Below are 72,089 nucleotides of genomic sequence, written 5' to 3' on the forward strand. Positions count from 1 at the left end.
CAAGGAAAAAGATGCTGCTGCAGAGGTGAGCCAATGCAAACGATTTTTAGCCTGCTACATTTGGAATTAGCAGGTAACACTTGAAAACAAAGCATTTATCAGTTTTGAATGCAGAGAAATGCTTTACAGCAGGGGTAGGCAGGCTAAGGCCCGTGGGCCGGATGCGGCCCGATCGCCTTCTTAATCTGGCCCACGGACGGTCTGGGAATCAGCATGTTTTACATGAGTAGAATGTGTCCTTTTATTTAAAATGCACCTCTGGGTTATTTCTGGGGCACAGGAATTCGTTCATTTTTTTCCTTCAAAATATACTCCGGCCCACCACATGATCTGAGGGACAGTGGACCGGCCCACGCCTGAAAAAGGTTGCTGACCCCTGCTTTACAGGAATCACCTTGTTTTGAATGGGTGGTGGCAGTCTTCGCTGCCCTGTATTCATTCAAAGTCACTCTTAATCCCTCTGAATTGGAGGCCACTAAAGATGCCGGTATGAGTGGAGGTGTCCAGGTTCTTTTCAGGGGACAATTGCATGGGTCAGTTTACAATTATCGTGGCTCGAGCATGTTGACAAGAAACCTGAAGGTGTTCATCCTCTTGCCACAGGCACTCTGGACACCTTGCCCATCTTGGCTTATACGTGCTAGTCAGGGGGCTTGGTGGGGGTGAGTCCACAGAGTGGTAAAAGTCTCGTTGTGGGAAGGGGATGTGCCAGTGACCTTAAAAGAGGGTGTTGGTGTGCCCCTTCCTCAAGAGCCCCTCCCTGAGGTATTAAGCAATTATTGCCCAGCAGCCAACATTTTTTGGTAATGTGATGGAGAGGTTGGCAGGTGTTCTCTAAAGAGACTGATTATTGGCACATATTTTAATTGGGTTTCGGGCACTTGCTGTCTCTGATTGATGACATGCATGGGGGGGCAGTGGGAGTGTGGCACTGTTGATTCTCCTGGCTCTCCCAGCAGCTTTTGATACCTGGTAGGATTGATACCTTGATCATGAAAGGGTTTTGTGAGGTGGGAGTTCGAAGCACAGCAATATGGTGGTTCCAAGCCTAATTGGCTCCAGATTGGGGGATGATTGATTGGCCCCATGGCAGTTGTGCTGTGGAACTGTGCCACAGAGGTCTTCTTTGTGTTGAATGCCCTTCAACATTGGGTCATCTGGAGATTTGGGGTGAAGTACCCCATAACAAGCTGAGGACACCCAGCTCTGCCTCTCCATTCCATTGGCAATCGGACAAGGCTGTGAAAGTGCTAGGCCAGTGACTGGAAGGGAAAAAGACCTGGGTGATAGCCAGAAAACAGAAGCTGATTCCCAACAAGACAAAGGCTCTGTTGCTGGGCAGTTCCCAAATTTCCCCAGCACACGACAGTCATATCCCCATTTTACAGACAGGTGACTGAGGTTGAGTCCATAGCCAAATGAGAGCATGAATTCAGCCCCCCTTGTTGACATGTAGCATGCCACCCAATGCCACACTGACTCTCCAGTCATAGTACGCAGAAGCCCACAAAATAAACTCCATTGTATATAAGCTTAAAATGCCCCCATGAAACCTTCATCCTTGGCAACAGGTGCTCTAAGTGTCCTGTATAGTGTTGTGAGTTTGGTGTATAGTGTTGTGAGCCATAGGATGCCTGAGTCCTGAATCGAGCAAGGGCTAAAAACTAATGGAGGATCCCATTGTTGAAGTAGCCAGGCAATGGAAGAAGCAAGTCTTTCTGGGGTGTAAATGCTGGGAGCTCCTCCGTTGTAGGCTCAGGGTGGTATTTGTGTAAATAAACCTTTTATTTTAAAGATACTCCAGTCTCCGCAGTCCCTCATTCCAAGGAAACTGAGGCCTGAGTAAGCGCCAGGAACCCCTGGAATTTTGGACCGCTTGGAGATTGGGATGGTGTGCAACAGTAAAAAACATTACTTCATTGACCGAAGAGGAGTAAAACAAGAACAAAAGGTATTTTTGAGCTGGGTTTTCTGGCGCTCTCCTTCCCTGCTCTCTCCATTTGTAAACAACTGGGGAATTGCATTCCAGATTTCAACAGTAAACACTACACCAACCTATGTCCAAGAAGTGAGGCTATTCTTCCAGCGTCTCTAAGCAACATCATAATATAAAGTTACAAACCACAGCCCATTTGTTCACAAGTGTTCCATCCCGGCTATTTCCTCCGATATTGTTGTTGACATTTTCCACTGAGCCTTTCATGTTTCAAAACGCCCCCTGCATGTTGTTCAAAACCCCCACAGAGGAGGTCATTAACGGTGAACAAGGCAAAGCTATCCTTCAGGCATATCAGTCTTACATGCAATGAATGTGCATCCTTCAGAGCTTGCATAAACAAACTTGAATTAAAGATAACCCGTGGAATTGGTTGCAATAACTAACCCTGACGTATGTATGTGTGTGTTCTTATGGTATCTGAATCAGAGACACGGTCAATTAAACAAAAAAAGTTTCCGGATTCAAGTCTGCACGGAAGTGCAAGCAACCGTGCTGAAAGGAATCTGCCCCTTAACTCTGCATGGCAGTTGCTCAGTGATGTGAGGGAAAGGCACTCTGTGCATGCTCAAAGGTTACATTCTTACATCACGTTCCTTTGAATCCTTTAAATGAAAAGCAAAGTGGGTTGATGTTGTATGAGCATGAGTAAAGTGAACAGAGGGGCCTCATTACCAGCTGGAGATTTGTATGAATTTGTACTTGCTCCTCTTACAATTTTTTACTGAGTGATCACTTTTCCTGTTCCTTTCCTGCAAGCTTATGCACTCATCTTGCATTCTCATGGCTCATTTGTCTCCTTTCCCCCCCCAACCCCACCAGCTCTCACTATGGGGTCTTTTAGAATATTTTTACATGCTTCCCACTGCCCAGAGCAGTGAGAACTTCTAGGGACAACACATCTACTCATCAGGATGGCTGTATGCTACTTCCAGGAACAGAAGCAGAACACTTTGAAATATCAGTCACGGGGTACAACAGCCTTCCATATCCTGCTTGTGGGCTTCCCAGAACATCTAGTTGGCCACTAAGAACATAGAAACCTGCCTTATACTGAGGGTTTATGCACACTTAGCTTTTGCCCCGCACATTGATGTGTCACCTCTTTCAAACACACAGATGGATTCTCTCATTGTAGCTATCAGGAGACTCCATCACTTCCATTGCTGTCTCTCTGAGAAGCAAACACCTGAGCTTATATCTGTTGGCTGAGCATCCCTGGCAGCTGTGGGCAGTGGGTGAACAGCACAGGGCAAGTGGGATCTGCCACAATAGGTTGTCATGCAGGGTTCTAGCCAGCCAGCTCTTCTTTTTAGGAAATGCTAAAAGTGGAAGTTTTTAGACTTTGCCTGCATTTAGCTGGAAGGCCATCTCATTGGGGCCAGTGGGAATCAATGGGAGAATCCCAAGTAAATTTGGGGAATTGCTGTCACACATATGGCTGACTGCTAGTTAATGCATGAAGGGGCTAAGACCACAGAGCTCTGTTCCTAGACTCAGTTCAGTTGCACTCCTTCTCCTCCAGTGTGGATGTGAAGCTTCTTCCTTTCCTTCCTTTCTCTCACTCTCATTGTGCCATGTGTATGGAAACATGTGTATGGACTTGCTCCAAGTTCAGACTCCATGCTTGAAATTATCTTACTATATTTTTACCTGTGTTCTCCTTGCTGCTGCATGAAACAACACATGATTCAGACCTTTGAATTCTGTAAGTAACTTAGTGTAAACTTACTTAACACTATGTGGTCTGTTTATTGTCAAAGGGGGGGGGAGAGAGGGGCAAGAGTTGTAGGCAGACTAAAAGGAGATATGAAAAAGGAGTCTAACAACCTATTTTCCCATGCTCTACAGCTGTTTAACTCTGTGATTTGAAGATGCACCCAGCTGATTCTTTTGTTAATAACCCACACGTGGGTCACACAGATCTCATTCATTTCCCCCTTCACAGTAAATACATTTTGCATTGGGGGAAATTTATTTATGTTATTTTTCTTTATCACATTTAGATCTTCTTTCTCCTGGGGCATAGCTGGGGTTCTGTAGCAGTAACCTATCCAGGCACTGACCAGACCCAGAGCTGCTTAGCTTCAGCAAAGTTTAAGAGAACCTGATCTTGACTAAATATATTTTTTTTCTTGTGGTTTAAATTCATCACCATCCATCAAGCACTTACCAAGGTTTAGCCAAGGTGGTAAGAGCATTTTGGTTTGTGGAGGTTCACTATGACAACATCAGAGCAACGCTTACTTCCAGTGGAAAGTTTGGTGTCTGAGCCAATCCAGTCCTTGACCGCAATCAACATAAATATCATTGGGACATAAATACATAACAGGTGATCGAAGGCAGGATTGCAACATGGTCATCAACACTTGATAGTCTTTTTGTAGTCTTTGTCATAATGATGGGCACCAATATAATCCCATCCACTCAATCATGCCGTAACGAAACAGCTAAGCTCAAAGTTAGTATTTTGATGGCTATATAGCTTGCTTGCCTATTTATTTATTTTGAAATCTTTCTTCTCCACTCTTCATTAGAAATGCAATGCCAGAGTGGGTTACAACCAAAACCATTTCAGAGAGTAAAAACAAGGCAGTTAAATCACCAACCAGCCATCTAAAATAAACATCAGCACTGGCTTCACCACCATGAGCCGGGGTGAATATTTATTTGCAAAAGGAAAGGAAATTATGTTTTATGACACAACAGTGCACAGCAAGCATGGTTCAAGAATGGGTCAGCCATGAAAAATATAAACATTGGTGAAGGGAGGGCAGTGCTGATGGTGCCAAATCTGCCAATCTGCTCCTGCTTAATACACCCTAAGCAAACCAGCTGAAAGATCTGAAACACTCTAGCAGTGGCATTCAATTTTTGTTTCTCTTATATATAACAGTCTGATCCTTATGTGTGTTTAAGACTCCAACTGGAGAGCGAGACATGTGTGACAGCAGCAAGCCAGTTTGTTTGGACTCAGATCTGCCCCAATCACATTTAAATATGGATTTGTTTTTCATCTTATTTTTGAGCAAAAGGATCATGCATGGAGACAATTCTAAGTCTTCCTCCTGATCATGGCTTGACCTCCCCGTCATTAGTCCTCTTACACCCTTTCCTTCTCATCTGACCTCTGCTGGGATGGAAACAAATGCTTGCAAGGAAAGGGAATTAGGAGGCCAAAGTGGGGAGGGTCCCAGCACTCCTCGTCCATAGACTTCTTTTGGTCTGAGATTTGGAAGTTGATTTTTGTCCCATTTCATGGGCAGGCCTATATTTAAACAATGGATGGGGGAGATTTTCCATGGGAGAGGTTGATCTGAGGCTGCAGCTGATGGTCAACAGAGTAATAAGAGATAAAAATTTGAATTTGGGAGGTAAAATAAATAAGGATAAAGTAGTAGGATACGAATTTGCTGAACTAATTGTTAAAAAGGGATATAAAAAAGGGAGGCGTGAGGAAGTCAGGAAAATAAGTTAATTGAAGATGAATAATTGGAAAAGAGTGATTTGTGTTTTTCTTATTCTACTTTTTGAGTGTTGATTGTCTTTTTTTTGTTTTCTTGTTAAATGTTTGTATTTTATGTATCGTGAAAGTTTGTATTGTTGTGTTTTATATTTTCTTTGTGTTTTTATTGTTTTACTTTTCTATTGTTAAACTTAATAAAATATTATTTTTAAAAAAAACAGAGACTGGGGAGCCAATGGTGAGTGGAGCCAGAACCCAAACTGGGTGGAATTTGTGGCATTTTGGGATTGTATAGCTCACTCACTGTTCTTCACTATGGGCCATTTGAAATTAGGCTGAGGAATCCATGTGGCTACAGGACGTGGGCTTCCCCACTCAAGTTTAAACAAATGGGTCTGATGCTGTCCAGTCTAGTTTGATGGAAACCTTTTCTCATTTCCTTGAGGGTATGGCCCATTGAACATAGTAAGATGTACCACCTAGTATGCTTGCATTGACTTTTGTAGCCTTCTACAAAGTTCCGGTGAAATGGCTTCACTTAATCAACAAGGGCGGTGTTCAAGCTGATCACGCAAGGGCGGTGTGGTATGGTATTTAAACAGAGGTTGGATGACCATCCATCATGGGTGGTGGAGCTGCATTTTATATTGTACATTCTGTATTGAGCAGAGGATTGGACTAGGAACCCCCAAGATCCTCCTAGAACCCCCATCTAAATTGTAACTTAAATAATCACTTGTGTGGGGCAGAGTGGTTAGGCCATCTCACTACGGGCTGGGTTGGGCTGGGCTGATCTACAGCAGTGCCCTTTAACCTTGAGCCTCCTGGATGATGAAGGACTACCACTCCCATCATCCTCAGCCAGTTTACCCATTGGCCAGGGATGATGGGAGTTGTAGTCCAGTAACATCTGGGGACTCAAGATTGAAGACAGAAATGAACTGGATATTGGGCAGATTTGATTGATTGCATTTATATCCGGACTTTCCTCCAAGGAGCTCAAGGTGGCATGCATACTTCTCCTGCCCCCCATTTTAACTTCACAACAACCCTGTGAGGTATGTTAGGCTGAGAGTCACTCAGCTACAATAGTAAAGAAAAAGCACTTAATATGTGTTATAACACTGTGACACCAGATGGCATTGTGGAGTTCCGTCTTTTGCCAACATGATTTCCCATTATGAAGTTTACAAGGCATTTTTTAATGTGTCTAGATCTTGGAGGTAAGCATTAGAGCCTGGCGGGGGGCGGGTGGATGCGCGCCATGAGATTGAATAGCTCTTTTTCTCCTGTGATACCCTCCCTGCTCATGAGAAATAAAAGTGCTCATGTTCAGTGTTGGCAGCCAGCCCTAATTCTAAGCCCTTTAGCATTATCTAGCACCTAGATCTTACTCATATTTATTTGGAAATAAAACTGATTTCACTGCAACCGTCTTCCTTCCAAGCATGAACATGACTGTAGCCTCAGAGATTTTAATGTAACGTAGAAGAGGTGGTCTCTTAGGTATGCAGATCCTGAACTGTCAAGAGGCCAAAACAAACATAGAAGACTGTCAGGAGCCGGCGCAGATGCTGAGAGCACAAATGCAACGTTCTCCCAGGAATCCAGCCATGTCTGGAGGCAGCCTGCCACAAGTCCTAAATTAGGAACAGGGAATCTTTGGCTCTCTGGGTGATGCTGGGCTCCCGGCCTATCAGTCCCACCAGCCAATGGTCAGGGATCGTGAGAGTTGCATTCCAACAACTGGAGGGGCACAGGTTCACCATCCTTGTGATGGTCATTTGGGTCATCAAGTAAAACTCCATGCAGAGTGCTTATACCAAGTGTGAAGAACCTCTGAACCACTTTCAAGAGAGTAATGAAAAACACAAAACACGGTGCAATTCCTTGGGCATCATCATGGATGCTGGTGTGCACATTCATAACATAATTCTCCATCTGAAGTCCATACAGTGGTACCTCGGGTTACAGACGCTTCAGGTTACAGACTCTGCTAACCCAGAAATAGTACCTCGGGTTAAGAACTTTGCTTCAGGATGAGAACAGAAATCGCGTGGCGGCAGCAGGAGACCCCCATTAGCTAAAGTGGTGCTTCAGGTTAAGAACAGTTTCAGGTTAAGAATGGACCTCCGGAACGACTTAAGTTCTTAACCCGAGGTACCACTGTAACCACTTACTGGGGCATGAGGCGGGGGAGGAGAAAGATGGAAAACAGAAGGGGGTAATGGAGTATCTGAAATGAGGCCGCTCAAAGGCCTCACTGCCATGCGGTCCAAGTGTCAGACTAAGACTAGGGAAATCCAAGCTCAGATCTTTGCTCAGCTGAACGAAGCTCATCCAACAGAACCTACCTCGCAGAATTGTTGTGAGGATATAAGGTGGGCAAAGAACCGTGCAGAATGTCCAGCCACCTTGAGCTAACTGGAGAAAAGGGAAGGGTATGCATTGCACAGAATAATGCAGTAGATAAATGCAGCCTTTTACCAGGTAATTGTTGTTGTGAACCTAAATGACTGGGACTATTTGCCATGTACATCACTGCCTTTTAATTCTGCTTCCCTGCGAGAAACTCCTTGGTCTGAGCCCTCTCCCACTCTGTACAAGCTCAGGCAGCTTGGATCCCTTGCCGATCGAAGTATCGGAGTATTTTCACCCAGAGCTATAAAAAGAGAGGCATAGTGTTTCAGGAGCAGCGTGTCCCAGCCTTCCTTGGCAGATGGCAGTCTAGCTCACGCAGGCAGCATTACTGGGCACATGGCAGTGGGATGTCTCAGCCGCCACAGCTGATGAAATCCAAGCATCTGTGTTCTGCAAGGGGGTAGTTGGCACAGGGGCCTGAGACTCATCAAGCTGAATTAAAAAGACTGCAGTGTAAATCTGCCAAGCTTCAGATTGCCCTGTCCTTGGGTTTAAAAATAGCCCCAGCCTTGCCTCCCACCACCAAAACCTGCTTGCATCGCCAGCTGACCCTGCAGCAAAATTGGAGGTGATCTTAAAGGAGAAGATTATGCAATGGCAGCTTCAGCTGTACCTAACAGTAGAGATTTCCGTGCATGACATTCAACGGGCATACAATCTGTGTACCTGTGCTGAGCTGCACACCTGTACACTTTGTCACACATAACGTTCAATGAGTGTAGGGTCTGTGTGCACAGATCTGCACAAGTCAACGAGTGCGCACTCTTTCACATGAAGATGGGTAGAGAGAGCTTGTGCCTGTGTTCAGTGTAACGCGGGAGCAAGCCTTTTATGGTGTATAGGAAAGGTCATTTGGTCATGGAATCTGCAGATATTTGCATCTCCATCTGGGTGCCAAACACATTGCCTATTGTGTCAAGCAGCCACTAAGATATCTGTGCATTTGAATCTGAACGTTTCCACCAAATAACATGTTTCCCTCTCGTTTTTGTACCGTCCAAACAACCCAGTGAGGTAGGCTAGGCTGGGGATAACAAATGGCACAAGTTCACCTAATGAGTTTGATGTCTGAGCAGGGACCCGGTGGTCCAAGTGCAGCGCTTACCATTACATTGGCTCTTCCGTTTGGGACAGACCTGTCTTCCGCCAATTCATCTCTAATCCATTTTGCTCCCATTGCAATGCTTTCCCTCAAAGTCATACTACTGTATTTGCCTTCGATTTTTCTGTGCCTTGGTTTCATATTTTGAGGTTAGCTTCATTTCCCCAACCACTGATCATGTCCAGTCATGGAAATCATGCCCCTAGGTTACCCCAGGGAACATGGTGTCGAAACTGGGGTCACACGGTCCAGCCAATGATTACGTAAGAACGGAGCCCTGGATTAGTTTTATTTCCCATGCTTCCTGCACCAGTGACTTTGTGGAGGGTTGCATCCGCCCGCACCCCTTGTGAAAGCTAACACACATATAAGCGCAGCACTACAAAACTGGCGCCATGGGCGTGTCTCCAAGGGATAAGCAAATCTCCCTGTTTCATTTTCTCTTGGTCACTTTCCCAGTCAGCTTGCCCCAATCGTGCATCACTTTGAGTTTTCCTTCCCTTTCATTCCTCATGGGAGTGTGTCAGCATTTTAGTGCACATCTGCACACCTGTGCAATCTTGGTCTTATACACATTTGTGCAAGCAGGTTTCCCCGGTTCATTTATGTATGTTAGTGTCACTTAGATATACATTTCCATGCATGTGTCTCCCTAATGCACACATTTCCCTGCACATTTTTGGTTGGGTAGGTCAATAAATTTGAAGAAGTGTGACTTCCGGAAGGTAGCTGCATTTTCACTTGCATATTCTTTTGCGAAGCGCAAAGCAGGTAGGTTTGTATTTAAAGTGAACCGAAACAAATCCCTCCCCCACCCCTAATCCCTCTCCACACCTGTTCCTAAAAACCAGAGTATCACTTCCCCCATATAGATCTATTTATTTAATTTAATACTTCTGTTCTAAACGCCTGCTAAAACTCTTCTATTCCGTCAGGCCCATGCAGGCAATTAAGAATACATCTTCCCACAACAGTTAACTGAAGTCTGGTTTTAATTTTTGTATTTTTTTATTGTATGGCTTTATGTTCTATTACTGTAAACCACTTTGCTGTTTGAATGAATGGTGGTGTACAGATAAATACCGTAATAAATAAAATGAATATTTTTTTTATAAATTTTTTTTTTTTAAAGTCAAATATTTTTAAACTCCCCTTCACCAAAGGATTCCAGGGGCATGCATACACTTGGGAAGACAGGCGAACTAATGCCAGTGTACTGGAAGAAGAAAATATCACCAGTGTCGAAGCAATGATTCTTCAACATCACCTTCGTTGGACTGGTCATGTTGTGCAGATGCCTGATTACCGTCTTCCAAAGCAACTACTCTTTTCCCATGGAAGACAATCTTACTCAGCTTTGAGTGGTCACCAAAGAAGAAGACATATACAATTACAGTTTAAATCCAAGAAATATGCACAGAAATATACAACAGGACAAAATCACCACCACACCTCTGAAAGAAAAAGAAACCCAGAACAGAGCAGAATTCCAAAAATCATGTTAAATCCTAAATAAATGCCTGGGTCAGACTTTGTATACCATCCTGAGGTCTGTTTTGGGATTGTAGGCTGTTGACTATAGCTGTCAACCGTCCCTTATTTGGCGGGAAACTTTCAAAGGAAGCAGCTCCTCTCCCTCCCTCCCTGCCAGCCAGGGAGGAGGGAGGCTCCAACTGTGTTGCTTGCCTGCATTGCTCACCCAATAAGGAGTCTAAAAACAACTGGGGGGTGGAGCTTGCTTGCCTTATGCCGATCAAATCAGCCGCGTTGCCTGGGGACTCACCTTTGCTCAGCGCTTCCCAGAGGAGAGGTGACGGTGGTTTTCCTTGCTGCATCCCCTTTGCCGGGTTGCTGCGCTGTGGGAACCACCACTTGAGGCTTCGTTTGGCTGCTGGCTGGGCTTTCTGCCTTTGGCTTGGAGGGGCTCAGAAGCTGAACATACCTGTGCTCTGAAAATCCCTTATTTTGGCTGCTGATCCCTTATTTTCGAGGCTGCTGGTCCCTTATTTTCAAATCTGTAAGTTGGCAACTATGCTGTTGACGCATGTTAAGAATGCAAACAAACAAGCAGGAAGGTCTTTGCCTGCTGTCCCAAACCCTCCTGTACCATTTTAATAGTGAACTCAGTATATGAGTATGGACCCTTATGCAGCCAGAACAGTACAATCTACACACAACGAGCAGGTCAGGTATCAGCAGATTTGGGGAAACTCTAATGTTTGGAGTGACAATTTCCACCCCCCAAAAGCAGCTCAGTAAGGACTGTGTGTGTGGCATGCTGAGCAGCAGTTGCAGAGGGGTCAGGGTTGGAAAGAAAGGGAATAAAGTACCCTGCAAGAGGGCATGGCTGGCTAGACCCCTGGCCAGAAACCTGGTGCACTGCAACGTTTTGTTGAAGGTCCCACTTGTATTAACTCTTAATAACATTCATTAACTTCCAAAGAGAAAAAAGAAAGTTTGTACATCCCCCTGTTTGATTGTATTTGCAGGCATCATCAGCCAAGACATAAGTCAGGTAGAGAATCCCCACGACGTTCCAATAAACAGAACACAAGGTCTTCTCGGACATCCTGTTTGATGGGAGCATCATTTTAATATTTTTAATGGTGGCTTATTTGCACTTAGAAGCAAGCTGACTCATAGTACCTGAATTCGTACCTGCCCCTGAACTCTACACTAAGAATTTTGCTGAACAATTCAGATTAGATGTTTTTTGGGGAAAAAAGTGAGGCGGCAAGGGGAAGTATTGCTGTTTCAGGGCATCAAAGAAGCCTTTCTGCAATGTTCTGGTCTTAAGTTGCTTAATATAAGGGATACCACATTTATCCATCTATCCCTCAAGCCATGGGAAAGTTAGTTTTGAGTGTGTTACAAATTCTTTCAGGATTCTAAGAAACCAATTCATTAAGGATACCAAGAACTTTCCCAGAACTATTAATTCTCCAGCTCCCTGAGAAAGCCAGAACTGCAGAGCCAGTTTTAGTTTGTACTGAGTAAACATGTACTGTGTGCAAAGGTGATTTGCATTATTCAGCCTCAAGAGAATCCTCTCAGTGAAACTCCAGTTTTGTCTACAGGATTCTTAAATGTACAGTCCTATAAATGTATAAACATGGCAGCCAGCATGGGGTAGAGGTCATAGCAGTTGGACTAGGATCTGGGACACCAGGGTTCAAAGCCCCACTAGGCCATGAAGCTAACTGGGTGACCCTGGGGCAGTCATTGGCTCTCAGCCCAACCTACCTTACAGTTAATGTGGGGATTAAATGAGGAGAGGGAGAACCATGCATGCCACATGGAGCTCCTTGGATGGAAAAGAATTAAATAAAATTTTACTCTGAAGCCAGTCTCACTGAGTTCAGTGAGGCTTAGGTCACCTCAAAGCCAGCCCTATTTTACAGGAGGGATTTCATCACATACCAGAAATTTAGGTTTCTGCATTTAAATTGGATTAAAGCACCCTGGAACAAATCTACCTTTTTAAAATTAAAAAATGGACTTTTTGCTGTTAGGAAAGTGGTGGGGAAGTTCATTTTTTAAATGTGTGGGATAATGAAAAGGGACAAGAATTCATATCAACACCCTGCAAGCAAATCAGGATGAGAGCTCATTGTCGTCTAACCTGCCCACAGGGAAACCAGAACAAACGCCCAATAAACAGCAGACACTGTATAGCCTCCAGCAGCTACATGTTTGCCATCACCGAATGTGTGATGTGGCCATTGTGGAATTGTGGCAGAAACATGAGGATCATTTGATCTAATTGTCTGCTCAAAAGCAGTGGGGTCAACTCTGAGCAGAAGTGATGGAAAGGTGCCATGCCAGAACTGTTTGTTGGACAATAAATGTGTTTAGCAAAACAAACCCAGATGGCTTGCGTAAGTAACCAGTGCCACAGGCTACAGAGAAGTATGGAGAAAGCATGATTGCCATCCAGTATGAACCGTGAGGAAGGGGATGTCTTTCTGACTTTAAATTTGTTGGCATCCGTCTGTCTCAGGAGACAATGGAGGACTGTTCCTTTGGGGGTGAAGGTTGCAGTGCCTGCTGTGGCTGTAGAGACGGATGCAGGAGAGACATGTTTTGTTGCACCTGCGGCAGATGAACCTGCTTGTGCTGATGCAGATGCACCATGGTATTTCTTTTCTCTGTGTTCCTACCTGCAGCCATTCCTCCTCTGGCCACTGCTATGGATGCACAGCCATTGGCTGCTCACACAGGGGCAGAGCAGGCAGGCAGATGAACCTGAAGAACAGGACTCAGAGAAGGAAGGGCCTAGAAGAGAAGCACTGTGGAAGAAGCGGTCCAGATGAATGAGGTTGAGATAAGAACTCAGGGCTGTAAACCACAAGGGAAGCATAGAACAGGCTCCCCTCTACAGACATGCTGCTTCTCAATCTATGAATATTAGCGGGACGCCCTGCTCCCCCCCCAACTTTATTAGGGCTAAATATATCACAAGTTCAGCAAAGGAGAGACCGCATCAGGCAAGGCCTCCTTCCACGTGCCTTGCTCCACCCTCCAGTCTGCTTCTCATTTTGTATTTATCATTTATTTTGTATTTATCGTTATTTGTATTATGTATTATGTTGTGCACTGTGGTTTGCTGTTGTTTTATTGACTGGAGTTTAGAAATTACTTATTGTAACTGTTGAGTGGATTTCTGTTTAATTTTGAAATGCTGATATTTAATATTATTCTATATTGTTTTAATGAATGTTGAATGTTATTTTATTTGCATATTGTATATTGTATTATGCATATTGTCTTATTTATATGATGTTAGCCGCCCTGAGCCTGGCTTTGGCTGGGGAGAGCGGGATACAAATAAAATTTATTTATTTATTTATATTATACACAGAGACAGAAAATTTCTAAAGATGGAACGGGAAGCACTAGAGTTTTAGATTGATCTCCCTCTCCCCTACTAACTGAACTCTTTTATCTCATCCTCTCTCCCCTGCCCCCTTTTATCACAGACCCTCCAAGTCTCCCTATTTTTCAGGGAAGCCCCTGATTTAGAGAAGCTGCCCTGAAGGCAATCCTGTATAGGGAAGGTTTTTTAAAAAATGTTTAATGCTTTATTATGTTTTTATATATGTTGCAAGCTGTCCAAAATTGGGGCAACCCAATAAGATGTGCAGGGTATAAATAGTAAATTTGCCGTTATGGAATGGGACGTCCCTATTTTTATCAGAGAAATGTTGGAGGGTATGTTATCGTGGTCAGTTTCACCGGCATGGAGGGTTTTTTGAGACTTGTTATTTCCATGCATAGCTAATAACACAGCCATGCTAGACCAAATCCGAGTTCCTTACAAGGTTTCAGTTCTTCTACAAGGTAATGAAAACATAGGACCAAAACCAGCTAAAGTTTGTTACATTTTAGTTCCAATAAAGACAAATGGAAGAAGATAATAAGTGTTCCTATACACCCCATTGCTTTCAATGGAACTTAGTCACAACTAACACTAGCTGAATGGATTAGGGGCGTATTTTGTTAGACCTGAGCTGCTAGATAGATAATACTTTGCAGGACCTTACTTCCTTTTGCCAGCAAGTAAGGAGGATATACATAATCAGGATAAACAAACAGAGCACGCTAACGATATTTAAGACTTAACTTTCATCTGTCAAGCATTAATAAGATTTTCATTCTCGGCACATAATTAGGATTGCAATCTGAATGAATTTAATAAATATACAGACCAATGATTTTCCTTGGTGTTGTTTTCATCATGGCTCAAGTAACAGAGATTGAGAGAGGCACTTAAATCTCCTCCTTTGAGATTTTTTTTTTTAAAAATTGGCAGGTACATGTACACTTTCAAGTCAACACGGTGAAAATTGCATGGAATGAGTTTGCAGGCAGGTCTGTACAATGAAAACAATGGAACGCTTGTTGATTTTGTCCAACAAGCTCCTAAGTTGCCAAAACGTCACCTCTCAGCTTGACCCCACATTTGTATTTCAGCATTTCCTTCATTCGCTTTTGACAAAGCATTATTTACCATGAGGAAAGTTTTAGCAGACCAGCCCTCTTTGCAATCTACAACCAGTGGTTCCAGGGAAAGGGTGTAATCAGGGCTTTTTTTTCCAGCCAGAGCTCAGCTCCGGCACCTCTCAGATGGGCACCATTGCCATTGTAAGAGAACAAAGGAGGCATTCGTGGTAAGTTCCAGCACCTATATTTCTAGAAAAATAGCACTGGGTGTGATCATTTCCACAATTCATGCTTACAACAACCCTTTCTGGGTTCCCATTTTAACAACATGCCTTAACGTATTTTCTAGCTTTTTATATATATATATCCTCTGCACAGCTATAATAGGCCTACTAGTGTGGGATGGGACATAGTGGGGTCTATAAACGGAATAAGCACAATATGCATACCCGCCAACATTTCTCCAATGAAAATAGGGACACCTCGTTCCATAATGATAATTTTACTATTTATACCCTCACATATCTTATTGGGTTGCCCCAGCCACTCTGGGCAGCTTCCAACATATATAAAAACATAATAAAACATTGAACATTAAAAAAACCTTCCCCATACAGGTTTGCCTTCAGACGGCTCGGGGGTCAGATAACTCCATACCCTCCAACTTTTCTCCAATGAAAATAGGAGCATCCTAAGGAAGACTGGGACATTCCGGAATCAAATCAGAAACTGGAATGGCTTATCTAAATCAGGGACATCCCTGTAAAACAGGGACACTTGGAGGGTGTGCAATACGCTCAGTGATGTAGAAAATCCAATTGTAATACCTGTAGTATCTTCCAGCAGAACAGAAATGCCCATCTGAAAATACCTGCTCTGTCTGAGGCCTGGGGTCACATCCGCACCATACATTTAAAGCAAATTTGTTTGTTTGTTATATTTATTAGTTGTTTTCTTCTCAAAGAAAGAAAGAAATTCAGTGTGACTTACAAAGATGAACATTAAAAACAAGGATACAATCACCCAAAATACACAATCTGTAAATATGTATGTATGAAAACCAGGTCCAACCACCCCACCCCTCTAAAAGATGATTAAGATCCCAAGGCCTAGGTGATTGAGGATATTTTTCCCTGGCACCTGAGGAGATCATTCCATAAATGCAGGGGTCACTACTGAGAAGGCCTGTTCTACCCTCTGCACTCCCTCAGAGGGGGGCACATGGAGAAGTGCCTCGGATGAAGAACACAGGTTGGTTCATGTGCAGAGAGGCAGTCCTTGAGGTAATGAGGTCCCTGAGCCCTATCAGGCTGTAGAGTCTAAACCAACACTTTACGTTAGGCCTGGAGACTAACTGTTACGCAGTGCAGTTGAGTCGGGATTGGTGTTATAGGCTTGGACTGTCTTGCCCTGCTGAGCCACCTGGCTGCTGAATTCTGCGCCAGCGGCAGTTTCCAAACTGGCCTCTCCATCTTCTGTCCAAGAGCCTGTTTGCTGACATGCTAAAAGCAGCATAACCTCAGTTGGTGAGACGCGGTTAGTTAACGAAGAGGTTAACAAATTTTGCAGCGTCGAGTTTCCCAAGCGATCTCCCCTTTCCACCCTCCGATTCAGTGCAAGCAGGGTAAATCTCTTCAGGTTGCAAAGGATTGCTTGATTTCTCCATTGCCTGCCATTTTCTTTTGAGGCTGTGACTTTGATGTGCTTTCCGAGTAATAAATTCATGCACACCTGTCGCGGATATGTCTGATCTGATACAGAGCGTGGCACACCGGAGCCTTTTAAGCTCCACAGCAGTCTCGGGTTTCTCACCCAATTGCAGTGGAGGCATCGCTTTATTATCTGTTAGCGCACACTCTCTCTCACACACCAGCAACTGCACATATAAATAATAGTGTCAACAACTGCCAGCTAAATGTGTCAATGACATTCCCCTTCTGAGAACAGTTCAGTCTTTCTTTTCCCATGATGCAGCTTGCTGACAGCTTTCCTCCACGTCTCTTGCTTTCGGAAAACTGGAGGCTGCCATGAGAGAAAACACTGCCTCGTTCACGTATGCTAGCATTTACCAAAGGGACAAAGTTATATTGCACAAATTCCCCTCGCTGTCACAAGGAACTGAGAAAGGCCTTCAGATCGGAGGTGGAGGAGGAGGAAATGGGAACACCATTACACCAGCCCCCTTCAAGCTAAAGCTCTCCCATCCATCCAATTGTTGCAATCTTTTCCCCTTAAGAATATTCTGTGTTCATGTATGATCAGGTTGCCAGACCTCCATCACCAGCCTGAAGTCTTCAGGTTTGCCTGGCCCACTCCAGGTGGTGGGGAAAGGCTTGAATATCCAGGTGGGTTAGAGTGCCCCCTCCTCTATATGAATGACTATGTGTGCAGCTGGCAAGCTCCAGGCCAGGAGGCTCTAGCTGCAAATTCTTCCATACTCAGAGCAGGGGGGGTGCCCTCCTCCGCTCACTCCTCCCCTCTCCCAATTAACCTCCATCTCCAGGGTTCAGTGGTGGGAGGGAGCGCAGAGGAAGACATCAACAGGGGCCACCCCTAGGTCTCAGGTTTAAGCCCTGAAATATTAGGGTCTGGGAAGCTCCTGACCTTATGTACATATGTATACACAGTGCTTTTTTGCGGGGGTACGCATAGCCCTAAAAATTTTGTGAATCTTTGTACTTATGTCCATTTACTGTATTTATTTTCCCCGATTTGAACTATAAAATGGTGATTTTCTTGAGTCAAAATGAGAGTACTGCTAAACTTTTTTAAAAAAGAAAGCACTGTATGTACATATATTGACATATAACAACTTGTTGAAACATATACAGTGGTACCTCGGGTTACATACGCTTCAGGTTGCATACGCTTCAGGTTACAGACTCTGCTAACCCAGAAATAGTGCTTCAGGTTAAGAACTTTGCTTCAGGGTAAGAACAGAAATCGTGCTCCGGTGGCACGGCAGCAGCAGGAGGCCCCATTAGCTAAAGTGGTGCTTCAGGTTAAGAACAGTTTCAGGTTAAGTACGGACCTCCGGAACGAATTAAGTACTTAACCCGAGGTATCACTGTACATATGTATGACATATAAGCAACTTGTTGAAACATATAATCAAACTGGTTAAAAACACTACATTGAATTAATGGGAAACGGAAAGACCAGCAATTAAAAGCAGTAGTTCAATTGGGAACATCAGGATCTGCCTTATGCTGAGTGAGACCATTGGGCCATCCAGCTCAATACACTGACTAACAGTGGCTCTGCAGGATTTCAGGCAGGGGTCCATCTGGAGATGCTGGGGGACTGAACCTGGGACCAGAATGGTGCCAGGCAGAGGCCTCCCCTCTTCTGCATGGTCTTCTGGCAAACTGGATTTCAGAAATATGATTCACTAGGAAAGCTGTTGGTGACAGGAAGGTTTCCACTGCTCTAAGGTTCCCTGGTTTCACATTTCTGTCCTTAGAGCTGCAGTCACCACCGGCTACACTGTACACCACAAATCAAGTGTGATGTAAGAATTAAGCTCATTATTCAACTGGCAAGCAGTGGCCAGTCTTTCAGGTTAAAAGATTGGAGTGCATTTTAATAAAGCAAGGTCTTAATCTCCATTTAGAAAGCTTTGTGCTGAGAAAGATTTTATAGAAAAAAAGAAGGGGAAAAAGGGATCCTGGCCAACAGCTGCTATTTACATTACATAATTCCTGCCAACACCCAGCACTCAGATAATAAAAATTGTTCTTTGCTCTTGGGGTTATCTGTGTAAATGATGTTAACGCCATTGCAAGATAAGGATCAGGATTTCAATTGGAGTATTTGGAATAATTTTTACGCATTTTGTGGAGAGAAGTATTTTCTTTTTTTCATACTGATAATAATTAATAAAATAATAAATGTCATTAAATGACCGCATATGTTAGTGTAATCCACCCTTTACTAAATTTTCATGGCACAGCTATCTGTCTCACATCTATCTGACTTTCTGTCTGTCTGTCCACGGACTGCTCCATATGACTTATTTATTGAGCAGTCAACCTGATTTGCTTGTACACAGTATCCATTCTTTATTGAGCATCTGTTCTGATTTGTTTGTAGGAAGATCCTTCAACAATGCAAGAACCACAGCTAAAGAATCCCTGCTGGATGGCCATCCAACTACTGTATAAAAGCCTCCAAAGAAGGAGAGTCCACCACCTTCTGAGGGAGTCCATTTCATTATCAAAAAGCTCTTACAGCCAGAAAGTTCTTCCTAATGTTTAGTCAAAATCTCCTTTCTTGTCAATTGAATCCATAGGTTCAGGTCGTACAATTTGGAGCAGCAGAAAAGAAGCTTGCTCCATCATCCATGTGACAGTCCTTCAGATATTTGAAGATGGCTATCATATTACTTCTCACTCTTTATAAAGTAGTGAATAATAATAATCCTACACTTATCAATATATTTCCTCACATCTCTCTATCATCTATCTATCTATCATCTATCTATCTATCTATCTATCTATCTATCTATCTATCATCTATCTATCTATCTATCTATCTATCTATCATCTATCTATCTATCTATCTATCTATCTATCTATCTATCATCTATCTATCATCTTTATCTATCAATCATCTATCTATCTGTCACCTATATGGCCTAGGACCCTCGTACCTACGGGACCTCCTTTCCTGGTATCTCCCACAGAGGACCTTATGGTCTGCAAATAACAACACCCTGAAGATTCCGGGCCCCAGGGAGATTAGACTGGCCTCGACCAGAGCCAGGGCCTTTTCAGCCATGGCCCCGGCCTGGTGAAACGCTCTCTCACAAGAGACCAGGGCAGTGTGAGATTTGACATCCTTCCGCAGGGCCTGCAAGACGGAGCTGTTCTGCCAGGCCTTTGGTCAGGGTTCAGTCTGACTCATTTTCTCTTTGTATAAGAACAAGCATGAAGGAGGTCCTAGCCTGCTCACAGGTCCTTATAATTTCAGTGGAAACAGTTGGTCCTTGCGAGCATTAACCACTTTCAATTTTAATCTAAGGATTGTCATTTGCCCAGTTTTAATTTTAATTTTAATTTATTTGAATTAAATTTGGGATGCATTTTAACTGATTGCTTGTTTTTATGCATATTGTATTATTTATATGATGTTAGCTGCTCTGAGCCCGGCTCCAGCCAGGGAGGGCAGGGTACAAATAAAATTATTATTATTATTATTATTATTATTATTATTATTAACCTTGAAACAGAAATTTTCATGTTTGGGAGTCATTAATGTGCTCTGTGTTTACTGTCACACAGGACATTTACCCTCAAATCCCTAAAATTCAAATACCCTAAAATTCAAAATCCAACATGCATTATCATGTTGTGAGACCAACTGCCAAGTGAGGCAGCAACAGTGCAGGTAGCTTGGTTGGAAGGCAAGCAATAAATATAAATTCAGTGTGTACCAGTGTGACAAGGTAATGCACTGACAATGTGGGATTCATCTTGAGGAAGACGCTTCATTCCCCAGAGGACATTTGTTCTTCTTAGATATTCATTCAAAACCCACTACTCATGCACATAAAGGAATGTGTGTGTGTGCTTCAAGTGGAAAGGGGGAGCAGCAGGGCCAACTCAAGACATTTTGCAACATGAGGTGGCAGGCAAGATGGCGTCCTTCCCCAAGGCGTGAACAGAAGCCAATTGGACTGGCAGCTAAAACTTCCTCCGGTACTAGTGAAGTAACAGTATCTTCCACTGCACTGGAGGGCAGCAGCTTAACATAGCGGATACAGGGCATGTATAGCTCTGTCCACTCCCCACACCTCAGCTGCCTGAGGCAACTGCTCCACTCTGCCTCACGTCAGGGCCAGCCCCGGGGAACAGGCAAGCGCAGACCAGGTATGAACCTTCCATCCCCCAATTTTCCTGCATTGAGTGGAAAAGTCTGACAAGGTGGGCTTGTTCAGCTGGATGGGCTTAGAAGCCTCCCTACAAGAGGATTTCTGCAAGGAAGCTGTGTTTGTTCAGCTGAATGGGTTTACAAGACCCCTTCAGCCCCCACCCCCAACACAGAGAGTTTGGGGTGGAGTGGTCATGCCTGCTAGTGGTGTGGGGGCTGGCATGCAGACATTTGCTTTCCCTCCCCCTCCAGTTTAAGCTCTCACATTCTTCTGAGTGACTGGGGCTCTGAAATCCCACTGAAAGCTGATGAGGGGAAAGACGGGCAGTAAGAAGAAGAGGCAGAGCTGAGGTGAGGGGAATAATGTGAGCAACTGCAAGGACTGTAGCTGTGACTAGGAACACAATATCCGCAGCCAGGTCAGCTTGTCTCCTTGCATACATAGAGGTGGCTTCTACAGGGTTAGAGACCATTGGTCCACCCAGCTGAGGGTTATCTGTTTTGACTGCCAGTTGCTCTCCTGGGTGTCAGGTTGCAGGGCCGTGAATCCTTGCCTGAGATTCTCCCACAGATGCCAGAGACCGAACACGTGAGGTCCTTCTGTATACAAAGTCTCTGCTGCACCATCCAGCTACTACAGACCCTCTCTCTTGCTTTAGAGCCTTTGCCGGACACTGCCTGTATAACTGCATCTATAAGAGCTGGGAACTTCGGTTCTAGAAAGAAAGTAAGGGATAATCATGGAATGTCTGTTTTTCAGCAGGGCACGGCATCCCATAGGTCTACTTCTAATTTGCATTAAATACAAAATCCACATGGTCTGCATCAATCTGGGCTGAGACTGAGCCAGAGTTCCCTGGGAAGAGGAATTGACTATTAACCCATCCTTGTAGCTCTGAGGGGAATAAGCGTCTCCTAGCAACTCTCAACACCCTTAGCAAACCACAACTCCAAGGCTTCTTAGGCAGGTGTGGAGGGGGGAAGAGAGCTGTGATTGTTTCAAGTTTTAATGATACTGTTTTAAATGTATAGTGAAACTGGGGCCCAAATCTCCCAGTCCTGGCACCTATGCCATATAGTATGGTTTTTACTGTATTGTTTTCACTGTATGGTTTTATGTACTATTATTGTAAACCGCTCTGATATGTTGTTTAATGACCACACACACACACACACACACACCATTTCGCCCCACAGCTCCAAATTATTATTATTATTATTATTATTATTATTATTATTATTATTATTATTACTGCTTATCTCTCATGTATGTTTCCTTTCCATTTGTCCCATTTGACTAAATGTCACTTTCTGGTTGTATTTGGTGTGGGCAGGGGGGTTGCTCTGTGCTTCTATACCTCAAAGCTTTCCCCTGTGTTTTTAAAGACACCGCTCCTGCCGCCCCCTACCCCCCGGACATCCAATACTGTCTTGAGTGGCTGCCTTGTCCTGGAACAAATTCAGCCTAATCTCTCCTTTTGGCAGTGACCTGAGTCAGATGCTTGACCCTCACATGGAGGCTGAGTCCTTGTAATATGGGATTATACCCAACCGCCTCACGTGCACGTAGAAGCCGGAGAAGCATGGGGAGAGGAAATGCAGGTCGGGCGTGTGAAAGTGGAAACATCAACCCTTGAACTCCTGCGGTTGCCTCTGTTAATATCCCATTCGAGACAGATTTCTCCTCTGTACAGATGCAGACTTGCACTGTACCTAGGCAGAATATAAGTGATGTGTTCTTTCTTTTGTACCGATTACCAAAGTCTAATGCTATGTGCTTATCTGAGGCAAGTGAAGAAAACAAGTCTGCAGCTCTCCTTAAGCGCATTTCCCAGATTTTTCTCCCCTGACCAGTGATTCTCAAATGGTGTGTCACTCAGAACAGCCCTCTCACTGCGAGCTGTGTGAGGCCAGAGGTACCCAAAGGATTGCAATGTACGCTATGCATGTGGGAGATGTGCTGTCGTCCCTCTGATGTGCTCTGCTGTTGACTATGGCAGTGCTAAAAAAAATTCCAACCCAAAGAACTAGAAAATATTTCATTCTCTGTCTCTTTGGTACTTAGGGCCTGCACAAATGTGTGGGTCTTTTCTCCACCTCCAGCAGTAGTTCTGCAGTGCAGGGGGTGGGGGTGGGGGAATTCTTTCAAAGCTGCAGAAGTCCCATGTGATTTTGCATTGAGCTACTCTAGTCTAAGGGGACGCGGGTGGCGCTGTGGGTTAAACCACAGAGCCTAGGACTTGCTGAACAGAAGGTTGGCGGTTCGAATCCCCGTGACGGGGTGAGCTCCTGTTGTTTGGTCCCTGCTCCTGCCAACCTAGCAGTTCGAAAGCATGTCAAAGTGCAAGTAGATAAATAGGTACCGCTCTGGTGGGAAGGTAAATGGCGTTTCTGTGCGCTGCTCTGGTTTGCCAGAAGTGGCTTAGTCATGCTGGTCACATGACCCGGAAGCTGTACGCCAGCTCCCTCGGCCAATAAAGCGAGATGAGCGCCGCAACCCCAGAGTCGGCTACGACTGGACCTAATGGTCAGGGGTCCCTTTTACCTTTACTCTAGTCTAAACCGAAGTGTGAAAAGAGCATTTTGAAGCTAAGTGAAACTCAATCTCACTTTCTCATCATGTCCCCTCTCTAAATGAGATGTGAATTGATCCTCAGTAATAGGTATCCAAGAAAAAACTGGGTGCCTGAGCACCTTGGGTCCTCCTGGACCACAGACGCAGAACTAGAAGGGCTGTTTTTTGATGGCAGGTGATAGGTTGTTTGCCTTGCTATCTATTCTTCATGAAGCAAAAAGTTTCAGGACAATTTTGTAAGGGAGATTTAAGAGCAATTTCCACATGCACACCAGGAGACAACAAACAGGTGGCCAAATTATTTTGCCATTCAAAATAGCACAAACTTCCCGTTCCTTATCAACATAAGCCTTTTTCACACAGTTGGAAAGCATCATGTAGAATTTGTCTGTGGAGGAAAAGCAGAGGGTTAATGTTATCAGTGTCAGGCTCTTATGAGTCCTCTATCAGAACAACCCCTAGAGAGTCTCTAGCCCTGCACCTCCTACTCCTGGCTGTCACTCCCTGTGCTCAGAGAAGAATGGGAAGGAGGAGAAGGAGCTGCTCCTCACTTCTCCCTCTGGAAAGATGTCCAGAGTAGAGTTGGAGGAAGGCAGCAAGTGAATGGACAGCATTATGGAGCCCGATCCCAACAGGGAGGGGGGCACTGAGAACATTGGAGAGGTGATCCACATCTAAAGCACACCCAATGCACCTTTAAAACACATGGCTCTCCCCGAGAATCTCCCAAGAACTCTTAACAAACTACAGTTCCCACGATACTTTCGGGGAGGCCATGTGCTTTAAATGTGTGCTGGATGTGCTTCAATATGTATTGTCATGAGTTTGGGAGGGACTTAGGTTGTAGCCCGATACCCTTCTAATACATGAGTCCTGTTTCTTGGATCCAGCACAGGATTCCTGGATCCAGCTCAGATTCAATTGCTGGAATAGTCAGGCCATTTTAGTAATGGCCCACTAAGTAGGATTCATTAAGGTAACAAAGGGAGTGGCTCTGTGCCAGAGGACAAATGGGTAAGCCTCCCTCCCTCAACACAAGGCCGAAGTGGAGTTGCAGTGCTGTGGGCCAGATGTAAAGCAGCAAGCTAGGAGAAGGCAGATGGAGAAAGCCATGCTTGATTTCTAATGGAATCCAAGGTCAAAGCTATGGGAGAAACAAGACCCTTTTGGGGTGTCAGTGCTGTGAACCTCTCCCTTGTATATACTGTATGTGTAAACAAACCATATATCATAAAGACACCACAGTCTCCACTGTGCCTCCTTTCCAAAAGGAAACATGAACCCTGGGAATCCTGCACTGCTCAGACACTGGGGTGGCATGCAACAGTATGTTGTGGATTGGCACCTGGTCACCTCCAGGCTGTAAGTATTTTGTAAGAGGGATTCAAGCACATGCAAGAAATTTAGGTTTGCACAATGTGTTTTGTTGACCTAGGGCAACAGATTCGCTTTAAAAACACAAGCAGGCTTCTTGAGTTTAGTGTGGGATGGGCAAATGATTAATGGGAAGATGTACCAACAAAAACAAATGCTCAATAAAGAATGGGGATGCCCTAACCTCTGTGTAAGCTTCATGCAAGGAAATCAGAGCGAATCGTCAATGAACAGCTTGTCTGGAGGAGCCCCTTGTCCACCAACACCCTGCCCTCAAACATGGCACCGAAGAGTGGGGTCAGGGGTCATGCCTTCTGCTCCAATTTCAGAGTGCCCCCAAAACACATAGAAAGTGTGCAGTTATTTATTTTAGTTAATAAAACTTACAGGCCACTTGATTGTAATTAAAACCTCTAAGCACCTTACAAAAAATAAATGAAACAAACAAACCTCAAGATTGCCATTAAAAGACGTTAAAAACAGGTATTTTGAAAACAAACAAAATATGATTAAACCAACAGGCAAGCTGAATATAGAATAAAAGGCATCTCAGCATCTACATGAGTCTGGATAGGCTTGTCTGAAAGAAAATGCTTTTAGCCGGTACCAAAAAGGTACCGTATTTTTCGCTCTATAAGACGCACCAGACCACAAGACACACCTAGTTTTTGGAGGAGGAAAACAAAACAAAAAAATATTCTGAATCTCAGAAGCCAGAACAGCAAGAGGGATTGCTGCGCAGCAACTCTTCCTGTTCTGGCTTCTCGGATAGCTGCGCAGCCTGCATTCGCTCCATAAGATGCACACACATTTCCCCTTTTTAGGAGGGAAAAAGTGAGTCTTATAGAGCAAAAAATACGGTACCTACCTGACGTCAATAGGGAGGAAGTTCCAAAGTGTGGGTGCTGCAGCTCTATAAAAAAAAATCAATTTCTTACAAGTGCAGAACGAGTATTATGTAGCACCAGTGACAGTTCTGCAAATCGAAGCGGTCGAGTGGGCATATATGGAGAAAGGCATATAAAGGCTATACGGATGGACATTCTGTCCATGGAAAGATTCTGCACACAGAAAGAGCTGGTGATCCCCACGGAGAGAGCAAGTGCTATCCCTTCTCCTCGCCACAGCCTTCCTTCTGCCAAAAAGGGCTGCAGTGCTTCTAACAATGTATTCCGGAGGAAAGCTACTCACCAGTCCACAATGTATTATGCTTCCCTTTCTTTCGGATGCAAATGCCCATGCCCACATACACCATGCTTGGCACTGTGCATCTCAGACTAAAAGCCTCTTTCACTAGATGGTTGAGCAGCAGGTATGCAGCTGGGCACTTAGCTCTTGAGCTGTGCAGTGAGGGTTGCACCCATCTCATTTTGCATCAGCGCTGCTCTGCATATGGAGAGTTCTTTAATCACAGGTCTGGGGAAAAGAGGGGCATTTCTTGAAGAAAAGGGCATTGGTGTGCACGTGGAAGGAACTTTGATGAGGGAGATCTTCTGCAGAACATGGGAAGCAGCAGGATGCATCTTGGGAGGAAGGTGTGGGCCTGTTTAGGAAAAGAAAAGGGAGGCCCAGCTATGCAGCAATCATTACTGCGTAATGGTCAGTGTGGACATGTTTGCCACAGAGTTGAAAGCAATAAACAGCAGGGCACAATGGGAGCCTTAGTTCTTGGGCTCCAATCCTACTGTGAAAGAACCCTTATTCATCTGTGACAGAAGGAATGTGTGCTAATTGCAACTGGGCGAACCGCTCCACCTTTTAATGCTGGCCATGGGGACAGTGGTGTTTATAAGCCTCCAGGAACAATGAGCTGGTTTAAGCCCAAAGGGACTGTTTTCTACAAATACCCCCAACAATTGTTTGATTCCTTTCTTCCCCCTTGGAGTGGGGGTGGAGGGAATTTAGAAAAACTGTAGATCCATTCAAACTCTGGCTGCCTGGAAGCAGCAGTCCAAGAATAGACTATGTGGGCAGCAGTGGAGGCCTTTTGGATTTGAAAGCTAAAACATTCTTGCATTTGAAATCCTGCCTGAGCTTTTTTTTATTTTAAGGTATTATTTTTTATGGGTCAAGGCTTTGACCATCCTTTCAAAGTGGGGGGGGGGAGAGAACCCATCATCACAACCATCAAAAGCTCACACAAGCATTGCATCCAATACAAACCTAGAAGTAACATGAAGAGGAGGCCACATAACAAAAAGTACTGTAATGCAACGTGGTGCTTGGAGGCGGGGAAGCGCGAAGGAAGAGGGGGTTGTAATGAAGAAAGGAAACAGGGCCTGTGGGCTGACTTGGGCAGTTTATGGTTTGGCAAGCCAGGAGGGCCAATGCACTATACTAACGTCCAGTGATAATGGGCAGAGCTGGCCCAAGACATTCTACCGCCTGAAGCGAAAGGCAAGATTGCAGTCAAACCACCCAACACTAGCAGTCATCTCCTACACCTGAAGGCAGCAGGACAGCTTGGAGGGGACAAGGAAGGCCATGTGGCCCACTCAGCTGCTCCCTGCCTGAGGCAACTGCATTGCTCTACCTCAAGAGTGGGGAACCTCAGGCCCATTGCTAGGCCAAAGGAAGTCCTCTAGGTCTCCCTGGCTGGCCCTCGGGACCATTGCTTGGCCATTTCCTCCCCCACTCAGGCCACACAGCAGGCCACCCCTCCCACTGGCCCTACTCTGTGACCTCAAGTGCTTTTGGCTTCATGGTATGTGACCTTGAACCAGGAGAACACCCATTTCTTGCCTTTATGGAAGATGGAGGCGTGCAGGTAAGTGTGGATACATGTGCAGAAACTTCTGTAGCATTCCCCCGCCCACTTTTCTCTTTGGCCCCACCCACAATCGGCATGTTCTCTGTGATGAAATGCAATCCTTGGATTGAAGAAGCCGTCCCACCCTGTCCCTCCCTAATGATAGGGCTGGTCCTGACAAGGCATTATGGCCATCTTTGCTGGATGTTGGCATTGACCTTAAATTAATAGAAACGACTATGGCCAAAATATTTCAGAAATTGTGCTGCCTAGACCAGCTTCTTTCCTGCAATTTATCTTGAGTAGCTTATTTTACAACTGAAGAGACAGAATGCAGAATGTGTCTTGAGTATGAGGAGGCCTGATGAGTGGCTGCGAAATGCACACTCCAGCAGTGCAGGGGGAGAAAGGGCTGCCGGAGTGTGGTGGAAGAAGAAAAAGAAACAAACTGATAAGCAGAAAGTGTTGGAAAATCCAGCAAACATGTGAATTGTTTGCGCTTGAGGGAAATGAATTCGGCAAAGCTCAGACTTGAAGGAGGAGTTTTGAACAATGGAGTTCAATGTTGTCACACGACGCAAAACGTTTACTTTCCAAGCGCCAGGTGACAGTTTATGGAATCGTAGAATTGTAGAGTTGGAAGGGACCCTGAGAGTCATCTAGTCCAACCCCCTGCCAAGCAGGAATCTTGCCCTGATATTAAGAGCCTCATGCTCTACCAACTGAGCTTAAGCAGGTGGTGAACTCAGAGGTGTTCCATTTAGCTTCCTTTTGTGAAAAAAGAGAAAGGAAGGTTGTCAGATTCCAAGGTCCAGTTTGTTTTAGGCTACCTGGGTCATAAAACAGCTTTAAAACCAACCATTAAAGGTGGGTTGGCTTTATAGCTTGTTTCAGTCTGTTCAGGCACATGAATTCTTCCCTGCTTTGCAGGTTAGGCAGAGATGAGGACCAACCCTGGGAATTTCTTTAGCAAACTAATGTTCTGGTCTAATCCGAGATGGATGATGAGTTAATTTGACATTTATGTGCCTGCACATTCAGCATTAACTAAACATAAATTGCTGTCCTCCTTTATTTCATAGCGTAATCCTGTTCGGCACTGTTTTTCTTAAAATGAGCCTGAAGATTTTGTGACTATACCCATGCGTGCCTGCTATTCTTACTAACGTTGCTATTTTTAATGTCATCCATTATAACTTGTATGAATGACGGAAGGGTGAGGAAATCTTTGGAAAGGTGGCAAGATTTCTTGGGAGCTGAAACCACACATTCTCAGACAACTGTGGCATTTCCTTAAACCCTAAAGGTGCCGGGATAAGCACACAGATTATGGTCTTTGAGTCACATAGCCAGAAAAAGCCTTGCAGGCTGGTCAACCCTCATTTTAGAGCTGGAGGTAGATGTGCCAGATATTACCGAAATTCATTATCCCCACCCGAAGCAATGTGTCTTTCTTGGAAGCATATAAACAATAGCAATATTGTGCTGTACATAGTACCTTTCAGAAGACCTAAATGCTTTACAGCTACTATTAAACTAACAGTACAATTCTTAGTTATGCTTACTCTAGTTATGTCTCTCCATGGCAGAGAAGGTCCTATGGCTTCTTAGTGATGTAAACTCATAAAGTCTCCCTTTTTGTTTTGGCGGCCAAAAGGATCAGAAAGAAGATATAGAAATGGATGATATAGCAGTGAACTGTAAGGGAGATGCAGAGATCTAAACAGAAACCATTATTTGTGGCGCAATACCCCTTTTGCTTGTATTTATTTTTGATTCAGATCTGTCACGGCCAGTGGCTAGTACAATAAAATTATTTGGATTGGTTTACTCTAGTTAAATTCTTGCTCTGTTTAATGGGACTTCCTTCCAGGAAAGTGTGCCCAGAATTACAGTCTAGCAGTGCACTCGTTATATTGTCTATTCTAAAGTGATCCCTATTATTGAATTAAGTGGGACATAGTTCTCGGTAAATGTGTATATGATTGCAGTCTGAATCACACAACACCCCAGGGAGGGGGATAGTTCAAAGATCTTCCTGTTTTATTGGTGGAGAACTGAGGGCAAAGTGCATTTATGTGCAGCCTGCCACAGTCCAGCTCAAGCCGGCTTTCAATTTCATATGGAAAATGTTGGGCATTTGTTTGCAATCATGTACTCCTGCGCCTTGCAATTGTGCGAGATTAGTAGTCAAACCTAACAAATGCATGTCCTTGCTAGTTAGCACAAGAAGGGGCCAGGTCCACAGAGCTGTTTTGCTGATAGGCAGATACGCAAACCATAGAAGTACAATTGGTAGAGAGGGCTCTATGTGATGTCATTTCCCCTGCTCTCCCAGAGAGGAAGAAGCATATAGTATTTCCAGTTCTTCTGTCTCTTCCTTTGGCCAGTGTTGGATGCAGACATGCATCCTCTTCCTCCAACTTTAAGCATAAGCCTGAAACTGGTTATACTGTAAATATAACGATTTTGCCTGCATAGTTTTTACTGCTGCCATTGCCGTGAACCAATGCATGATAATAAAGAAATCACCATAGCAATTGCAAGCGAGTGGGCTTGTTCAATGGCAGCTGCACTCGAATGAGGAAGCTGGTGGCAGTGGGTACTTTGAAGCTCTGGTTGGAGGGGCCATCAAGGACCCCTTGAAAACTAGAGCTGGGCATGTATGGAGTTTAAAGGATGCTCTCACTGACATTTTGATATTTTGCTTTCCAGATCTTTTGAACTACAACTCCTAGCAGCCCCAGCCAACATATCCAATGGACGAATGGGATGTTGGAAGATTTAGTTCAAACCCTCTGGAGGGTACCAGACTGATGACGGCTGCTGCGTTCTCTGAAAATGAGATAAGGGGAGCAAGGCCAAGAAAATAAGATGGATTCAAACAGAGAAGAAAGAGGAAGTAAATGAGTATCGTGATGAGAGAAATTACTAACATTTTTCAGGGGGCATTTCTCTTACAGTTCCTTTGGGTGAAGACATATGAGCATGGGGCCTCTATTGTACAGATGGGCAACATCTCAGGTAGAGATGCAGGAGCAGGCGGAGTTTTCTTTAAATGAAAGCTGAGATTTGCAAGAACTGAGATTTTATGGATCGTACAGGGCACATGCTGATGTCTGGGGAAAATAAGGCCCTTGAACATTTCCTTATTGATCTATCGATCCATACATCAATCCCTCTTTTGGTGCTTGTATATGGAATGTAACTTAGTGGTAGCAGCAACAAGCTACAGTAAAAATACCTGATAAATTAGTGCAAGTGGGGGAATAAGCAAGACTTCCTTACGGAGCTGGGCAGTCATAAATTCTGTTACTGGAATCGGGCAGTGAATTCATTTTATGAAACCCTTGTGGAATGCGAGTGTGGTTTAGAGGCAGCGTATGATTCAAAACACTGCATCCAGAAACTGGTCTTCTCTTAAAGAGCAATGACCTTTAGGTCACCATCTTCAATCAGTGTTGCTGGAGATATCCCCGTGGACTTAGCCCCAAAGCATGTGGTCTGAGGGCTGCATTCCCAGTCTCATTATGTATGTAAGGAACCGTGTATGGGAATGTGACATCTAAATTGGTTACCAGGGATACCATCTGAACCAAACATCCCTGGGCTCTCCAACTTGGCAAGCTTCTTAATTTCTGAGTCAGCCCTTGAACAAAACAGTTTCACATTTGTAAGGAATTAAGGCTCCCGTCAACTCATCTAACTGATGCTATCAGGAGCTTTCAGTTCACTTTGCACAGAGAGGTTTTGGATCAGTTTTCCAGCTCGATCTGAAGCTTGATAAGGTCCTGGCTACAGGCTTCAATTTCATGTAGAGGCAGGGCCTGATCTACGGGAGAAATTGTTTCAGGCATCATCCTCTGTGCCTGTTCCACTTGTTTGTTGCTATTCTTTGCCCCACCATCACATGCCAGCCAGTGGTGGTGCTCAGATGTTCCACAGGGAAAACAGTGGTGGTTAACCAAGAATGTATCATGAGGAACTGGCATGGCATCGATCCAAAAAAGCAAGCCTGTCCAAAGCTGTTGCAACAAGGAGTCAGGAGAGCAGGTTCTAGAGATACAGATTAGAAATAGGCTGAATGAAACACTGCTTCAGCAACTGTCCTGCTGCAGCACATCTCCCCTTGAACACAGGAAGCTGCCTCACACTCAATCAGACTGTTGGTCCATCTAAGTCGGTAATGCCTACAATGAGTGGCAGCAGCTCTCTGAGACAGAGAACTTTCCCAGTCAGGGCTTGAACATGGGGCGTTCTGCATGAAAAGCATGTGGCCGACCACAGAGCTCTTGGCCTTTCCCTGTAGGCAGTCAGTCAACATCCCCAGCTATATGCACTTCCAGGACATTATTCTGCCAATAACTGGAGTCAAAACAGATGAACAGAAGCCCCATGTGATGTATTGGTTGCTGGCGGTGCCTTTTCAGAGTGCAAATGAGGGATCAAATGCTGTCATGCTGAGATCAGTAGCATTTGGCTCACCAGATGTTGTTGGACTCCAACTCTCATCATCCCTAATCATTGGCTCTACTGTCTGGAGCTGATGGGAGTTGGAGTCTGATAACACCTGCTATACACCAGCCTTTCCCCGGCTTGTTAATTTTGCATGGGGGTTCGATGTGCAGAAGCATCTTTCAGCCTTTGTAGCGGCAGCTTTTGATGCATTAGGCTAAGGGGGCCGCATGGTCTGCATCTGTTTGCTTGCTGTAGTCAAGCTGTGCAGTGAAGACAACACTGGGACACAGGTGCCTGCAAGTTCATTGGACCTCAGGTTGGTGCCAACAATGACACAGTGCTTCAACACAGTGCCACACAAACAGAGAGTATGCTCTAATGATTCCAGGGCACCCTTGCCTCATTTGCAATTGCACCTTGCAGAGGGGGGAAACTAGGTAATGATGACGACGAGCAAGATTACCTTTGGGCAACTTTCCTGCCACTTTTGATCTTACTGTAGACTGCTTGATACTCTTCTATAGATCCATTAGAATAAATTCATTGTAAATCACTGGCCAAGAGTATCAATCACATTTTAATATTACAGATCAATATTATAGTAGGACCAGCTGGGATTGAGTCTCTTAGCAGGCCGCTCTTGCGGAAAGGAGAATTTGAAAAAGCTGTCCTGAGCAATTTAAAACATTTCTGTGAAAAGCTCATCTTGGAACTAGGTTACACCCAAGTGGAACATCTGACACCCACACATTGTGGGCATTAGTGTTACAGACCATCCCATTCCCCAGCACATCCTTGCAGTTCATTATAAGAGGTCTAGGACTCTGTAGCGATACTTCCAGTTGCATGCTACTGTGGTGCATCTAGAATGCAAGCTGCCACCATTGCCTTACATGGCCAGACAGACTACACTCAGGTGGGAAAGGAAAATGATACTTTGTTCCTCAACCACAGAAGAAAGTCAGAAAGATGGGCTGGGCTGGGTATCATGTTCCATCCTATCAAATGATGTCCCTCCATACTTGAGGTTAATCTTATGAATGGAAGAAGAGTCCTGCTGGACCAGACCAAAGATCCCTCTAGTCCAGCATTCTGTCCCCCACAGTGACCAGACAGGTGTCCAAAGGAAGCCCAGAACTTTCTGCTTTGATTGACCCACTCATACAAGGTAATACTTGCTTGTTGGTTAAAACAAAGCAAGACTAGATGGACTAGAAAGTTGGACTAGACGACCCTCGAGGTACTTTCCAACTCTACAGTTCTGTGATTCTGTTTCAGAATGTCTCTTTATTCAGGCTGATTCATCATTTATTCCTGTATTGATTATGTATTATTGTTGCTTAATTGGTTTGTAACTGGTGTGCATGTTCCAACTGATAGATTGATTTAACTCTTCTTGTAAATTGCTTTGGGTGCCTATTTGGGTTCCTCTCCTCCCCTGAAAAAGGAGGGTGGGAATATGTTAAAATAAATAAACAGCGCAAAGAAACGTGCTGTTTCGATAATTTGCATGTTATTTAAAATCACCCAGCCTAACAGTGCCCTTTGAACATCACCGAGTATGTTCCATCATTAACAAAAGAGAGGGCATTGTGACTTTAAGCTATACCTGGGAGTAAGCTGCTGCAAACTCAATGGGACCTGATTCCGAATAGGCACAGATAGGGTTGTGCTGTGCTGTCAGCTTCCTCCAATGCTTTTCCACAGTCAGATGACTGCATCAGTTTGGGTGACACATTCTGCCAGGTCACATGCAAATGAAAGATGGGCTATAAGGAGACAGGCAACATGGAAAATATTCTTCCCAGTGTGCTGACAACACTGACAGGCCTCCTCACAGGCAGCACATTTATGCATTTCCATGTGTGTCTTATTAATACAACGGAAGGAGAGCAAAGGAGAAAGCAGTTCCCTATCTCTGTCAATCCAGCCGAAACACCCAAAGCCCCCTTCTTTGAGTTCTTTGTAGTGACAGAAACTCAAACCAGTTTTATTGGCCAGTGCAGCAGCTTAGAAGTAGCACATTACGCTGTTAGCAGATGCAGGGCAGAGCAGCTGAAGTCAGACATCAAAAGTCCCTGCGGCTGTATAATTATATCTGACTACACTTGGAAGGAGTTTGACTTAGGAGGGCAGAGGAGCCAAAATGTTTGCACTGTGAATAAGAAGGAACATGCATGGGCTGGATAACTACTATAAAAGCCAGTTCCAACAACTCAGCTTTTCAGGATCAAGTTCAACTGCAGGCAAAGCAAGAGACCCTCATGGGAAGGACTTCAGAAGAAGAGCTCTGCTGGACCAAGTCAATGGCCCATCTAGACCAGCATCCTGTTCCCACAGTGGCCAACCAGATGCCTGTGTGAAAACCCACAAGCAGGACCCAAGCACAAGAGCTCTCTCCCCTCCTGCGATTCTCAGCATACAGCCTCTGACCCTGGAGTCAGAGCCCAGCCATCATGGACAGTAGCTCCATGATGTGATGGTGCAAGTTGCCTGTCTCTTCTGCCCTGAGATCTTTGGGGAAAGGGCAGGGTAAAATGGTGATGAAACAAAGAATGGGTTGGATTCCACGTTGCTCTCAAGGAGAGGGGGATTTCCACCTGCTCTTCCCTCTGTCTGGAATACCCTACACAGATGGAAAGATGGAAAGGGGAGGCAGGAAAGCCTCACGACATGAACATAAGCTCTGCTGCATTCATAAGCAGTAAGTTATGGTGGGACAAAGGCATCCCTACCAGTGTTCCCAATCCATCATTCAGCAGATAGGGCCAGTTCAGTTTTGGACAGATCCTTCAGCATCACACACACACACCATGAAGAATTGGTGAACCCAGATCCTCTCTTTTATCCTGCCCCCAATTCCACTGCCTTCTATTGGCAGATAAATGGGTGGGTGGGACCTCTCCATAAACAGCGGGGCTAGGGAGACGAGGAGGTTGTGGTGGCAGTGCCATGGACCAAGGAGGAATGGCATTAGCAAGGAGGAAGTGCTGGGCTGTTGTCAGTAGCTCAGCTATGTTACTTGGTACTGTGAGGCCTACCAGTAGGATGTCCGAAGGCAACTAAAGGTTGAGCAATTCCAGACGGTTGCAGTTTTCAGGTGGAATTCTGGCAAATTCAGGTTGCACAATTTTTTAAAAGTTGATTTGGAGTTCTTGCATGACAAACCAGTTCGTTTCCCCATCTTGAAATTGGACTTTTGCAATGAGCAAAATGACTGCAAAATGGGATAACGGTTGCTCGACACAATGCCATCTAATCTCCCAGCAAACAAATCCCGATGAATGCTCAATAAATAGCTGCCATTGTCTAACCTCACTGCAAACCTTGTGCCAACAAATCAGGATGAATGCTCAATAAAACAGGTCATCTGGAAGTGACCATCATCAGGATGGCTGGAGCTGAAGGGAATTGCAATCCAACAGCATCTTGGGAGAAAAGCAATGACAAACCTAGACATCTTAAAAAGTAGAGACGTCACCTTGCCAACAAAGGTCCGTATAGTAAAAGCTATGGTTTTCCCAGTAGTGATGTATGGAAGTGAGAGCTGGACCATAAAGAAGGCTGATCGCCGAAGAATTGATGCTTTTGAATTATGGTACTGGAGGAGACTCTTGAGAGTCCCATGGACTGCAAGAAGATCAAACCTATCCATTCTTAAGGAAATCAGCCCTGAGTGCTCACTGGAAGGACAGATCGTGAAGCTGAGGCTCCAATACTTTGGCTACCTCATGAGAAGAGAAGACTCCCTGGAAATAAAATATTTATTAAGATTTTACAAAAACATAGGTTTACAGAATACAAAAAAGACATATAAAAAGAAAAGGATACATAAAAAAGAAAAAAAGAAAAAGAAAAATACAAAAAACGAATAGATAAAAAAGAATTAAAAACAAATCCATTTTTTATTACTTTAAATTCATTAGCTTGTTTCCTTGACCTCCTCACACCTCCCCTTTTTGTATTCCCATTTAAATAATCAAATCAGCAAATCCTTTTTTTATAAAAAAAAAAGACTCCCTGGAAAAGACCCTGATGTTGGGAAAGATTGAGGGCACAAGGAGAAGGGGACGACAGAGGACGAGATGGTTGGACAGTGTTCTCGAAGCTACCAGCATGAGTTTGACCAAACTGCAGGAGGCAGTGGAAGACAGGAGTGTGTGGCGTGCTCTGGTCCATGGGGTCACGAAGAGTTGGACACAACCAAACAACTAAACAACAACAAGCATCTGGAGGGCAGCAGATTTGTAAAGCCTGCGCTGGGGTTCAACACGAGCTCTTTGTCAAGAACTGCTATGCCATATGAGGTAGAGAAGCAGTCCCAGGAAGCTTTTATGCCTCTTCCTTTGTGAAACAGCCAAAAGACATGAATATACCACAGACTAAGCTTGCATGATATGCAGTACTGTGTTTCCTCAAGCCTCCTGGCAAAGTAATGTGGGCAGCCAAGCATCTCATCCAGAAAGTCAAATGCGAACACATAATTGTTCTTCTTCTGCAGCAAACACTGGAGACAGATCAGAGAGAGCGTCCTCGGGTGTTGTCATTAAAACCAGCATCACAATATCTGCATAAATCTAGGTTAGGTTATCGTATAAAATAGCACGAAAGGATAGCGGAGGTAACTTTGGCTGGCGCCTTCATGACAGATGTTTAAGTGGCAAATGACAGCATTCCTCTTTTCCCAGGCCTTTGGCTAATTAAACAATCTATGGCCTTTTAAATGTGTTTGTTGGAAGGCGGTTATTGGTTTGTTTTTGTTCTTGTTTTAGTATATATTTTGTGTTCTCGTTTTGTATTTTTATGTTGTGAACTGCCCTGTGATCTTTGGATGAAGGGCAGTATACAAATTTAATAAACACTATTAATATAGTATTATGAATAATAATTTGATATGTAGGGCAGGGCCTGCAAGACAGGCCTGCATCCTCCTTCTCTACATATAATACATAGAGGTGGTCTGTACGGGGCCTTTGCCTGTCTTTCTTTGTTGAGACCAGCCATCTTCTTGGAAAAGGATATTGGATTAGTTCAGCATGATCTGCCTTTAAGGAACTCAGTCTCTTAATAAGACATCCCCCCTGTCTCTTTAAATCAGCTTTCACTCATCAACCTGGTGCCCTCTACATGTTTTAGACTACAAATGGAACTTATGATAGTTGAGTTTTGAAACATCTGGTGGGTACCAGGTTGGCAAACATGATATGAAGTCCTTTAAGTATCCACCATTTGTATTTCCTTTACTTGGCACTGAAGTTAAGCCAAGAGGTCATCAGATACTCAGGTTATTTTTCTCTTTCTTGATGTGCTCCAGTGTTCAGATACTTTCCACCGAGGGCTGTCAGGTTTGTGAAATAAAATCACCAGGCAGAGGAAAAATTCTTGTCATGCATCCACTCTTTTCATATCTGTGGATGTGCTGTAGACTTGAATGATATATATATATATTTCATTAATTGAAATATTTGATCAAATAAATAAATGTCCTGACTGCTGTGCAAGTTGCTTAACTCCGATCTTGGTGGCTCATTTCATTTCTTTTTGGTTCTGTTGCCCACCCTTGGAACATAGGTATCATAATATATCATTAAATGTGAGCCTCGGTTAATCTTTGTAAAGTGCAAAGTAATCCCTGCATAAAACCTGCTTTATGACTGCATTGTTATTAGCATTACTAAGTAATATGAAACCTCAATCCCTCTTTCTTTCCTAGAACTCAGATGGCTGAGCGGTGGGGGAGGAACAGCTCTGTAAAGATAATTGTCACCGTCTCACTGAGCTGTGTCAGAACTGTCCGCCTGGAATTCTCACCCCCATAGAGAGGGAGGCACAGGGAAGGGCTGATCATGTCTTATTTTCCCACTTTGGTCAGCATCCTCCCATTTGGTGAGCCACAATTCAGCTGAGAAAGACCCTCACCATGGAAAGGTGTCTCCTGTACAGAGAGTCTGCCTGTCTCTCTGTGTGGGGGGAGTTGGGGGCGGTCATTTCAGTTGCATTAAGCAGATAGCAATCTCTAGCAACCTTCTCAGCATTTCACAAACCTAAATATCCTAACCCCTCTTTAGGGGAAGCCATGATAGCGAAGCCAGTTTCAAAGAGCTTTAAAACTAACGTGTAGATAGGTCCTAAAAACTGCGTACTGTTCTGGTATCATTGAAATTAATGCTGGATACAAAATCATCATCATATGATCCTTACATTATGTGTTTGCAAGAGAATGCTCAGGATTATATTTCCTCTGGAATGCAAATATCACTTTGGCCACTGGGATTCAAGTTTGGTGTTTGATCTCAAATTAATATTTGCCCTTCAAAATTATCGCATTTCAGTTATTGCAGAGAAAACTCACATGTGACTTACTCGGGTGTGTTCCGCTAACCCAACCTGGAAAGTACCGGTACCCTTCAGTCTGGATTTGATAACGCTTTGGAAAAATAAATAAGACTTGAACTTCAGAATCCATACCGTATTCCAAAATGTAGCCTTGCAACTTTCAGTTTTGAATTTCAAATTGTGCCAACTTTCACCAATCTAGATAAGAAACCTACTCACCATCAAAGCCAAACATAACCTTTATGTACACACGGCGTGAATAACACAATCCTTCAAGTTATCATGTGCAAGCCCTATCAAAATGAATGGGGCTGCCTAGGTTTGGACAAATATCAATTTTCATTTCTCTCAGTTTCTCATTTTTCCAATCGTCAGTTCACCACATTTTTGCAGGAATTTTTTGAGGTTTTTTGAAAATTTGTCAGCACATTACTGCAAATTTCCCCTGAATTTTTGTATGTATGTATTTTTGACTCAATATACACATTTTTGCAAGCAATTTCCCCAAACAGAATGCATGTTTCTTTGGGTTTTTTTCACTTGATATATGTATTTTACGCACATTTTCCCCATCATGGGGGGCAACTCCCATCTCTTGCGGGGGCGCAATTAGTGCCAGCACCGTCCGTTAAGAGTTTGGTGTAATCTTTGACACCTCCCTTTCCATGGAGGCGCAGATTGCAGCTATAACAAAGGCGGCATTTTTTCATCTCCGCCAAGCTAAGCAGTTGGCCCCTTATCTCTCTTGCCCTGACCTAGCCACTGTGATCCATGCAACGGTCACCTCCAGACTGGATTATTGTAACTCGCTCTACGTGGGGCTGCCCTTGAGACTGACCCAGAAACTCCAGCGGGTGCAGAATGCTGCAGTGAGACTCCTTACGAGGTCTTTGCTGCGAGATCACATTCACCCGGTGCTATACCAGCTGCACTGGCTCCCGGTGGAGTACAGGATCAGGTTTAAGGTGCTGGTTTTAACTTTTAAAGCCCTATACGGCCTAGGACCCTCTCCTGGTATGTCCCACAGAGAAACTTACGATCTTCAAATAAAAACATCCTGAAGGTCCCAGGCCACAGAGAGGTTAGGCTGGCCTCAACTAGAGCCAGGGCTTTTTCGGCTGTGGCTCCAATCTGGTGGAACACTCTGTCACAAGAGACTAGGGCCCTGCGGGACTTGACATCTTTCCGCAGGGCCCTCAAGACAGAGCTGTTCCACCAGGCCTTTGGCCAGGGCACAGTCTGACCCCCTCCTTTGGCAATCCTCGTAGAACTCTAGCCCAATGGTTGCCATTAATTTGATTCTAAATAATTTTATAATGAATGATTTTAGAGTGTTGTTTGTGTTGTACTTTTGTACTGTTTTATTGTTGTTAGCCACCCTGAGCCCGGCTTCGGCTGGGGAGGGCGGGATATAAATAAAATTTATTATTATTATTATTATTATTATTATTATTATTATTATTATTATCATATGCATTTTTGCACACAATTGTTTGGTTGGTGAAAAGTCCCATAAAATTTGGATCAGGGTGAATTTTGAAGGATAACTGAATTTCTGTTCACACGTTGTTTTGAGAATTTTGAATCTGGCAGCTTCATATTAAAATGCAAAGCTTGTTGGATTTCTCCCCCAGCTGTAGTGCTGCCCCAAAGGCACACAATGGCTTGGAATCATAAAAACAAGTAAAAATATCTTTGCCACTCAGTTCATTTGGTGCATTGCTGTTAACTGTACATGTGTGCTTCCAAGAACAGAATATGCCCCAAGGTTCTTGCTGTGTGAACATAGGTGTGAATCCATAAGAGTTTATTTCAGTCTCTTATAGTCAAGTAGAGATGATTGCACATGGGCAAAAAAATATGTTCTTGTCAAGTTCTGTATCTTGAAGCAGCAATGCATTTGGAGCTGTCACTGTTCCATTCTTGAACAAACAGGCATCTGTAAACAATGCCAAACCGATTCACATATTAAACAATTGTAGAGCGAGCATCATATTGCCACAGGTCTCTGTTTCCTTTGTATAGCCAGCTCAGATTTTTTAAATTATTCATATCCAATTATTACAAGCCTGCAGCTGACAAGACTATTAGATCAGATATTTTAAAATTATGAAGTGTGAAAAATATATTGTGAAAAAGCTGGCATTGGTTTTGATGCAGAGTCCAGTTAAACTGCCATGGCTGGATATAGTTACTTAGGGTTACTTGCTGTGATCACCAATAGTCAGCATGGATTTCTGAAAAATAAGTCATGTCAGACTAACCTGATCTCGTTTTTTGACAGAATTACAAGCCTGGTAGATGAAGGGAACGCAGTGGATGTAGCTTACCTTGATTTCAGCAAGGCATTTGACAAGGTGCCCCATGATATTCTTGTAAAGAAGCTGGTAAAATGCGGTCTTGACTATGCTACCACTCAGTGGATTTGTAACTGGCTGACTGACCGAACCCAAAGGGTGCTCATCAATGGTTCCTCTTCATCCTGGAGAAGAGGGACTAGTGGGGTGCCACAGGGTTCTGTCTTGGGCCCGGTCTTATTCAACATCTTTATCAACGACTTGGATGATGGACTCAAGGGCATCCTGATCAAATTTGCAGATGACACCAAACTGGGAGGGGTGGCTAACACCCCAGAGGACAGGATCACACTTCAAAACGACCTTGACAGATTAGAGAACTGGGCCAAAACAAACAAGATGAATTTTAACAGGGAGAAATGTAAAGTATTGCACTTGGGCAAAAAAAATGAGAGGCACAAATACAAGATGGGTGACACCTGGCTTGAGAGCAGTACATGTGAAAAGGATCTAGGAGTCTTGGTTGACCACAAACTTGACATGAGCCAACAGTGTGACGCGGCAGCTAAAAAAGCCAATGCAATTCTGGGCTGCATCAATAGGAGTATAGCATCTAGATCAAGGGAAGTAATAGTGCCACTGTATTCTGCTCTGGTCAGACCTCACCTGGAGTACTGTGTCCAGTTCTGGGCACCACAGTTCAAGAAGGACACTGACAAACTGGAACGTGTCCAGAGGAGGGCAACCAAAATGGTCAAAGGCCTGGAAACGATGCCTTATGAGGAACGGCTAAGGGAGCTGGGCATGTTTAGCCTGGAGAAGAGGAGGCTAAGGGGTGATATGATAGCCATGTTCAAATATATAAAAGGATGTCACATAGAGGAGGGAGAAAGGTTGTTTTCTGCTGCTCCAGAGAAGTGGACACGGAGCAATGGATCCAAACTACAAGAAAGAAGATTCCACCTAAACATTAGGAAGAACTTCCTGACAGTAAGAGCTGTTCGACAGTGGAATTTGCTGCCAAGGAGTGTGGTGGAGTCTCCTTCTTTGGAGGTCTTTGACAACCATATGTCAGGAGTGCTCTGGTGGTGTTTCCTGCTTGGCAGGGGGTTGGACTTGATGGCCCTTGTGGTCTCTTCCAACTCTATGATTCTATGATTCTATGATTCTAGGTTTTGCATTTGATTTCAAGGGAACTGGGAGCTTACCCACCCAATCTGCAACAGCTGAGAGGAATCTGTCATTCTCCAGATGTAACTGCACCACAATCCACATAATCTCTGTCTGGGGCTGATGTGAATTGGAGTCCAGCAACATCTGGAGAGCCAGAGGTTCCCTATCACTATGCAATAGCATCTTAACCATTTTGCAATTCTTTATTTGAGGTGCCACATTCCACGCCTAACTAACTTTTCCTTTCAAGTTGCAAGACTTCACCACTGGAATGTAAGTACAATAAGTGGGTTGGTCTATTGGCAATGGACAGGGGAGTGGAAAAATAGAAAGAAGGGAACCTTTTTGCTATTTGCAACTCCTCTGTTTCATCCCAGTCCTAAATTGTGCACACCACCCCACAAGCTGCTGGGTGCAAAGAGTCTCACATACATAAAATATAGCATAGACCTCAGATTACACAGACCTCAGTCATTACAAGATTACTGAAAGCTACAATAATGGGATCTGTGTAAACCATTGTTTCTGTATATTTCTTTGCAGGCAACAGAGGACTTTATTTGTTGTATTGTCCAACAAATAATGAGAATATTTCTGGATAGATTTCCCATGGTGAATGAACAGCGGAAGTTTTGAAGTCCCTTGGAAACACAGAAAAATACATTTCCAGTCATGCCACTGTATTTGCTGTGGCAGTTCAAACACTGCAATTGGACAAACTAATATTTGATTAATTGTAAAGGCTGCTTTGGTTTTTAAAATGGAATAGTTGTCCAAATACAGGAGACCTCTCACCTTGTTTTCAAAAGTCCTATTTCCTTACCTTTTATTCATAAGCATATTTACTCAGAAGTCAGTCCCATGGTATATGATTCTTATATTCTAATTTTATATTATGATAACCTTTCGTACAACAATAAACATTGATGGTCACAATGACGATGATTCAGAAAGGCACACGGGGAGAGAATTTAACATTAGTCATTAAAGTCAAAATAACATTAAGAATTACTTTCCTCAAAGTAAAAAATCATTCTTCTAGCCCATCATAGTGGAATGGATGCAGAAGTGTCCTTCCATGAGTGGAATGCTTTCCCAGATCCCGTAATATTCTTGCAGAAGACCAGGGAACTGAAATCCAGAGATGTGCTTCCACTTCCATTGCCCTATTTCACAGCATCTTGAGATTGTGCAATCTCTTGCACAGTTTTGCGCAACTTCTCAAGATGCATGCTACTACCAAGCCTCACACAATCTCTTGCACAAGATCTCAAGACAGGAATACAGGAAGCTGCCTTCTACCATTAGTCTGTCTTAGCTCAGTATTGTCTATACGGACTACCCAGGGCTTTCTAGGGTTTCACATGTGCATGTAAAGGAGATGCCCTACAGTTCTTCTTAATGTGCTACAGCCCTTCTTAAGGTCACATGGTTAGGGCTGCCATACATCCAGTTTTCCCCAGACGACTGGGATTTCAAAGGTGGAATTGACGTCTGGGGGGAATTTCTGATCTTAGGCAAGTTAATGGAAAATTTGCGAGTTTTTGGCGTTTCTGTAAAAAAAGAGAGCTCAGAACCAAAAACTTTGGGGCTTGTTTAAAACTTGTTGGTCAACAATTTTGGAGTCTTCCTAAAAAAAGTTCAACAGCTTTCGGGGTGTCCTGGTTTTTAATTTTTGAAATATGGCAGCCCTACACATGAAGTCTTTAGCTAACCATTGCATAACAGTTTGTGTAACAACACCATGGCCAGAATATAACCCAATCTTTTTCTGCCTCCATCCTTGCTTTGTTTACCATCTAGTCTGATGTGAAGTTTTGGAAAACACTTGCACACCATTTTTTTGATATTTTTACTGGCCCAATTAAGGTACCACCCTAATGTGAATTCTGGATTTAAGAATAAAAATAAAAATGAGAGAACAGTTACCTTTGCTTTCTGCAGCGGGGGGGATTTATCTGTTGAAGTCTTGCATTGACATTCCATTGTGGAAGAATGGTGACTTTCAGGTCAGCACCATAGTGTCTTGGGAGACTGAAATGTTTTCCTGCTGGTTTTCTGAATGTCACCGTTTTTATTTTATGTCAGCTAGACTGGTAGAATTTTGTGAAGCATGACTGTTGGAAACAGTGTTTTTCCATTCGACATGGAGAAGATAAACTTGAAGACAGGTTGAACCAATGGCATTTCTCCTCAGAATTCTTGATTCGTCCGCCTCTGCCTTTTTTTCGGGTGAGCCAAGCAAAACATGCTTACACTAAGAGAATTGCCAGGCATTTTGAAAAGGAATTTGCCAAAGTGCATTACATAATATGAAAATGTTTGGGCTTGATTGACTGATTTGATTATGCACTTACTCATTAGGGTATAATAATTGTAGTGATGGCAGGTAAAAGGTAAAGGTAAATGAGCCCTGGATGGTTAAAGGTGACTATGGGGTTGCAGCGCTCATCTCACTTTCAGGCCGAATGAGCCGGCGTTTGTCCACAGACAGCTTTCTGGGTCATATGGGCAGCATGACTAAACTGCTTCTGGCACAACGGAACACTATGACAGAAGCCAGAGCGCATGGAAACGCTGTTTATCTTCCTGCCACAGTGGTACCTATTTATGGTGTGCCAGGCTGGCAGAAGCTGGGACAGAGCAATGGTTAGCTCACCCCATCGTGCACATTCGAACTGCCAACCTTCCGATCAGCAAGCCCAAGAGGTTCAGTGGTTTAGACCACAGCGCCCCACTCCCTTGTAGTAATGGTACCAACATGGTGGTGTTATGGGACTGAAACCTGAAATTCCGTACACTTTTAGCCCAAGCAGTTTCTTAGAAAACAGGACACCTAGATGCATGCCTTTCTTGAACTGTTTTGTGTGGGCTCCAAAATGGTTTCAGTTGTTCTATGCAACCTAGAGAGCCCAAAAAATCAGTTGGGATATCACTTATGACAGGCCTGTGAGGTAGTTCACTGGGCAAAAAGGAGCTAGTAAACACAGCATAGCAACAGAAGGCATATAGTACTGTGGTTCTATAGCCAGCTGAGGGATCGTGCAGTCCTTCCTTTTACCGTTTAAAAACATTTTAGCACCACTTCACTTAAAAACTACTTCACACACACACACACAAAATGCTGTCAGGCCCACCAGTTTCTGTGGCTTTCCACACTTTCAGGAAAGCACGATCAAGGGTTACCTTTAAAGCACATTTAAAAAACATGGCTTCCTTCAAAGTTGCCAGAATTCTTTGAGTGGAGCCAAGTGATGTGACCAACGTTATAGGTTTTTCGGGAAGTGTGGTCCCCTAGTCAGGCCATAGCATACAGACGACTAGAAAGAAGATTTGTAGAATGAAAGAAAAAGTCCTCCCCAAAACCCTTGTCCATCCCGAGAGTAAGGAAAGTGCAACAAAACCTACACATCCCACCCATGGGAATTTCACTGAATGTTTTCTCTCTCCAATTTGGTAATTTTTGAATGTAGTTTCCTTTTCTGATTAATGGGTAGAGAATGCTCAAAACAGTGTCGAAGACATTTCCAGGCCAGGCCTGCTCGTGTATCTCTTTTGGGATGCGGGGTGTGTTGGGGGCGGCTGGGGGGAGGGAAAGAGAGGGGATAATTTTGATCCCCAGGTGCCAAGAACAAAGTACTTATGTAACTTTCTTAGAAAGTTGTATGTTTCAGATTGGCAGGACATTCTGTTTTTCCATCCAAAGGAACAAAGCGAAAACAATGGCACATGATGGGTTTTATTCTCTTTCAGTTGCTCTGCTGTGAAACACAGTCAGAGGGGGAAGTAATTAACGATAATAGAGGGCACCACTGGAGTTGCTTGCTTCATTCCTTTTTCATCCAAACATCCAAAACATGATTGCAGAGAAAGTTAAGCACCGTACCATACATTGCATGCTGCTTTTCATTTTAGGAACCCAATTGGAAATCGGAATCAGAGTGGCTGAGGCCAGCCTTAGCCAACCTGTCATCCTCCAGATTTTCTGGACTGTGACTCCCATCAACCAGCATCTGGTGGGAGTTATAGTCCAGAACATCTGGAAGGTACCAGATTTGTGAAAACTGCCTTTCGCCTTGCCTTTAATGGAGGCCTCCACCTTTAAGAGCTTCTCAGCAAAGAATGGTTTGGTGGTGCAGTTTCCCTTTGTGGGGTAAAGCCAAACATGATGTTTATCAGTGTGCTACTGTGAAGACCCAAGACCCTCTCTGTGTTAGGAATCTACACTCCTTGAAGCAATGCTAGAAATGTAGAAGGCACGCACTGCAACATTAAAAGGCATTGTTCTGAGATCTAGTACATACGTTTCCCACATAACGATTCTAAAAGTGGTTCACTGTGGATTTATTCCATTTTATCTTGCCTTCCTTCCAGGAGCTCAGTGGGTGAAATATGGCTCCCACATCCAGCACCCTTAGCTTCATAACAAACGGGTGAAGGAAGCCAGGCTGAGAGAGAATGACTAGTCCATCAAGCTATGGGGCTCAATGGAGATTTGAACCTGGATGTCCTCATTCCTAGTACTATATGCTAACCCACACTACTAACATGTTCAATAGAGCTCAGTAAGGAAGATAAAACAGTAGGTTAGCATGACCTCTACAAGCCCTGGAAATAAGCAGAGGAGGTGTTTTCTTTCATTGCATAGCTATGAATACAGGCAAATTGGGATTATGTCAAGGGGGTGTGGAATGTGAAATAAGTAAGATTTTTTAAAACCCACACATATCTTGTTATGTTTCTGTCTCTCTTGTAAAACTTAAGAAAGTTGATAAGAACATTCTGTTCTGTGGGATTGTGGTAGGGGAAATTTGTGTAAGAAATACACACATGTACTATATTGCTGTGCTATGACTTTATTGTACGTTTCCCAAAAAATACTGATTTCAAAATGCACAGCTGAGTGCGGTTATGAACTTCAAGGCAGGATTTAGTAAGTCTCTCATGCTGCAGAGTTTAGCTGCTGTGTTTATCATTCAAATTGCTCTACTTTAAAACAAATAATAATGTATTAACAGGGAGAAGGGAACCCAAATAAAAGCAGTAAGAGTAAATTTCAAGATGACATTCCTCAAATATGCTATTTTAGTTTTGCTTAGGAGATCGCAATTGCATCGGTAAGAACGTTCCATCAAGAAACTATGAACGTAACTAAAGAACCCCATGCTGGATCAGAGTAAAGGCCCACCAAGTCCAGCACCCTGTTCATACAGTGGGCAAACAGATGTCTAAACATACAAAAAAGTTAAACATTGCAGGTCTCAATAACAATGCTTTCTACACCCGTCCACTGGGAGGACTGTCCAGTTCTTCCAACTTCTTGCTTCCCATTCCTTAACCAGTTACTGTTCCATCAGAGGACTTCTCCTATTATCCCATGTTTGCTAAACTTGTACAGAAGTTTTTAGTGAGGGCTTTTTTTTGAGTGCTGTGGCTTAAACATAACTGCAATTATAATTTGTCAAATGAGCAAAAGTGTTCCCATTACATAGCCCAAAATACCCTTCACTTACACATTTCTTTTTTTAAAAATTTTGCAGCTTACTGAAAAGAGTGTTCTTTGTGTGACATTGAGCACATGTGCAAGTTTATTTATTCCTTGGGTGAGTTCTGGGTTGTGTTTACACTCTGCACATGAACCTACCTGCAGAAAGGACTGAAGGGTGTGGTAAGACGCAGCTGCCAAGGGTGTGTTCAGCTCTCTTGGCTGATTTATTTCTGTGGTCCCACAATCACCTTCGTACTCATTAGATCACCTGAGCTCCTCAGCAATTTCTCTATCACGTAGTTCTGCTCGAAGGCAGTACTAAAGTCAGAAATGTGCTCCTGGCCCTACCCTCGAAAACCAAAGCAACACCACAGCTTGGATTCAGCTAAGAATGTTCATTAACTGCCGTGGGGAATCCAAGGATTCTTAGATTGCAATTAGCTTTTGTAATCAGGCACCATTTGTGACTGCCACTGATTGTATACTTGCCCAAGACCTCTGGCACCACACATACAAGGAAAGAGTGACGTCTTCTCTCACCCCTCTGCATTATCTGCAGTGTACAGAGGACATGGGAGCGGCAGGGCCGGCCCTACTGTGAGGCAAGGTGAGGTGACTGCCTCTGGCAGCACATGCTGTGGTAGTGTGGGGCAGCAGTTTCCCATAAGGCCCTCTGGTCAGTCACTTCTGTTTCAGGGCAGTGTTGTATATTCTACAGGGCATGTTCTTGCCCTCCCTGAAAACTAGCTGGCTGCCTCGGATGATGAGCACCGAGTGTTGAGCACGTAGCAAGAGAGCTCAGCAGGTATTTGTCTTCCAAGCAAAGGCCCAGCAGCGACTGGGAGCCTTTTCTCCTCACTGACACCCCCTCTCCTTCACAGTTATCAGCTGAATCATTGCTCATAGCTGAATCCACTCTGACCTCTTCCTGAGTAGGCCCTTCCTACCAAGGCAAACTAATCAGGTCTTCCTACCATCTTCTCATCAGGTCTGCTTCCATGTTTTCACTTGAGAACTGGATGGAGTGGGGCCCATATGGCCAAACAGAGCACAGGACATGGTCAGAAACGTTACTGGGGTGGGAAGCAGGCAAGTTGCCTATGTGACGGGGTACTTTGGGTTCTTTTGGGACTAACCCAGATTTATCCAAGTCCCCGGGTGTGTTGGGCTTTTCCATGGGGTTCCACATCTTTTCCTCAAGAGAAGAGGGTCCTGTTCAGGCACCTGGCCACTTAAAGACCATGTTGATTTGCGAAAGCATACAGGGGGTTTGCCCCTCACATCCTGTGGCCTCTTTATCTGTGTTGCAGAGGCCACTTTCAGTTGGCTCCATTTAATTCTGTTGGCCCTGAGGTTTGCCACATAACGTCAGGGTTTATAAAAGAAAGTGAGCTTCAGCCGCAACGATGGAGAGATTAGCACCATTCCCCATTGAAATGCTGCACCTTTTTTGAGCTGTGCGGAGAGAATTCCACATCCTGCTGCTGCTGCTGCTGCACAGTGTGCCAAGCTGAACGTTCCCCCAAGAGCAGCAGAGGCAGCTGTCGCTGCACCACAGGGATTCCCTACCAATCTCCTGTTTATGAAATGGCCTTTTACCCTGCCAAGGGAGTGCACATTAAAACATTTTTGCATGGTGATGCTATAAAGATCCCCCTGGGTCCCAGCAGCACGCTGGGTGGAATAGTACTGAGCGTGTCTGAGCGAGGACAAAAATAAGATCATCCTTTCCTTCCTGTAGCTCAGAGGCAGAGGATCTGCTTTGCACACAGAATTCCCCAGGTTCAGTCCCCAGCAGCTCCAAGTGGCTGGGACTCTGAAATCCAGGAGAGCCCCTGCCAGACAGTGCCGATAAGACTGTGCTAGATGGGCTGGATAAGCGTAAGGCAGATTCTTGCGTTGCTTAATAACTTCGCAATTGGAAAAGATGGGGTGAGGTTCTTCTTTCTTCCCAGGGAAAGCCAGTTCATACGAGACATGACAGTTAGGTTTGTGGTGTATGCACAGGTGTTTAATGGCATGTCAAATGTCAAGAGGAGTCACATGCCTCTACTCAGAGGCAAAATGTGTTCATGAGCCAGGGAGGCATTTTTGCAGGTGAGAGTCTTCTATGATGTTCACCTCTGCGCTTTTAAAACAGAGCCCTTTCTTTTGAAAATGTATATAATGCCATTCTTCTCAAAAACAGCATACAGCAGCTAACAATACATACATTAAAACCATATGATAAGCCAATAATGGGTGAATATAGACCCTTCTCAAATCCCCCCCCGCCCCCGAAAAAACTCCTAAGGTCAATAAAAAGGTTTTGTATATCACTTCCCACTAAAAAGTGCCAAATGATCTACAAGGAAGAAACAAAATACACAAATAAAATTTCAAAAATAGGTTAAAACAGATTTGACGATATAACATGATGTTATTAGTGCTGCACAAATGACAGGGTGGGGGGAATATATCTTTGCCTGGTGCCAAAAATGATAAGGTTAGCACCATGGTTTTTTGTGACCTGTTTGTCAGCATAGTCACATGGATGGCAAATTCCTTCCAAGTACCACTTTATCTGACACTGTCTCTGACCAATTGATTGTATGATTCACTGACTATCCATTACCTTGGAATGTTAATGTATTGCCTTCCTCAGATGAGCCCTTGTGATCTATCTTGCATTTATTTTTGCCAGACACCTCATTCATGCATGCCTGTTGATTCTCGATAAGACTTATATAGCACCAGACAGACATCCCTGGCCAATAGGAATTAAAACCAATAATAAGAGATTAAAAACCATAAGAAATTAAACCAGGAACAAGAAATCAAACAGTCAACTAAGGTAGGGCAGACCACCACCACCACCACACAAAACAGAAACCAAAGAAGTCAGCACCAGAACTAACAACACTTGAACCTCAAAGGCCTTGTGTAACAGGATTTAGCTTGCAGCTTGAAACTACAACGTGTACAAGAAGGCATTACGTTACATTGCCCTTTTTGAAACAATGCATCAACTGAAACACAGCCGCCCATCAAAACTGACACTTCTCTGGATTTTGTGATGCAGTTCTCCAACCAAATAAAGTGCACCAAAATGTGAATACGAGGGCAAAGTGTGCATAAGTAGCGTATTTTTCGCCCTATAGGATGCACTTTCCCCCCTCCAAAAATGAAGGGGAAATCTGTGTGCATCCTATGGGGCGAATGCAGGCTTTCGCTGAAGTGTGGAGAGCGAGAGGGGTCGGTGTGCACCGACCCCTCTCGCTCTCCACGCTTCAGGAAGCTATCAGCAAGCCTGGGGAGCCCGCGGGAAGCAGCCTGCTGCACGGAGCGCGGGGCGCGCCGAAGCAGAGCACCCCGCGCTTCGGGCAGACATCCGCAGCCTAGGGTACCAGCCTGCTGAAGTCTTGGAGCGATATGTCCCATACAAAGGTCATCAGTGAGACCCATTGCAGATGCATTTTGACAAACTGAAGCTCCTCAAAAGCAGTCCTCAGCATACAGCACATTGCAATAATACAACTGGCACATTACCAAAGCGCATGTAACTGGCTGGACTGGGTGTCCCTAGGGAAGGGTGCAAATGCCATACCAACCACAGTTGGAGAAAGGGCACCCCTAGCCACCATTATTGTCTCTTGAGCATGCAGGAGGTGCTCCAGTTTACAGAGGGCAGGTGCTCCGGTTGCAGAGGGCAGCAATGCCAGTTTGCCAGGCTATGTGACATGTGATTCATAGCATCTACAGGTTCCGTTCCAGTTCTGGCGACTCTCACATTGCTGCAGTGATGGTAAGGGAGACTGTCCATGCAGCCCCTCTGAATGGATGGTAATCTGGATGCATCAAAGCGTGACCTTAAGAAATGCTACATACCAGGCTCAGGAAACAACAACAACAACAACAACAACAAATTGTGTGTGGTGTAGTGGTTAAGAGCGGTGGACTCGTAATCTGGTGAACCGGGTTCGCGTCTCTGCTCCTCCACATGCAGCTGCTGGGTGACCTTGGGCTAGTCACACTTCTCTGAAGTCTCTCAGCCTCACTCACCTCACAGAGTGCTTGTTGTGGGGGAGGAAGGGAAAGGAGAATGTTAGCCACTTTGAGACTCCTTCGGGTAGTGATAAAGCGGAATATCAAATCCAAACTCAAATAAGCATTTAAAAAATAAACCAAAAACACTCAGATATCTTATGGGGTTGCTTAATTATTTATAATATAAAAAATGAAGCAAATAACTAGTCTGATTTATCTCACCCATCCCTTCACACATGCATGTGCTAAAGCAGAATAAGCTCAACTTTGAATTTATGTAAGATTTGCAGCTTGGTTCAATTGGTTTAACCGCTCTGTGGCTTCTGCCTTAATCTTATCAAAGGTCATTTAGTCACAGAGATACCTCTTTCAGTATCTCTTTCGTCTAAGGAGAGAAAGTACTTAGCCAGGCTGACTCTTTAGCCAGGGGATTTCTAAAGTGAGCATGTTCTAGAAACAACCTTGGATCCAATCCAGGGAGAGGCTGTCTAGAGGCCTTGGTGGAAAATCCAGGCAAGCAGCCTCTCAGGCTCAGCTGCCTACCTTTTTGGTCACCGGAGTTACCAGGTGCTGCATTTCAGTGGGGCAACCTCCCTGGAAAGAAAGCCCCTTCACACAGCTATGCACAACAGGGAGAGGGGATGCTGGAAGCTTTAGGGCAGTCATAAGAAAGTACTTCATGAAGTACTATGGAATTTGCTCTCACCAGAGGCAGCAATGGCCACCGATTTACAGCTCCTGATTCCCAGCTCACCCTTGACAGTCAGAACGACTTTTGTGTGGGGAAGGATTCAGGCTTGGAACCCCCCCACCTGGAGTCCCACCTTGTATAGTCCCTGGAACTCTGTGCCACATGATTTATCTCTCTATGTGTTGATCAGCTCTGAATTAGAACGTCTCTGTTACGGATGGACAACCCGGTGCCGTAGGATTGCACAGATGAAGCGCCACGATACAGCAGCGTAAAGAAATGCATCATGTATTCTTGCCTTTACCCGTCTGACATTGCAGAAGGTCACACTTTGAAGGGAGCTCTGCATGGTCTGCATTAGCCGGTGCTAACCTCTTAAGCCTCAGTTTCGCCCTCCCGCTTGCCACAGTGCCAAATTTTGATTGCATCGTTATAAGCACAGCGAGGAACCTTCTTCATTGCATGGTCTCCTGCAGCGCCACCGCTGAAGCTCCAGAGAGGAGGGCTTCCCACAGACTTTCTTTCAGCACAAGGGGCTGTCAGCTGCCGGCAGCCAGGTTACAAGCCCACACTGCAATATGGTAGAGTATGAGACCAGCACATTGCACTCAAGGATTTTCACAAGGAAACGAGTGGTGTGCATGTTCTCCCTGATATTGGTCTCTCCTAATCCTGACTTTCTCCCAACACTTCTTGTCTTACATTTTGGGGACTCTCCAGAAGCAGAGTTGGGGTTTTTTTGGGGGGGGGTCTACAACAGCTGACTGGAGATAGAAAAGCTCTGGGAAATCCCTGTGAATTCCTTTGTAACACTCATACTAGTCCCTTTCTGTAAAAAGGTAGCATAACAAGAGACTGGTTGATACAAAAACAGATAACCCTGTTAATTTATTACAGTCAAATGCAAAGAGAATAAAAGGGTTTTTGTAATCCAGCCCTTCTATGGGTTGTGCTGGGTGGGTGGATTGGGCAGAGGGGCACCTTCGCTGGCATGGAGCTCCTCTACTGTGCACTGCTATGTTGCAGCCAGCAACACCCACACCCAAAGTCAGACTTTCTAGGCTGATGCAGTGATCTCCCAGTCCCGCCTCTACCTCCTACTTGGACTGGTGTGCTTGGCAGGGTTGCAGATGCAGCGATGACCCCGCCACCTTATTAAGCCCCACCAGGCAGCAGCTGGGGTTAGGATTGCACTCAAATAGATTTCCTGTGACGTATGCTTGTGTGGACTGGATCCCAGTTCCTCGGGCGCATGAACTGTTAGCCTCATTTGACAGATGCACTTATAATTATATATGGATGTAGACAATGGAGTCAAAAGGCGATGAAATGAAAGGGTTGCAAGCCCTGTTGGGACTGTCTAATCCCCTGTGCCGTTAGAAGAACATGAGGGAGAAAGTAGATTTGTATGCTAGCTCTGCTCCCCGCCCCCCCCCCAAATCACTCTCCTCTTGTGCTGCTTACCTCTCCAAGTTATAATGGGATGTCAACTGTACACCTGTAAAAATGGTTTGATTGCTTTTAGCGTCTGCGTAAGTGGTTTAATTGTTTTTAGATGTTGTATTCTGGTTGCATTGTATCTCGTTGTGCACCACTTTGATGGGCTCAGGCTCAGAAGCGTTGTATTGATCTGTAAGAAAGAGGGATAGAATGAAAAAACAAAAGGGGAGCCTTCTCTACATATATAAGCTTCCAAAGTGTACAGGGAGCTTAAAGGTAAAGGTAAAGGGACCTTTACCTTTAGGTCCAGTCGTGACCAACTCTGGGGTTGCGGCGCTCATCTCGCTTTATTGGCCGAGGGAGCCGGCGTACAGCTTCTGGGTCATGTGGCCAGCATGACTAAGCCGCTTCTGGCGAACCAGAGCAGCGCATGGAAACGCCGTTTACCTTCCCGCTGGAGTGGTACCTATTTATCTACTTGCACTTTTGACGTGCTTTCGAACTGCTAGGTTGGCAGGAGCTGGGACTGAGCAATGGGAGCTCACCCCGTCGTGGGGATTTGAACCGCCGACCTTCTGATTGGCAAGTCCTAGGCTCTGTGGTTTAACCCACAGCGCCACCAAAATAACTATGTTCTGCCTCCCCTGTTGGAGGCATTATGACTCTTAATCCCAGTTCCTGGGATGGACAAAGAGAGAGAACACTGCTGCACTCAGCTCCTGCCTGAAGTTTTCCCAGAGGCATCTGGTTGGCCACTGTAAGAACAGCATCCCAGAATAGATGGGGCACTAGCCAGATCCAACAGGGTTCTTCTTATGTTCTTAGAAGATAGCCCCCCAACTCATGGAGAGTCACAGGGGTGGGGGTGGAGTGGGTTGGTGAAAGGGATGGATCTAGTGTTCTCTCATCTCCATTCCCCCTGTGTGATGAGCCTAAATAGGACAGACGCCTGTGCCATTTGTAAGGAAAGCTCAGATGTATGCAAAATAAGCAAGCACACACTTCAAGGACTCCATGCAGAAACAGTTTGCGTTGTTCTCTTGATCATGAGGAAAAAGCAGATACCACAATGATTCAGATGTGTGTTTGATGATTCAGCCGAATTACAAGAGGCGGAGATTTGCTGGGGGGGGGGGAGAGAGAGAGAGAAGCAAAGCTCAGCAATGGAATTTTACAAACTTTCTTTGCATCGCTGCGAACTTGTCGGGATGAGTATGCAGAATAACCTCCTCACTGCTGTTTTGGCAAAAACACAGGCAAATCAGGTAGCGGCATGTCAGGCTTGGCTGTAGCTTTCCCTATTTACCTGGCAACAATATGAACCGTCAGTCCAATGCAGTTTTGCTACACACGCAAGACGAAAGTAAAATAAAAGAATTCACTTGGAACTATTACACTGCTAGTCTTTTCCCTTGTTTGCAGTAAGTAGTTCCAACTCTAGCTAAGTTTCCTTATTGTTTTTTTCTGTGGGGGGTTTATGCTTGATTTAATGGCAATTTGTTTTTACCAAATAAAATACTTTTTGAGATTTACTCAAAACCAAGAGCTGAACCCAAACAGGACTTATCCCACTTGGTTCAAAACTACTGGGATATTAATCATTATTAGGGTAGCCAGTAGAAAGCTCCCTGTGTTACAGGAAATTTCATGTCCATTTAGCTGCTGCTTCTTCCTTTTCTTTTTCTTCTTCTTCCTCTTCCTCTTCTTCTTCTTCTTCACAAGGGGCATGATCCAACCAAAGTTCATGACTTTTAAATCCCATTGATTTCAATGAGAGAAAGCTAAGCACATCCTTACCCTCCCCCCCCCATTGGAATCAATGACTTAAAACTTGTCATGCTAAACTTAAGCTTTGCATTCTGATTTAAACTTGATTGTGCAGTACGTTTGTTGTTGTTGACCACACAGATAGAATACATGCGTGGTAAAGTGTTGGTGACTACTTTGAATGAGGCCACAGTGTGAACTCCCCAGAGCTAGGTCTGAATGTGAGAGGCATATTAGTGCCATTAGAGCAGCCTCGCAATCTGTGACAGATAAGCAAAATCATAAAAATAAAAAACATTAGTGAAATAAAATTGGATTTTTAATGGGGGGGAATGGTAGCAGAAGGTGAAATGAACAGATTAGACTATGGCGTGGTGGAGATACGGTCCCTGGTGAGCATAACAGGAAAAAGAAAAAGGCACAGAAAGTGTTACTCGCAATGTAATTTATAGTGTTGTTTTCCAAAACAGATTTGCTTCTGTTTTTTTATATTTAGATGGCCATGCCACAATCTTCAAGTCATCTGATCATGAAGCATAGTCAAAAGGAATATGAGGAACATTAAGTTCCTGTTTATCTTTTAGGAAATGCTTATATCTTCAGAACTATTACAGTACAATGCAGGGTAAAAATGATCACTGGAATGAGCACCACTGTCCTGTTTGCAGGTGGTGAAAGAGAAGGACCAAAGCTCAGTGTTAGTGCAGGTTCAATTGCTGGACTCTCCAGGTAAGACTGGGGAAAGCTCCAGCCTAAACCCTAGAGAGCCATTGCCAGTCAGAGTAGACAATACTGAGACAATACTATATGGCCCAGGGGTCTGGCTCAGGAATCTCTGTCCTTAAGAAAGAAGTTCACCCCACATCCCAGGCTTGGAGAAAAGGACATAACACTTGCTTCTCACAGGGAGTCAACGTTGCTTGGTCTGCTATTCTTTTTCAAAAAAATTTACTTTTTACTGAAAATACAGACAATATAATATTTCGGAGCTCCTGGGGGAGGACGAAACATACGGAGCTCCTGCAGCCAATCGGAAGCCACGGAAGCCCTGTCGGACGTTCGGCTTCCAAAAATAGTTCACAAATGGGAATAGTTCAGGAACTAAGCTGTTTGACTTCCAAGGTACAACTGTATTAGAAGCCTGGACAACACACAGAGAATTATGATATTGATTGAAAGGAAACAGCTCCTGCATGTTTTGTTTTGAAACACATCAAATGTACTGAATTCATTACAACCACTTTCTTTGACAATAGGCTGAGGACTCTGTTTCCATCTTGCACATAAGCCTCCAAATCTGTGGCCCCAAAGCACTGGGGACAAATATGCTGTACAGCAGGGAATCAAGTGGCAAACTAGTCAACGCTGAATATGTACAGCTGATGCTGATGGTTTGGGATAGACTAAGGATTCAGCTCTGCTCAGGACACGGATGAGAAGTCTGCCAATTGTGTTGGCCTACAGCTCTCGATATAGCTGACTGGGGCTAATGGGAACAGGAGTCCAGCAACATCCGGTGACACATCCCTGGCTTAGAGGATTGCCCAGCCAAGGTATCTGGCTGGTTTCTGACATCCTTCGGAGGTCTGACTGGCTCACTGTGCTTCAACACAATCACCATGTGTGCTGAGGTTACCTCTTCAGGGCAGACTTATGAATGCTTTTTTTCGCTTATATCCATGACAGTTAAAGATGCTTCTCAGCTGCTTACCCCACACTTCATTAATACACTTCGAACTGAGTGTTTTGGACTGGCCTGAAAACAAGCACCTTGTAAATTCAGTGTGTTGAGAGGACACCATTGTAGCAGTCAGATAATGACCCTCTTTTGCCCCGGGTGTCTCTATGTAGCAGTTGCTGGAATGGATATTACTGTGCTCATGTTGTGTTTGTGGGCTTCTCACAAATAAACTGCTGGATGAAACCGGCCTTTGGTCTGACCCCACACAAGGCTCTTCTCATGTTCTTATGAGGGCAAGTGCTTTCTCTGCTCCACTTCTACTCCACTCTTCTTCTGAAAAGCTCGAGGTAGTTTACAGATGGTTCCAAGGTGGGTCTCCAACTAGGCAATTTACAGGACCAAACCTGCTTCGCTCAGATTATAAGACGAGACCCTGTGCTGATTGAAGCTTTGTGCGTAACTGACAAGCACAGTCTTGTGACTCATCCCAAGATTTGCAATGCAGAACACTGGTGGTTAGAATGGAATGTGCCAACACCGATATCTAGGACAGCACAGGACCACAAAACATGCTATTACGCTGCTACCAGTTGGCTGGATTTGGATGCTAAGGATTTGCTCTCAGTCTTAATGCATGAGGTATGTGTGTGCACCTGCAGAAATAAGATTACCAACTTTAGGTTTACCAATGAAAGTTCCGAGCATGTGCCTCCACAAACTCATCAAGCCTTCCCTCTGAGGCAAAGGTGATGGTTTTGTGTAAGTGCGTATGGAAATCGTGCTCCTGAGCATTTGTAGAAGTTTCCTTTCTGAAAAGAAAGTGGCTTCCATTTGAAATAATGGAAGCAGAGGGCACAAGGTGCCTCCAGACAGGCTGTTTATTCGGACAAAATCTTTAGTAGTATCCTAGGGTTGCCATATTTCAAAAAGTGAAAATCCGGACACAAGGACTTCCGCCTGCACAATAGGAGTTTATCTCCTTCTCCCCTTCCTGCCCCCTAATCTGTCCTGGGATTTCCTCCAACCTTCTGGGCAGATTTTTTTTTTGGGGGGGTAAATGTTTGGGGAGGGGAGAGAGGGAGAAGAAGTCCTACGGCACAGGCAGAAGGCTTTGCACAAATAGGACAATTTCATTGGAAACATTCCTTGTTTGTTTCCCCACACTTGCTAGTGCAAACATCCCATCACTTTTCTAACCACAAAGAAGTCCGATAAGGATCACCACACTGGAAAGTGCGGGAAAACTTCTACTACCTGGCAATGTTGTATGACGCCAGCATGAACTGTCATATCATCTCTGCACAAGTTTTGTGTGACCATATGAGAATGACTGCTCAATAAAACAAACTATCTGGAAGCTCCCACATTGCCCTTGGGGGCAAGTTAATTGGTTTATTTTTAAAAAATTGTTAAGCCATCCTGTATTCTTACAAATTCCTAAGCTTGACCAACTGGTCATGCCAAAATAAAATAAATTGGTTGTTACTACGTAATTGCTTTTAATGTAATTCTGTTTTAGTCACTCTGAGAGAAAAGCAACTAAGAAATCATCATCATGATCATCCCACAATCAAATAAACCACATTTCAGAACAATTAAAATCCTATGCCCTTTTAAAATGTGGTTCTTTGGGGGGGGGGTTATTGGGTTGTTGTTTTCATTTTGATTATATATATATTGTGATTTTAATGTCGATATTTTCTGTGAACCGCCCTGAGACATCCGGGTATACAATATACGATATCTTTATTGTCATTGTCCCATGCAGAACAATGAAATAGGGTGGTATATAAATTCAATTAACAACAACAATAACAACAACAACAACTGGGTGGATGAAAGACCAACAGTTAAAATGCTTAACTGTGCAATCCTATACAGTGGTACCTCAGGTTACTGATGCTTCAGGTTACAGACGCTTCAGGTTACAGACTCCGCTAACCCAGAAATAGTACCTTGGGTTAAGAACTTTGCTTCAGGATGAGAACAGAAATCGCGCGCTGGCGGCGCGATGGCAGCAGGATGCCCCATTAGCTAAAGTGGTACCTCAGGTTAAGAACAGTTTCAGGTTAAGAACAGACCTCCAGAACGAATTAAGTTCTTAACCCATGGTACCACTGTACAAGCCTGTCCAGAAGTCAAAGGCACTGAATTCAGTGGGCTTACTTCCAGGTGGGTGTGTATAGTGCTTTAAATGTCTGGTCAAATAACAAAGTAACCTGGTGCTGAAAAGATTATCATTTTGGCTCCAGTCATACCTCTGTTTCACAGTCTGTCTCTGGCAGGTGTGGTGAACTTTTGGCCCTCCAGATGTTGCTGAACTACAACTCCCATCACCTCTGGCCATTGGTCATTGGCTATGCTTGCTTGAGAGTTGTAGTTCAGCAACATCTGGTCTACCTGGAAAGCGGTTGTGCTTATCTCATGTTTATGGGCTTCCAAAAGGCATGCTGTTGGCCATGTGGGAAGCAGGATCCTGGGCAACCTGAATATCATCACTGGAAAGCCTCTTTCACATAATAACGTACTCAGGGACTCAGAAAACAGCTGCACCTGTAGATCTTAAGGCACAGTTAGGTTGACTTAATAGGGAGAGGTTGATATGGGGAAAGGCATGTGTAGAACTTCCTTTCCCCTCTAAAGGAAAGCAGTTTTTTTTAAAAAAAATGCAAAATATATCATACAGATTAAACAGTAAGGAGAGGCCCATTTAAAGACCCAACATGCTTTTTTTAAATGTATTTTCACCCTAGCTTTAAATTGTCCTGTTTGGGCAACTGGTCAAAAATATGACATTCTCTTGACATTGTGATAAGCTGGCTGGCAACCTTATGCATACACCCACAGACACACAGACACACAGAAAGACACGAACACATATAAATATACACTTTAAAAAAATCATAATCAGCCCATCACCACCTTCAAATTATGTGTGAAGTAGCATTGGGAAAGATTATATAAATTGTGTGCATTTTATATTCATGGTTGCCTCCGAGTTCTGCCCTTTTGGATGATGTCTTGGTTTCCATAGTAACCAATGTACTTGAAGAAGCGGGGAAGGAGGAGGAGGACTAGGAAAGCACAGAGATGCTAAAAAGAGGACTGATACGTGGCAAAACACATTGGGCCCCGCATTCAGATTGCACCACAGCTGCGACGCAGTGAGCATTTGACTGTGCAGGCCCACAGTTGCATTTGTGATTCCTGCATCTAGTATCTGATAACTTCATTTCAATGGTACTATGTGGATTCATATACCGTAAGTGGTTGCCACAATGCTTAATCAGTCTTCATTCTTTCTTTGGATTTGGGAAGGTAGTCCATCTAGGAGAAGAAAACTCTGATCCTAAACCTTGGTTGCCTTGCAGGACATCTTCAGGGGAAGAAAAGGCTAAGCAGAAAACCCAACACAAAGTAGAGTTCCTAAGGCACCTTGTAGACCTCCTTCCAGCAACTCCTATAGCCAGGCTGGTGCCAAATATATTGCTCTGCTTTCCTTTGGACCACATTAGTGAGGCCAAGAGTCTTGTTGTCTTGTGAGTCTTGTTGTCTGGGCAGCTCAGGACCTCCACACACACTGCCCAGGCTTGTGCCCTGTGGAAGTAACCCTCCTGATGTAGCAGTTTGACTTCACCCCCAAAGGTGCACTCCATTGTCACTCCCAGGACAGACGTAGGCCAACACACTAAACCTTTAAGGGGTGTTCAAAACATGTTCTTTCCCTCAAAGAATTCTGGGCACTGTAGTTTACCCATCACCCAGTTACAATTCCCAGCAGCCCTTAACAAACCACCTGGGTTCAAATCCCTATTCAGGCATGAAAGCTGCTAAGCAGCCTTCAGCCAATCACGCTTTTGCACTCTAGCCTGTGAGCTCTAGGAAGGGAGATTGGGATACCAGTGTCAGCATCTGCTGACAGTGTAAATAGATGATAAGTAGCCACTATTTCGGGGGGGGGGGGAGAGAGGCAAGTGGGACACCCAAGCCATGCTTTGAAGTATTGTTGTGAGATCTCTACTTGATCATTGCCAGTGGGACTGTCATGAAGGTTTCGCTTTCAGGCCTAGATGGCTCCCCCAGAAGACTCAAACACCCATTAGCCCTCGCAGCCCACATGGCCAATGGTCTGGGATAGCAGCCGGTTATTTAACTGTTTATTTGCTTCATTGTATTAATTGCTCCCTTTAAATGCCTCAGAGCCATTTCACAGTAGCAGAACAACAACAATTAAAAAGAATTTCATATGTAAAAGCAATTTTGTACCTAGTGCAGATACAGGCTAGGATAAGGATCTCCACATAAAAGGCTTGTTGAAAAAGGAAGGCCTTCAGGAGGGGCTGAAAAGACAATAAAGAAGGGAGCCTCTCTGATGTGTAATGAGAGGGAGTTCCAAAGGGCAGTATGTCAACATCCGGAAGGTCACAGGTTTCCCATCACTGCCTGAAGGCAATACCTGGCCAGGGCCTCAGATGTGATAAAATAATATGAATGGCCCTCAATGGGAGCAAAAGCCTGGGAAGTAATTGGAGAGAGCTCTGGAATATTCTGAATGCAGAGAGCCCTTCATTGCAGGAGGTGACCCCAAAGGAAGGGGGCAGGTGTGTCTGAGATAACAGCAGAGGCCAGTTGGGGGATGGCAAGGAAGAAGCTTCTTAGGATGCAGGTCTCTCTGTGGGGGGGGGGGTCTGGTGTGGGCAAACACCAGCTGCCCTGGCTAGGAGTGCCATCCTATTTATCTCCTCCATACCTATTTGTACATCCTGGAATTTAAGAGCTCACCTGGTAGATAGTGATGCCAAGAGGGATTGTGGGGTGGAAGGCAGAGAGGCCAGCAGTAGATGGAGCCAGAGCCAATGACAAGCAGAATGGACTAATTCTGGTTTTGCTCCCATCCTCCTCCCTACTAATTTTTTCAAGGGGCAACATTTAGCCTAAGGAAGACAGAGTTGACACCCCCTGGACTAGAGGTAGTTAAGTAGGCTAGATGAGCAAGGACAGATTGGGACAGAACCTTGTTCTCCCTACAGGACCAGTCTCCACTGCTGGTCACCATAGGTGACCAGAAACCAAATGCAGGTGATCACCTGAAATTCAATGCAGGCATGTGAATAGGCTGGTAGAAGAGGTACTGATCTCTCCAGCTGTCTTCTGCTAGTCCACCTGGCTTCTGTGCTAGTGATGGAGAGCCAAAGACTCCTTAACCCTGATTTACAGGGGCAGTGGCTAACCTGCTGAACAGATGGCAGGAGTTTGTGGCAAATCCAGGCAGAATCTCAAAGGTGGACAGATTCCCGTGGCCCTTCAGAAGTTCTTGGGACTCCCAGCTCCATCATTCCCAGACAGCATGGCCAATGGTGCAGTAAATGGTAGCTGGATGCAGTATTACAAATTGCTTCAGGATTTGAAAGGTAAAGGGACAGGAAGCATTGGCAAGTCATCCCTCCCCCACGTAAAATAGCATACCTTTTTCATAAATTATGAGTCGGTCCCCTGGTGGGACTGTTTTTCTGTTAGAAACCGTGAGATGAATCATTGTATAAATTCAGCTCGCTTCTCTGACTATGCCCCTGAATATGGGAGATTTGTGAGTCAGCAAACCATCTGTGCTCTTGTGCAAAGTAGAGAATGGCTTTTTGATATGCTCTGGCTATAATGGGGTGGAGGACAATGGGTACTAATGGGCAATTGATCCATCACTGAAACATACATAGTGTTGATTGAATCTCATCACTGGGGGTGGGGGGAATGGACCCTAAGCTTCCTTAGCTGCAGCAGCTCCAAGGTTAGCATGAACTTAAGTGCTTTCCAAAAGTGATGTTTGTCTTCCTCCTCCTTATTTCAACATCCATCCTGATAGTGCCACAACACAAACCCTTATTAGCCAATAACTGAATGCACTTGATGCACTCCGTATTGCTTAATTGTCTCATGAGTGCTGTGCCCGCTCTCCTGAAGTTAAAGGGCTGGAAAGTTTTCAGTCATAGTGCCCACCCCTTTGGGCCATTTAGAAAGGATAAACTAAAAAGCAGGCAATATATATATAATGCTGATCACATAATAATTGTGCGCACAGCATTAGGAAGAGCATCAGGCTCTCTATTATTAATGTACATGTCAACTCTCTTGATTACTTTTTGTTTGTTTTGTTAAGGGCACAGACTTACAGTTACATGTGCAACTCTGTTAGTAATCATTTATGTAGTGCACTGACAGTGCACTTGGGAAGTACCGTATTTTTCGCACTATAGGACGCACTTTTCCCCCTCCAAAAATGAAGGGGAAATGTGTGTGCGTCCTATGGTGCGAATGCAGGCTTTCGCTGAAGCCTGGAGAGCGAGAGGGGTCGGTGCGCACCGACCCCTCTAGCTCTCCAGGCTTCAGGAGAGCCCCACCGCCAGCCCCGCAAACTCGGGGGACAGCGGGAGAGGCGCAGCGCGCCCTTCCCGCTGTCCCCCGACTTGGCTAGAAGGCTGGCGGGGGGGGGGGAGAAGCCTGCTCCTCCCCGTCGCCAGCCCCGCAAACTCGGGAGACAGCGGGAGAGGCGCAGCGCGCCATCCCGCTGTCCCCCGACTTGGCTAGAAGGCTGGCGGGGGGGGGGGAGAAGCCTGCTCCTCCCCGTTGCCAGCCCTGCAAACTCGGGAGACAGCGGGAGAGGCGCAGCGCGCCCTTCCCGCTGTCCCCCGACTTGGCTAGAAGGCTGGCGGGGGAGAAGCCTGCTCCTCCCCGTCGCCAGCCCTGCAAACTCGGGGGACAGCGGGAAAGGCGCAGCGCGCCCTTCCCGCTGTCCCCCGACTTGGCTAGAAGGCTGGGGGGGGGGAGAAGCCTGCTCCTCCCGGTCGCCAGCCCTGCAAACTTGGGGGACAGCGGGAGAGGCGCAGCGCGCCCTTCCCGCTGTCCCCCGACTTGGCTAGAAGGCTGGCAACGGGGAGAAGCCTGCTCCTCCCCGTCGCCAGCCCTGCAAACTCGGGGGACAGCGGGAGAGGCGCAGCGCGCCCTTCCTGCTGTCCCCCGACTTGGCTAGAAGGCTGGCGGGGGGGGGGGAGAAGCCTGCTCCTCCCCGTCGCCAGCCCTGCAAACTCGGGGGACAGCGGGAGAGGCGCAGCGCGCCCTTCCTGCTGTCCCCCGACTTGGCTAGAAGGCTGGCGACGGGGAGAAGCCTGCTCTTCCCCGTCGCCAGCCCTGCAAACTCGGGGGACAGCGGGAGAGGCGCAGCGCGCCCTTCCTGCTGTCCCCCGACTTGGCTAGAAGGCTGGCGACGGGGAGAAGCCTGCTCCTCCCCGTCGCCAGCCCTGCAAACTCGGGGGACAGCGGGAGAGGCGCAGCGCGCCCTTCCTGCTGTCCCCCGACTTGGCTAGAAGGCTGGCGACTGGGAGAAGCCTGCTCCTCCCCGTCGCCAGCCCTGCAAACTCGGGGGACAGCAGGAGAGGCACAGCGCGCCATCCCGCTGTCTCCCGACATGGTTTGGAGGCTGGCGGAGGGCTTCCTCCTCCCCCAGCCCCGCAAGCTCCCAGAGCGATGCGAAAGCTGCGCGCAGCTTCGGCATGGCTCTGGGTCCCGTTCTGGGGGAGGGGGAAGCTCGGGTTTCCCCCGCCCCAGCCCCGCGCCTTGGGGGGGGATAATTTTTTCCCCCTTTATTTCCCCCCCAAATCTCAGTGCGTCCTATGGACCGGTGCGTCCTATCGTGCGAAAAATACGGTAAATGTTGTTGAGTTCAGTGGGGCTTCCTCCCAACTCCAGTAAGGGTGAATAAGACTGCAGCCTTTGTGTCAGGAATGGTTAACAATGCTGATTTCAGTAAACCTCCCAAAGAAAAAAATCCTAAGAGGGAGATCCTTAGCATTCCCATTTTACACACAGAGAAGTGTGGCTGAGTGATGGTGACTTGCCAGTGGCTCCCCACACTGAGAGGGGAAGCATCAGACAGCAGCACTCCTCAAGACGTTGCAGGAAAAGTATGGAATATAACTAACATCATGCATAAAGGTAAAGGGACACCTGACCGTTAGGTTCAGTTGTGTACGACTCTGGGATGGCGGCGCTCATCTCGCTTTATTGGCCAAGGGAGCCGGCGTACAGCTTCCGGGTCATGTGGCCAGCATGACTAAGCCGCTTCTGGCGAACCAGAGCAGCGCACGGAAATGCCGTTTACCTTCCCGCCGGAGCGGTACCTATTTATCTACTTGCCTTTTGTTACAGTGAGCCTTTTGTTACAGGGAGGGGCAGAACCTCAGTTTCCTATGTATTTTTATTGATTTTGGGGAGGGCAGCTGCCCCTCCCTGCCCCCCCCTGGTCATGCCCATGTCTGGCTCCAGTGTGCTCCCATTTCTGGTGTTTGCAGCTGAATACACATGTTAGTCACAGTCCATAAGTATATCCTATAATTTCTTGAGAAATGCTCTTCTTTGCTGCGATGCCCCTCAAACCAGCTTCCATCCGATTTTAAAATGCAAGCCACAGTTTGGCTGCGGTGCATGCAGTTCAGAAAAGCCATTGCACACGCACAAATGGCAGCTGCACTGAATAGGAGTTCCGGCAGTGGGGATTGCAGGTGCAGGGCAATAAATCAGGTGGTGTGAATCAAGAGGAGATGCTGCCACTTCCTCTCTGGTATGCACAGCAATGTACAAAAGCAACTTGAAACACAGCAGGGGGAAATGACCTCACTGTGTTTTAAGCCGCCAGTGCGTACACAGCCTTAGACAAGGAAGAAAAACTAACCTTAGTGCTGCAACAAATTATTTGCTGCTAATGATATAGTGTGGGAGTGTTTTCTTTTCCATTTTCTTTTCGGCAAGAGTTCAAAGTGGAAGCCAAGAACATGAAAATCAAACTTTGATCTGGAACTGCCCCCTTTGATGTTTTCAAAGCCCTCTCGGGATGATGGTACCCGAAGCAAATCTAGCTGACACAATGAAGCCAAAGGAAGTTGTTGATTTCGTGATCTGATCTGGGTTCAAACTTGTGCTTTAAGAGCCTTGTGGGGGAAATCATGCCAATGTAAAAGGCTCAAGACTTTAACTGAGGGCTCATTCATCTTTCTGCTTGTCCCATGGCTAGAAAGCATGGGTCCCAATGGTTTTCTGCTTAACCCATGCTTTTCATGTATGGGTCTGAGTGGTTCACCTCTTGCCCTGCCATTTCCCAGGGGAAATCCACTCTTTAGCTCTGAATTGGAGCAAACATCAAACTAAAGCAACCCCAAATTTCAGTTTGCTCTGCCATTTTCCTGGAGGAAAGCAGCAGGATGCAAGGAAGTGGGGGGGAGTCCTGAACCAAATTGATCAAGGACACGTGTAAACAGGAACAAGCCTTGTAAATAACCCCAGAAAAGTTACTAGCCCACAACATTCTTCTTCTTCTACTTTTTTTTTCTGGCCTTCTTGGAGGATGATAGGGACGAATGGGGAGATCTGTGCCTCTTCCAGCACCACAATGTGTTTCTGTGATGGGCATGAAGGAGAAGGCTTTTTTGTTCTGGAAGCCTGCTTGGTTTCTATGCCGGGCACAGAGGAGGGACAGAGTGCCCCCCCTCTTCTGCCAGCCTGCTCACTTGCCAGGATCAAATTCAATGCATTCACCTACATGCAGTTCCTTGATGCCTTTGGTGACCAGGTGAGTTCAAGCCTGTCCTTAAACATCCCTGAGCATCCATTGCAATCTCTCTCTGCATATTAAAGAATTCTCTCTGGCACTGACTGCTATAACATAACCCAGCACTACTCCAGCCAGCCATAACTTCATTGCTTCTCACAGTAAAAAATGAACGTCCTGGGCAGCGCAGAGGTGTGATTATTTCCTTAATGAGCTCAGAAAGTGAGCTCATCGGATCACTTCAAAATGGGGTGTTGTTTGTGTGTCTCATAACTCAAAGGGCCTTTAGAGAGGAATGATAACCTGGATCATGTTGTCTATAGAAAAACCGCAGGATCTTCCAGTTACGCAGTTATGCTGATGTCCGTAAACGGGCAGCATGATTCCTCAAAAAGTTCTGCTCCATTCATGTCTATGTCATGGCGCCAGAGGTGCAGTTTCAAGGTCAGGCTGTCAGCCTGCAGAGCCTCCCTGCGTCTGACTAACACAAATCACTTGCTGATAAGAGAGCATGGCAATGGTTTGCGATTACAGATGGCCTTTCACTCCGCATAGCTCCCAAGCCATGTAGCAAATTAGAGGCTGGCTCTTTGGCCTCTCCAAAGCAGTGTTGTAAATGTGCACCAGTGCTAATTCAAACCATTGGCCCATCAAGCTCAGTGTGGTTGACTGACAGCGCTAGTACTTTTACAAGTGGCACACAAAGTTCGTTCCGCACTTGTGAGGAATCAGCCTCTCAGCATGACAACATCTACTGTACACTGTGGAACTCCCTGCCCATTGATAGGCTCCTATACTATTCTTTCTTATGTCTGTTAAAAACCTTTTTCATTTAGGCAGGCTTACCCAGACATGTAAAGCTGACCTGCATTTTAATATGCAAATTTTATATAATGGATTTTTTTTTGAACTGCTGCTTTCATTTTGTATTTTGAATTTTTGCTTCAGCCAACTTGTCAACACCTGACTTTGACGAATAATTTAATGTATCTTTTACTTATCAAGTATTTTTATTTATTTTATTTGTTCAATTTGTATGCCACCCTTTGTGGTGTATAAAAACAAAAACATAATGCACAGCATAATATTAAAATAATCATAAAAACAGCCCCCCACCCAACACACACACACACACACACACACACACACATTTAATAGGCCATAGATTGTTTAATGGCTGAAGGCCTGGGTAAAAAGAAATGCTTTCACCTGGCACCTAAAGAGATGTATTGATGAGGCCAGGCAGGGCTTTTTTCCAGCCGGAAATCAGCGGAACAGAGTTCTGGCACCTCTTTGGTGTGTTCCGGCACCTCTTTAGCATTGCAGCACTGTTCCCCTTCACAGTGCTCTGGGCTGTGCAGCGGTCAACAAGTTCTGGCACCTCTTTTTCTAGAAAAAAAGCCCTGGCGCCAGGCAAGTATTTTATGCAAGCTACTTAGAGGTTTTTACAATGAAGCGATATGCAAATTTTGCTAATTTCTTTACTTAAAAGGGGGGTGGATTAGGTACCCAAACTGGAGGTTAGCCCCCTTCCTGCCACTTTATATCCTCCAGTCCAGAGCACAGACAGACAGTTAGCTTCCCCTATGGTGAGCCACAGCAGTCAACACTTGGGGGAACATTATGTAAGGTGAAATTATTTCCATCCGTCTCTCAGCAACCGCTTGGGACCGATAACTACATGTGAAGGATGTTTGACTGCTTTGCAAATGGCTTCCTATTTAGACCAAAGAGAGAGAGCTAAACATACAATGAATATTATTCTTGGTAAGCAGTTCAAACACTTCTCAGCTGGCATGTTCTGTGAAACAAGGGCTCCTCGCTCTTTGGTACGGAGCACAAAGAACCAAAACAATACATGGAAACTCAATAGCAGAGCCGCGCTGTTTCTTAAACGCTGAGGCTTGGCTGCTGCTTGTTCTTTGCTGAGACTGTAGCTCTGTAATTTTCAGGCATTTGCCTATTGATGTTCAGCAGGACTTGGGAGGGCAAAGAAAATACGTGCCTTGCGTGGCACCCACCTGGCTCTTTCCCACAGAGAACCTCTCCGGAGAGGTGGGAAAAGAGAGGTCATTGGATGTAGGATTGTTTGCTGAGAGGTTCCAAATGAGCTTGTGTTGGAGAAGCTGCCCGTCAGCCGTGCCAATAGGATTTGCTGGGTCCAGTATATTGTATGTTGGTATAATCTACCCTGGGTCCTCTGCAGCACTCGCCAAAAGCAGACGCAAATCTGCAAATAAAAAAGTGCATACACTTTCTTGTCGCATGCAAATTTGTACCCTTTTTTATTTGCAAGCGGAGTGAGCCTCCAAAAAAATCAGGGGTCACACCCAAGTAATAAGATCTGCAATGGACAGAATATCAACAGGTGAAACTCCCCCCCCCCGCCCAGTTGTAGATCCAGACTACAAATTGCATAAGATCATAGAGTTGGAAGGGACCCTGATGATCATCTAGTACAAACCCCTGGAATGCAGGAATATGCAGCTGTCCCTTATGAGGATCGAACCTGGGACCTTGGTGTTTAATATCTGCCTGCCATGTAGCAGCTGAAGACACAAGGCTCCTGTTCTTCTCCACTGCCAACCCTAAACCATGCAAGCAACTCAACTTTCATAGGTCTTTCATCTGGTGATCTTAGGACGGCAATGCTACATTCATTGTTGAGACCAGGTGTGTTATTTCAAATGAAAGGCGTTAATGCAATTTAAGATTTACAGCAGTTCTGCTCAGGTGCTGATGCATAAATTGAGACTGGAATACAAATTCATTTTGTATGATCGTTTATTAATACCTCATCATAACCTTTTTTCCTTTTTTTTTAAGCAAAAGGGATTTGAAAACCCCTTCAGCCATGAGGCTCACTTGGTGCCCTTGGGCTAGTCACTGTCTCTTAGCCTGACCTACCTCATAGGATTGTTGTGAAGACAAAATAAGAAGAGAGCCATGTACACCACCTTGAGCTCTTTGAATAACAGCATTATCAAGAACTCATTTATGTGTCTATCAGCAGCAGCACCGACCCACTCCAGGTGGGTGGGAAAGCAGTGAATCAACCCCCCCCCCGCCCCTTTCATACTGCTGCTATAATCAACCAGCCCTCACTTGACTGCTGCATTTTCCTAGGAAACTTAACAACGCACCAAGAGCTTGGATAACAACAGCAGGAACACTCCAGTTGGGAAACACAGTGAACATTTCTCTTCACCCCACCTTTATCTACTCCATGCTGTAAAATCAACAGCAGCAAAACATTTAGGGAACTTGATAAATATATAAAATTAACACCTTCAACTGCATAATTTGCAATGTAGCACAGGCAAAAAAGAGGTGATGAAACACTAGAGAAACACTCCCAAACCTAGGAAAGAAGGCATCCCCCACACTCTCCACTTTCACTTCCGTTTTTTTTACAGCAAACAAAAACCAGTTTGCCAACCATGTATATGTGTCTGTGTGTTTATGCAGTTTTACATTTTAAACTCACTTCCTGACTTGGTCCAGTCACGAGCTCTCTGCCAAACCTACCTCACTTGTGTGTTGTGAAGATATAGAAGAGGGTATACCGTAAAATGGCCTGATCGTTTTGTGTGTTTGGATGCATAAATCCCAACTGTATTCAAATGGGCTTGCTCCAGGTTGGTGTGAACAATGGACCCTCTCACACTGACTGGAGATTATAAGGAAAGAGTGGCCATAAGCCATAAAGAAAAGTGTGAGGTAGAACAAGAGAACAAGGAAGAATGAGGGCTCTGGGACACTCCCAGGGCCCTCGCACAACATTCCCAGAGCCCAGAAGGCGAGGCGGAGAACAAGGCCTGCTCCGGAGAGGTAGGGATGGTTGTGTGTGAGGGGACAGTGCTGGTTCTGGGGGTTTCCTGGCTTTACTTGTGTGTGGACCCCCGGAACCGAAACTTGTGTAACCTGTGGGCCTGCTGTACCCCACCACCACCACCAACTGTAACGGCTCAGAAATATTTCTGTTTCTACATAAAAAATGGCGAGGATCACATAGGCAAAGGTGGAAGTCTCGCCTGTTCCGGGTCCTTCGTGGTCTCACTGAGAAATAGAGACTAGCCATTGTTTCTTGGCTGATTTCCAGTGCAGGTGATGATGAAGTGCAATGCCCCACTTACACTTCCCGTAGTTTCAATTAGTCAGATTGCTCTCCTGCTCTGTGGGGTACTAGAGCTGTTCTCATTAAACAGCTACAGCTTCCCCACTCCTAGGAAGCTCTGCCTTTTCTTGGTGTAGCTGAATACATACACATATACCTAAGGGAGCCAGAGTCTCCGGTGGTGTAAATTAGCATTGCTTCCTGTAGAGTTAGACTGGCTTACCTCAACTGGGAGATTCTTGACCAGGGAGCCTGAATCTTAATTCTTCCCTAAGTCAACACTGCTACAAATGAAAGCTAATTACACGAAATTATTATTGCTGTGATTCATTTGGACATTTCGGGCCAGATTTCCAAACAACGAGGCATCTCACGCTGCCCTTTTTAAAAAACAGATATGCAGGCACAGTGCTCCATTTCCTCTCAGAGTCACACTTATGTGCTCATGTCACAGGAAGCTTGCAGTGGGTATGCGGGCTCCTCGGCTTGTCGTTTTAGAAGAAAAGTTGGCACATTCTGACTTTATTCCTTTATAAGGCCTATAAACTGTTGGATCAAAAAAGCTCTCTTAAGCAGGGCACAAATAAATTGAGAGACAAAGCACAGCGTAAATCAACAATCCAATTTATGACAAAGATGCATAATAGTATCCTCATATTTTATTTTATTTTAAAATACAAATAAGAAGAACCATCAGATGGTATCAACTCAGTTTTATTCAGATAAGGCCCATTGTGGTGTAGTGGTTACAGTGTTGGACCTGGGAGACAAGGGTTCAAATTCCTGCTTGGCCATGAAGTTCACTGGGTGACCCTGGGCCTGTCGCAACCTCTCAGCCTAACCTACCTCAAAAGGTTGTTGTGGGGATTCAATGGGGGGACGGACTGTTAGTTTCTGTTTGCCACTGAGCAGCTGCTTAGAGTCACAGGACTCTGTTTGCATTCCAGAGACCTTCCAGACTGTTGGAAGTCTCACGGGAGAAGGGAGATGGGTGTGATGTACTGGTTTCTCTGTTCCTTTGTTCAGTTGCTCTCTGCTTTCATAGAGAGAGGATGTATATTTCTTTGCTGTCTGCGTAGTAAGAAATAAAGCATAGCAATGTAGCCATAAATCTCATCACTTCCATGTGCTGCTTTGGTAACTCTGCTGAATGGGGGAATGCGCCTGAGGCCTCATCAAAGGCTCAGGTCATTAATTATTCGTCGGAGGGCGATTTCGAAGGAAGATGAACTTTATCAGCTTGGCTGAGTGGAGATTCCGACAAGAACCAGGTGTACCACCTTGAGCTCCTTGGAGAAAAAGGTGGGATGGAAATGCCATATAGATAGATAGGTAGATGATAGATAGATAGATGATAGATAGATAGATAGATAGAGTGGACCTAACTTAGTCATGTTCTTTGATTTCAGTGGGCCTCCTCTGAGTAAAACATAGCAGAATGCTGCCCGCCATCCTTAAAAACAAAGATAAGAAGAACAAAGATATAAATATTTCTCCTCCTTACTTAGGTTCAAGTATTTTAG

This window comes from Podarcis raffonei, chromosome 2 (genome assembly GCF_027172205.1).
Source record: "Podarcis raffonei isolate rPodRaf1 chromosome 2, rPodRaf1.pri, whole genome shotgun sequence".
NCBI lineage: Eukaryota > Metazoa > Chordata > Lepidosauria > Squamata > Lacertidae > Podarcis > Podarcis raffonei.